General features: G+C 36.5%; 1 long non-coding RNA gene and 1 pseudogene across 1 annotated transcript; one reads left to right on the plus strand and one right to left on the minus strand.

The window, feature by feature from the left end:
• Positions 1-8,433: 8,433 nt before the first annotated feature.
• Positions 8,434-47,181, minus strand: LOC134732658 (uncharacterized). Its single transcript, XR_010116055.1, has 6 exons — positions 46,809-47,181; positions 40,526-40,620; positions 33,113-33,179; positions 14,564-14,642; positions 10,120-10,234; positions 8,434-9,769 (listed from the first exon to the last, which is right to left on the minus strand). It is a non-coding gene; the product is annotated as an uncharacterized lncRNA (long non-coding RNA).
• Positions 47,182-56,268: 9,087 nt separating this feature from the next.
• Positions 56,269-65,584, plus strand: LOC129463769 (large ribosomal subunit protein eL18-like; annotated as a pseudogene).
• Positions 65,585-72,089: the final 6,505 nt, after the last annotated feature.

Genomic DNA, 72,089 nt, shown 5'->3' on the forward strand with positions numbered 1-72,089 from the left:
AGGTAATATCTAAGAAAATGAAGGATGAATAGGAATTTGCTACACTACCATTATTGCTCTAGAAGAGGTAGAATGAAATTAGTGATTGTTATTAAGCCTTAAGTCCAAATCTTTAAATTGACATGAAATATTAAGAAAATTCTATGTCTAGAATTTGGATGATTTAGTTTGCAGCCTTTTAGTTAAAAGGTGTATTTTCTCTTCTAGATTTTGGTAAACATCCAAAGACAGACAATGTCCTTAACTGACATTTGGTGTGCGCGTATACATATATATGTTTTTTTTTTTGAGACAGAGTCTCACTCTGTTGCCAAGGCTGGAGTGCGATGGCATGATCTTGGCTCACTGCAACCTCTGCCTCCCCAGTTCAAGCGATTCTCTGGCCTCAGCCTCCTGAGTAGCTGGGATTACAGGCATGCACCACCACACCCGGCTAATTTTTTTATTTTTAGTAGAGGCAGGGTTTCACCATGTTGGTCAGGCTGGTCTCGAACTCCTGACCTCAGGTGATCCACCCACCTCAGACTCCCAAAGTGCTTGGATTACAGGTGTGAGCCACGGTTCCTGGCCTGGTGCTTTAATACTTTAAAAACAACCATGTATGACCTGTACATTGTGTAGACTTACTCTGGACAGTAGGGTGAAGGTAGTTTTCTCAGGGAACTATGCCATTACATTAAGGGCTCTAATTAAATTCATTTGTCTGTAGGTATACCCACGTACCACAAATACACACATGATATGAACACATATACACCTCATCTCCAATGTTACTCAAATATATTTCTCATTGCATGACTCCCTGGCAGTGGGACCAGTAGAGAATGAGAAGACAACTTGTACTTAGTATTTTCACATACAAACCTATCTTTAAGACATTACAAAAAATAAGTTGTAAAAATGTCAGTGTGTTTTTAGTCTCTAATTTTTTTTTCCCTTCTAAAACAAGTTCTCAAAAGCCTATCGTACTATCTCTGATTTCTATTTCAATGGAAGCAGTCAGTACAATGTGTGAAGACCTGGGCATAAAAGCAGCATTAAATTAGCATTAAACAAGACACCAGCATTAAACGAGACAATAAAGTAAGACTAAAAACACTTTGGAAACTAAAAGTACTACCTAAAAGGAAGGTATCACTATCATTTTGAGCATTTATTTATGTAGTTTTGTCTCCTCTGCCTCTTGTTGGCTATAGGATAGAAGCTGTAGATATAATTCCTAAAAGCATAAACTTCGAAGTCAAACCATCTGAGCTTGAATCTGGACTCCCTGGCCTGCTGGTTATGTGACATCAGGCATGCTATTTCTCTGTGACTTGTTTCCTTACCTATAATATATGGATAACAACGGACCTCTCTGAGAGTGGTTGTGAGGACTAAATGAGTTTATAGATGTGAAAGTTGCTGGCAAAGGATAAACACTAAAAGTGTTAGCAGTTACTATTTCTACCGCTGATAATAGCACGTAAACCTTGAGTTTTCCATATACATTTTAGAAAAATCAACAACCCTTTCAGGTAGCTATTAAAATGTTTTTATTTGATGGTTTGGGTCCTTTTCACTATAATAGTCACATAAAATAATAAAAATTTACTGGCCTGTGTTCCAGAGGGGCAAATAAATATTAACAAATGTGTCAGGGCTGATGTTCATTTACAATTCTTTCTCATATTAATAATCTTATAATTTGGAAGAGAACCAGGGTAGTCTAAAAAGTACTTGAAAACTGAAGAGCCTGCATTAAAGGATGAACTAAAAACAATCTTTTCAACCAAGCAATATTGTTTAATCAACTCTCAACAATAATTTAGGTTCAAAAGACTGGCAAAGACAGTACAGAATGAGTATTTTCTGCATGTATGATGCCAGAATCAACTGACCCACTGCCAATTTCAGAGTAAGATTGATCTTACTGGGAACATTCCTTTTAATCAATAACTGAGCACCTATTATGTGCCTGGTAGTGGGAAAAACACACACACACACACCTCTAACTGAAGCTAAATTCCTATTTAACTACAGAACAAGAATTCCAAGGGTAGTATTTCTAAACCTAAGCTATGGCTCTGTAGTCTCATTAATGTCTAAGCGTCCTAGAATATAAACATCAAAAAATCCTCTTTTGATACTACTAACTCAATTCTCCCCACATCAAAAGTGTATGATTATATATCCTTGTGGAATTGATTCCTTCCTGTTTATCCAGAATCTTCACCTTTATTTGCTTTTATGGTCTTAAGAGGGAAATGACTACTTAATAATCCAGTTCTATACTGGGTTTCCTACTGCCTCCAAAAAATCTTAAGAGAAGCGCTAACTTATAAAAGCTTTTAGAGATATTTAAAAATTATGTCTCTACCCCTAGTATTTTCATTACATATATACATTTGAGACAAAGTCTCACTCTGTCACCCAGGCTGGAGTGCAGTGGCGCGATCTCCACTCACTGTAACCTCCACCTCCTGGGTTCAAGCTATTCTCCTGTCTCAGCCTCCTGATTACCTGGGATTACAGGCGTGAGCCACCACACCCGGCTAATTTTTTGTATTTTTAGTAGAGACTGAGTTTCACCATGTTGATCAGGCTGGTCTCAAACTCCTGTCCTCCTGATCCGCCCCTTGGCCTCCCAAAATGCTGATATTACAGGCGTGAGCCACCAGCGTGGCTCTGCCTTACATTTTTAAAGCTAGGATTTGTTCAAGCTGATATGGTGATTTGCTTCACTTCAAAAAATGCCTTATTATCTTGATTCACAGTGTTTTTCCCATTTTACCAATTTTAAGGTCCTGTAAGGCAGTCATTTCTATAATGTACACATCCACTATTAGTAGAAAACCCTTGGAGTTTATATTTGCCTCCCTGAAACTTGATTTGCCCACTTTTGCCCTCTTGTGCAATAAAGAATAAACAAGTCTCAAGATTATTATTTTTTTTCTTTTTCAAGCAGGCTTCTCAGTACCTCTAGCCACTCCTCATGACATTCAAACACCTCATATAGTTTCCATTCTCTGAATCCACTCTAGTTGGTTCACATTCATCTATATACTCTACATGTGGCCTGATATGAGCTCATACCAAGACTGCCAATTAACAATGGTCTGGGGGAACAAATGTTTATCAGCAAATAACAGTTTAACCAAAATAAATAATTTGCATGCTAGCTTTGAAATCTGCTGAACCCTTACCTATAAACTCTTAATTAAATTATCCAACTTGAGTATACAGACACCAAGACCATCTGGTATTACTGAAAATGAAGAAACATCAAAGGGATTTGGTTTCTTAATGAATAGAATATAGGGAGTATTTTAAAACCATTACAATTTTTTCCTGAAGTTATACCTATGTAGAACTTTCTAGAAAGAACAAGTTATCAATTCTTAAAGCTCCAAATTCAGGCCAGGCATGGTGGCTCATGTGGTAATCTCAGCACCTTGGGAGGCGGGAGGACTGCTTGAACCCAGAAGCAGACATGCCTGGGCAACAAAGTGAGACCATATCACTAACAAAAAATTTTAAAAATTAGCCGGGTGTGGGTGGTGCATGCCTGTAGTCCCAACTACTCAGGAGGCTGGGTGGGGAAAATCACTTGAGCCCAGGAGATCGAGGCTGTAGTGAGCCATGATTGTGCCACTGCACTCCCACTACAGCAAGACCTTGTTGCAAAACAAAACAAAAACAAAAACAAAACCCAAAACTCAAACAAACAAAAAGCTGCAAATTCCTCGGGTTTTGGAGGTTATCTAAACACATCTAAAAATCATTAATTCAAAAATGGCACAACAGCTTAACTACTATGGACCTGAGGCTTTTGAGTCATTTTTTTTTTTTTTTTGAGACAGTTTCGCTTTTGTTCAGCACCCATTAAAATGCTGACAAAAGTGGCATAACAGAGGGTTTGGCTTCAAATCTGAACCATAGGCCTGTTTTGGCAGCAAACACCCCTCCTCCAAAATAGCCAGACTTTTACACTTCCAAAATAATATAGTTTATTCTGTTAGCCCAGCTGTTTCTCCGGTTCTAAACCTTTTTTTTTGAAACGGAGTCTCACTCTGTCACACAGGCTGGAGTGCAGTGGCGGGATCTCAACTCACTGCAACCTCCACCCCCCTGGGTTCAAGCGATTCTCCTGTCTCAGCCTCCCAAGTACATGGGATTACACGCGACTGCCACATTTTTGTATTTTTAGTAGAGACAGGGTTTCACCATCTTGGCCAGGCTGGTCTTGAACTCCTGACCTCAGGTGATCCAAAATGCTGGGATTACAGGTGTGAGCCACTGCACCTGGCCTTAAACCTGTCTTTCTGAATGAAACTATTGCTCTTTTAAATTATAAAATTAGTGTGTGAGACAAATGGATTAAGACATATCATTTTTGCTTACATCATAAATGGGTCAAATTCTGACAAAAACATATTTATTATACTAGATAGGCCAAACATTTGTTGAGTTTATTAGTGTCATGTTTACATTTTATAACCATGTTTAAAATGAAATATCCATAACTATTGGTTGTCATTAATAGTAAGAAATATTTTTGAATATCCAATGTGAATTCCACAATTTTACAACAGCTCAGCTTTTTGATAAATGTAACTATTGAGGTACAAAAGAAGAAACAAACTCATAATTTGATATACAGGTCTTAGATTTTTTTTTTTTTTTTTTGAGGCAGGGTCTTGCTCTGTCACCCAGGCTGGAGTGCAGTGGTGCCATCTTGGCCCACTGCAACCTCCACCTCCCAGGTTCAAGCAATTCTCCTGCCTCAGCCCCCCACCACGTAGCTGGGACTACAGGTGTGCACCACCATGCCCGGCTAATTTTTGTATTTTTAGTAGAGATGGGATCTCACCATGTTGCCCAGGCTGGTCTTGAACTCACGTGATCTGCTGGCCTCAGCCTCCCAAAGTGCTGGGATTACAGGCGTGAGCCACCGTGGCCAGATTTCTCTCTTTAAGCAAATTCTGACCAGTACACGTATTTCAGAAGTTATTTTTCTTACTCTCCTGCTCAGAATACTTCATGACCTCCCTTGCCTCATTGTTTTCACGATGAAAAGGTATCCTTGGGGTGACATGCAGATATGGTAGAGGAGGACGCCAGAGTAAACAAGATGCATCTTCCTGTATCCTCAATCTTGAGGAAAAATTCTAATCTTAGGCATTTTTACAATACTATGGAATAAAGTTAGTGGTAATTTTTAGATAAAACTCAAATTTAAAGAAAATATTTGAGCCAGAAGCACATCACTAAACCTCTTCTCTAGAGGAAACATAATCTTTCTAGTCCCTGGCACAGTAATGAATTGGATTAAGAAATAAATTCACTAATCCAAATATGCAACTAGAAGGGTATGTATAAGGCTAATAACAACTGCTTTTCAATGATAAAAATGATTTTTAAATAAAATTTTTTTTTTGCTCTTCCTGAGGTTTCTATGTCTATATAGTACTTTTATGCTAAGAAAAATTAAACTTAACAGAAAAATGCTTAATTTTTAGATATGAAAGCTTCATTGCATTATCAAATCTTTATCACTATAAACCAGATTTGTATTTCTTTAGTTTGTTTACTAATATAGTTTCAAACTAAAAGAGATTTAAATACCCCTTTTCTTACACTTACCTTTTTTTGAGTTCTAGGGGGGGCTTGAAGAATGGGGAAACGACACTGAAATCTCTCAACCACGAACTGAAGAAGTAATTCTTGAATTCCTTTTCAATATTGCTTTGAGAACTTAGAGCAAGCTGTTCCTCTGAAGCTGATTTTAAACTTATCTGATTTTGAAATTTTTCTTCCATGATAGTTAATTCATTATCATGTCTAAAGTTCCTCAACACAGTAGGATTCCCTTTTATAAGTTTCCAAAAGTAAATCATTATATGGAGGTAAGGTTGCTTCAAATAATCACTTTTATTTTTCAAGGATTTCTCTCTCTCCTTTTCAAAAAACAAACTTTGCCCATCACAGAAATCATACATGCTTATTTATAATCAAGAAGATTCCTCCCACCCCTATAAGATTTATCTCTCACCCAGAGTAAACCAGTAAAACAGTTTAGCATATGAATTATTCTGGTGAATCTATTCAACTATTTGATAATCTTTTACTTATTCAATAATGAACAGCTTTTTAGCTCATTAAATATTCACTTGCTATTTTAAATAGCTGCACAGTATCCTACTGAACATGTTAATCAGCCTTTTATTATTGAATGCTTTATAAACAATACCATAACATATGGATTACTTCTTTAAAAAGTGTATCTGTTAATTGCTTTTACAATATTGAAAAACTGAGATAATTATTATTTTAATGTTTATAAATCTTAAGGATATATTGTAAGTGGTTCATACCTATTCGAAGAATTTAAAAAGTCAACTATATAACTTGTCAGCATAAAATTAATATCTGAACCTTGGGACCTGATGTTTAGGCTACTGTTTTGAAGTTTCTTAAATTTAACTTTTTTTTCATATTGCTAATACATGTAAAAGGTTAACCTATATGAATAAATGAGAAACAATGATAGAAGTGTTATATACCTTAGGTGTGCGAAAGTAGAGAAAAAAATTATGAGCTACAGGTATAATATGTTCATTCCATGGGAAGGATGGTTAATGTTAGACTGTTAAGGTCAAGAAACAGTGCACGTGAGAAATTCTGCCTTACTAAAAAAAATGTACAGGCATTAGTTGGGGGAGAACTGGAGCGATGAAATGGCATAAATAAAGGCAAAGAGAAAGAAAAATGGATTAGGACTAGTTCATTTGAAGAAAAATTAAACAACATAGAAAATGTTGGGATAAGAACGCAAGATATCAAAATAAGAAATTTAAATTTTATACTATAGGAAAAAAAATTTTAGGAAGATTAAAAAAGTAGTGTATACTATATAGAAGATGAAATTGTTAGTTTAAAACAGCTAGAGGTGACTGGGTGCGGTGGCTCACGCCTGTAATCCCAACAGTTTGGGAGCCGGGTGGGTGGATCACGAGGTCAGGAGTTTGAAACCAGCCTGGCTAACTAACATAGTGAAACCCTGTCTCTACTAAAAATACAAAAATTAGCTGGGCGTGGTGGCAGATGCCTGTAATCCCAGCTACGCAGGAGACTGAGGCAGGAGAATCGCGTGAACCCGGGAGGCGGAGGTTGCGGTGAGCTGAGATGGTGCCACTGCACTCCAGCTTGAGCAACCGAGTGAGACTCTCTCTCAACAACAGCAACAACAACAACAAAAAACAGCTAGAGGCAAAGAACTAGTTAAAATGCTGCTAAACAGAAACAAGTGAAAAACAACGAAGTACTTAATTATAGTAGAAATTTCAAGGATGAAGGAATCAAAGACACTGTGGTTCATTTGGGTATATGACAACCATGAGCAAATTCAGTGTGTTTCTTGGAGTCATTAGTTTTGGATCCACCTAAATTGATCACGCAGAAAACACTTTCAAAGCCAGCAATGCAAAATTTGCAAAGTCCTGATCATCACACATATACCTATTAACCACCCATTTAAACATTCTGTTTGTATTCTAAGTGGTCTGATGGGGGGTCTAATCTCAAATCAGATTCATAAAAATATTCTGTCCTATCTGTCAACGTCAAATAGGCTAAGGCACATACACATGTCAAAATTGTCTTAAACAAGTATCAAAAACTGGGCTGGGCGTGGTGGCTCACACATGTAATTCCAGCACTTTGGGAGGCCGAGGTGGGCGAATCACAAGGTCAGGAGTTCTAGAGACCAGCCTGGCCAATATGGTGAAACCCCGTCTCTACTAAAAATACAAAAAAAATTAGCCGGACATGGTGGTGGGTGCCTGCAATCCTAGCTACTCAGGAGGCTGAAGCAGAATTGCTTGGACCCGGGAGGCGGAGGTTGCAGTGAGCCGAGAATCGTGCCATTGCGCTCTAGCATGGGCAACAGAGCGAGACTCACTCAAAACAAAGTATGAAAAACTGAATCTGTAGCTCAGATATCTTGTAGCTTAAACAGCTACAAGATATGGCCCCTATCAACTCTCTGATCCTATTAGCTACTATTCTTCCTGTTTACATTTGATCACAGCTACATGTGCCCCTTTGCTGTTCCATGTACACACAAAAAATGCTTCAGCCTCAGGGTCTTTGTATTTGCTATTTCATCTGCTCAGAAGGGTCTTCTTCCAGGTACCTACATGGTTTGCTCCCTTATTGTTTCTAGGTCTTTGTTCAAATGTCATCTCTGTAGGGTATTTCCTGATCATACTATTTAAAAATATCTCTCTTCTGCCTTACAAACACCTTTATCACAATCATTCTCTTTCTCTGCTTTATTTTCTCCACAGAACTTGTCACTCTCTGACATACCAAATATAGTACCTACCAGTCTTTTTTTGTCCATTCATTCCATCACTCACTCCTCTACCCCCAAGACTAATAAGCTCCATGGGGGCTGGGATATATATTTTTTATTCAGTGATAATCTTCAGTACCTAAACAGTAAATAAATGTGTACCTCCTTATATATAAATGTTTCAAACCTATTTTTAATGTTGCTTGTTGAACATTAACATTTTCACACTTCCAGAAATGACATTAATAAAAATATAAACAAATTGATATAAAAATCTGTGTAGACTAAGCTAGAATTGACAAACTCTTAATAAAAGGTGTATTTAAGCTTTCTCAATTATGGGACAACAAATAATAGACTTCATTGCTTCATACTAAAATGGTATTTTTGACTAATCATAAGGAAACTTAAACTACCGTATAGTTATAATCACAGGTATTCAGTCCAAAGAGGCAGAAAGTTTTAGTGGTACTATGAGAACCTGTATCTCTAAAAATGTTAGCTCCATAAGTGTAAGCACTCCCAAATATTATAAGATAATAAAATGTGGAAACAGGCAAACTCTGGGGCGATTTAAAGTTTCTACTACTTCCTAAAGATTTTCTTTAATAGAATCATTCGTGCTAAGTAGATAAAAGTTACAAATTACAAAAGACACAGAATACATCCAATAACAAATTAATCAGACTGAGGAATATTTAGTGTAAAACTGGCTTAAAATTTTTTGTCAGCAGAATTTCTCAACATCTAACCCTATAGCAAGTAATACAAATAACAAGGAGATTCTTCAAACAGTTGGCATTTCTTCAAAACACAAGGGTCCAATTATAAGAAAAATATCACATTATTCAAAGTCCTACAGAATTAGAGGGAATCTGTACTACTCATGTTTTTGCATAAATTCCATGATTTATAAATAAACCCAAAATATAAATTATAAACATTTAATTTCAGTATAACGTAGACAAAAACAGCAGCTAACTTGTCATCTTTCACAGTAATTTTAACGTAAAAGGTTTAAACATTTATTTTGCCAATATATTTTTCATTGCATATAGGCTGAGAAAAAAAAAAGACATCCGAAATACCTGAGATGTATTTTATAAGTAAACAAAGTAAGAACATAAACTTAAATTTCTGGTGGAGGAGTTAAGTCTTCATTAAAAGGGTTCAAGCTATTAGTAATAAAATAGAAGTTATAAGTAATCCCTTGACATGTATAAAATAAAATTTTTTAGTAGATGGGAATGTAACGATGATAGTCTCTCATTTCTTCTCCCAGATATGCAAGTGATATATCTAAATACTTACTAGAGCCAAATCTATCTCAAAAGTTTAGGTCATTTTTTTTTTCCTTTTTGATAGTATTCAATGAGAAATAACACTTTAAATTAAAACTTTTTCCATGAGAAAGGTACAGTAATTATCCACCTGCAAAAGGAAAAAAACACAATTTGATTTAGAATGTCAACTTCTAAATATATAAATATATTAATTTAGAGAAACAATAGTTTATGAAAGTATAATCTTGCTAATCCAAGTAGGGCTAACTGATGCAGGTAACAGTAATGACACTTAGTGGCTTAAAAACACCTATAACTCTGACTTAACCAAAAAGATACATAACTGACTGAAGAAAATCTTTAATGTTAAAATGGAATTTAGTCTACAGCTAGGCTAAGTTTTCAAATCTACTATCACATATTAATCTGTGTGATCTTAAGAGATTTGTACTTGAACATAAGATGCAAATAGAATGACTGAAATACATTTCTTGCTACCTCCTGGATACTCTCCTGTAGTCCTCTGAGTAAGCTCCAAACTCAATCCATAATCCAAGTAACAGACTTAAGATGTTCAATATTGGAAGTCTTTGGCATCAATTAAAAAAGAAACCTAAATGAAAAAGATTAGTATTTTTTTCCAAACAAGAAGAAATGAAAACTTAATATATACCCCTATATAACTATATGCAGTTTGTTTTGCAAAACAAAAAGCCAAAATAAGATTAACACTGAAAGGTATAAACTTTCATTTTACTGCTGGCTCCTTATGTGTTTCAAAATTGTAACTCTACAAATAAAACATCCAGTACTGTTGAGAGTTTCCTAAATGTTATTTTTCATTAGATATCAACAGGCCACCCCCTCTTCTCTAAGAAGAGACTGTAATGTACATACTATAAGTTTTAATGCAGCATTTTTCCTATATTTTCTTACTTCTCAAATATTTCAATTTTCCTTTAATCCATTGTCAGGATTAAAAACAAGAAGTCTTCATTTAGCTATAAAAGCTCCAAATGATCCTTCATCACACTTAAGAGCACTTAAAGATATAAAGAATCATCTGGTAAATGTAAAATGCAAATTTTTTCTTGTCATTTAGAAGACAGATTGAATGTAATTTTCGAAAACCTGACTTCAGATACATTTAGGAATACAAAGAAAAAGAAACAAAAAACACCTAACTCCTAGGTTGTTCTAAAAAATATTAGACAGTATTGGGTAAACTTTGTAATTCATTCAATAAATATTCTAAGCATTTGTGTTAGGTCCTGGAATATTTTTAGTGGAATCAAAAATTATATATTTGGTGAAGTCTTTCATGCAATGGTTGAAAGGAAATAAAGCAAGTTAAGAGCTTGATAAACGATTTTTAAAAGCACCAAGACAGTGTTTCCATGTAAACGCTGGCATTTAGTTCTATCCACTATGTATGGTATACTGGGAACAAAATGTTGCTGGATAAAAAATGAGAACTTTTATATAATATTTTATCTTCAAATTAGAATTTAAACAAAAAGGTCCTTAAGCTTTTGAATACAATTTCTTTTCTTTTGTTGTTGAGACAGAGTCTCACTCTGTCGCCCAGGCTGGAGTGCAGTGGCATGATCTCGGCTCACTACAACCTCTGCCTCCTGGGTTAAGGCGATTCTGCTGCCTCAGCCTCCCATGTAGCTGGGATTACAGGCCCCCACCACCATGCCTGGCTAATTTTTGCATTTTTAGTAGAGACGGGGTTTTGCCATGTTCACCAAGCTGGTCTTGAACTCCTGACCTCAGAGGATCCACCCACCTTGGCCTCCCAAAGTGCTGGGATTACAGGCGTGAGCCACCGTGCCCAGCCTGGAATACAATCCCCTTTCCCTTTCCCCTCCTTTCCAGGCTGGAGTGCAGTGGTATGATCTCGGCTCACTGCAACCTCTGCCTCCTAGATTCAAGTAATTCTCCTGACTCAGCTTCCTGAGTAGCTGGGATTATGGGCGCACGCCACCATGCCCAGCTAATTTTTGTATTTTTAGTTGAGATGGGGTTTCACCATGTTGGTCAGGCTGGTCTTGAACTCTCGACCTTGTGATCCGCCTGCCTCAGGCTCCTAAAGTGCTGGGATAACAGGTGTGAGCCACCGCGCTTGGCTCAAATACAATTTCTTAAATTACATCTGAAGTACTTCATAAATTTCCAAAATAGACAATTTTGATTGTAAAGGACTAATTAACAACTGCTTTTATTTTGTAGATTTTCTGCATGGTTACAACTGAAAACTCTAAGACACTCCTTGTACAAAATAACACCAGAGTTATGATACACTACGCAAAATACACTCATTTTCTCCTGAACATCATTTTTAAGTTTAATGACTTTAAAACATTACAGACAAGGAAAAGAACATAAATAGAGCATTTTTGTTCAGATTTTTGTTGTTGTTGCTGTTAAGATGGAGTCTCGCTCTGCTGCCCAGGCTGGAATTCAAGTGATTCTCCCGGGTACAAGTGATTCTCCTGCCTCAGTAGCTGGGATTACAGATGCCCGCCACCACACCCGGCTAATTTTTTATTTTTAGTAGAGCCAGGGTTTCACCACATTGCCCAGGCTGGTCTCGAACTCCTGACCTCACATGATCCACCTGCCTTGGCCTGAGATTACAGGCATGAGCCACCATGCCCGGCCTTTTGTTCAGATTTTAATTAAATTAGGCCAGGGGTGGTGGCTCATGCCTATAATCCCAGCACAGTGGGAGGCTAAGGCAAGACTGCTTGAGCCCAGGAGTTTCAAACCAGCCTGGGCAGCATAGTGAGACCCTGTCTCTTATTTTTATTTATTTATTAGTTTTAATTTTTAAATTTTTATTTATTTTTTTGAGACGGAGTTTCACTCTTGTTGTCCAGGCTGGATTGAAATGGCGTGATCTTGGCTCATTACGACCTCCACCTCTCGGGTTCAAGCAATTCTCCTGCTTTAGTCACCCGAGTAGCTGGGACTACAGGCATGTGCCACCACGCCTGGCTAATTTTTTGTATTTTTAGTAGAGACGGGGTTTCACCATGTCGGTCAGGTTGGTCTCGAACTCCTGACCTCACATCATCCACCCTCCTTGGCCTCCCAAAGTGCTGGGATTACAGGCTTAAGCCACTGTGCCAAGCTCTACTTTTCTTATTTTTTTTTTTTTGTTGTTGAGACAGAGTCCCCCTCTGTCACCCAGGCTGGAGTGCAGTGACGCGATCTTGGCTCACTGCAAGCTCCGCCTCCCAGATTCACGCCATTCTCCTGCCTCAGCCTCCCGAGTAGCTGGGACTACAGGCGCCCGCCACCACGCCCAGCTAATTTTTTTGTATTTTTAATAGAGATGGGGTTTCACCGTGTTAGCCAGGATGGTCTTGATCTCCTGACCTAGTGATCCACCCGCCTTGGCCTCCCAAAGTGCTGGGATTACGGGCATGAGCCACTGAGCCTGGCTGTCTACTTTTATATTTAATAAAAATTTTTAAGAATACAAAAAAGTTAAAAAAATTATGTTGACATATTTATATCAATAAAATTAACTACAATCATAATTTGGTCTTACTCTGAGTTAAATCTTGAATATAAAAAAGTAAACAAAGTAAACAAGACCTTATTTTTGACTTATCAAACAAAAATCTTTGGCTAAGGATTTAAGAAGACATTTTAATAAAAACATGAAAAAAATAGTATACTGTTATAAAGTTAGAAGAAATAAGACTAAGACCCCAATCTGTCATGTGTAGCAAATTATTTGAGTTTTGTGTTTCCTTAGCTATCCAATGAGTGGGTTGGTCACTTTTAAGAGTTTTCCTACCTTTAAAGTTATGGTTAAGTATGACGTTTTGAGAACCAGAATTTTAGGTATTTAATTCACATATTTTGATGCCTTTTCCCCTTCAGATATAAAGAAATATTCAGAAACAGTACTAAATATTATCTTCTAAGCTCTGTCCAAAATGCTTAATATATTTTATATTTACCTATAAAGATGTATTTTAAAAGTAATTTCAAAACAAAGGGAAAACTAGAATTTGTTTTATCCCAAGTAAAAATCTGAATTAATGTCTATGTTGAATATAAATGTGCATTAAAATAAATTCCTCTAATGCTGCATAAGCTTTTTAAAAAAACTCTTGATGGCATTCAATACAATTATTAAATTGCAATTATACTATTTGAAGAGACAATACATCTGAAAAATTAGTATTAATTCATTCTTACAGAATCATACTAAAAATAAGATTATCAATAATACTGAAAAGACACTATCAATAAAACTGAAAACACATTAGTAACATTAATACACATTAAAATACAACTGTAGAGTATGGTCAACCTTACTTCAGCAGCACAGTTAATACTGGAGATAATTTTAGAATCTTAACGCCAATATTTACGTGCTGCTAAGGCACTGCTGACATTGCTATCGTTAAGAGCTATGAATAAAAAGAAATATATTTTCTTCAGAAGATCAGATCCTTGTATTTTTGAGGCAGCACAATATGGCCTGCACCTTTTCAAAATCCACAAACCATTATGTGCTGCTACTTTACTCCAAGGTTTTGTTTTTTTTAAACACACATTCGCGCCTAAAGAATATAAAAAATATTTTCTTTCAGAAAAAAAAGAATGCATGTAAAAAAATCTATGTTTAAACATTATAACATTGATGTAACATGCATAATTATTTTTAAGGAGATTTTAAGTAGAATAATAAAACATTTCTACATCAAAAAATTAACTGAAGTCCACTCTGTGCCCAGCACAGTGCTATAGGTTTAGAAACAGAAAGAATAAAATGAGGAAAAGAAAAGCATTTATTTGCTATGCCAACTTAACAGGGCAATACAATTAAATGCTTAAACTTTTGAATATATTCAATATATGAATTTATTTTTCCTTGTATAAACAAACAAGTAAATTTATAAAATTTGATCTTTACCTTGGTAAAAGCAGAATTTACAAACATTTTGTTCCTTGCAGTACATCTTTCAAAAGACATCTTCATCAAATAGGTAAGACTTCACATCAAGGGAAAAACATGAAATGACATACAAGAGCTCAGTTTCAATAAACTTAAGCTAGCAAAATGCAAATACACTTTTAAAGAAAAATACTTTAATTCTAAATGTTACTTTTATTAAATATCTAATTAAGACATTTTAATTCTAAATATAATTAAGAAAAAAAGCTCTAAACAAATTCTCCCTTAAATAATTTGTTATTAATAATCCAAATATTTTACTTTCAACATTGATCTTCATACTAGAAGTTCTCTTAGAGTTGGATATCATTTGATACAGTAATTCTAAAATACAAATCCTTAAGTAATTCTAAAATATGAATCCTTGGGATGATGAGTTAATTTGGTACCCTGAGATGAGAAATAAAACAAATCCTGTAGCTCTTGATCTTCCTATTCCCTGTTTCTGGTCCATTTACCAGGTAAGGAAGAAACTCCTAGTTTCCACTTACTCAGATGTAGAAATGAAATTCCTTTTCTCTAAAAGATATCAGAAAATTGCCACCACTTTAGTGGTGCCACCATTCAAGCCTGGACAATCTTTTTTGCCCCATGTTCTCATCATTAAAGTGACTATGCTAAAGTCACAATACATCTATTACAGAATAGTAAGGTGAGGTACACAACCAAAGCACTAAAATTTGCTCTTCCATTCTAGTATCTAATTACTTATACAAAGCACAGGTTCACATTCCATATGAATTTTTTCTGAGTATTTTTCCCATTAATAAAAAATATATGTAGCTAATCTCCTATCTAAGCAACCTGGATTTCACATATAACTCTGCTCTTTATTCTCTCAAGTTTCTGCACAACGTTTTTTTAATTGTTTTTTATTTTTTCTTTTTTAAGAGAGCAGTTTCCGTATCTTTTAGAGAAAAAAAAATTCATTTCTACATCTGAGTAAGTGGAAACTTTAGGAGTATACTTCCTTACCTGGTAAATGGACCGGAAATAGGTAGGGAATAGGAAGATCAAGAGCTACAAGATTTGTTTTATTTCTCATCTCAGGGTACTCTGTTGCCCAGGCTGGGGTACAGTGCCATGATCGTAGCTCACTGCAGCCTTGACCTCCTGGGCTTAAGTGATCCGTCCACCTCAGCCTCCCAAGTAGCTGGGACTACAAGTGCACACCACCACGCACAGCTCTTTACATTTTTATTTTATTGTAGAGACAGGGTCTTGCTATGTTGCCTAGGATGGTCTTGAACTCCTGGCCTCAAGCAATCCTCCTGCCTTGGCCTCCCAAAGTCCTAAAATTACAGGCAAAAGCCACTATGCCTGGCCTGCACTTTTTTTTTTTTGAGACGGACTGGGTTTCACCATGTTAGTCAGACTGGTCTTGAACTCCTGACCTCAGGTGATCCACCTGCCTTGGCCTCCCAAAGTGCTGAGATTACAGGCATGAGCCACTGCGCCCATCCTGGCCTGCACAATTTTTAACATGTAACCAAGATAAATCCGTTTGCATTCACTTGAGAACTATATATTTGTATTTATCAATTATATTAAGGAATTGTCCTTCGGGGTCCCCCTCATCACATACATTTTCCAGATAGAAACTTAAACATTTTTTTTTTCAAATACGAAAGGTGCCTGTAAATTATTTAACAAATATTTTATTGAATATCTACTATGTGCCAGGCACCGTCCCAGTTATTACACTAGTTGGTAGTATACCAGATAGTCTCTTTTCAGAGAGAGTAAAGTCATTTTAAGACAACTTAAAGTAAAGTGAAGGATCTTAAGCTGAAGAATTTAGTGCCAGCAAAGGATGGTTTGAGTTTCAGAGAGGTTTGGTTTTAAAAATGTCAAGATAACAGGAGAAGCAGCTTTGAGGCAGCAGATGAGTTCCCAGACACCATTAAGAAAATCGGTGGGGGCCGGGCACGGTGGCTCACACCTGTAATCCCAGCACTTTGAGAGGCTGAGGCGGGCGGATCACGAGGTCAGGAGATCGAGATCATCCTGGGTAACATGGTGAAACCCTGTCTCTACTAAAAATACAAAAAATTAGCCGGACATGGTGGCGGGCACCTAGCAGGTGCCTGTAGTCCCAGCTACTGAGGAGGCTGAGGCGGAGAATGGCGTGAACCCGGGAGGCGGAGCTTGCAGTGAGCCGAGATTGCGGCACTGCACTCCAGCCTGGGTGACAGAGCCAGACTCCATCTCAACAACAACAACAAAAAAAACATTTAGAAAATCGGTGGGGAGAAAGGACAGGTTTTTTTTTTTTTTTTTTTTTTTTTTTTTGAGACGGAGTCTTGCTCTGTCGCCCAGGCTGGAGTGCAGTGGTGCCATCTCGGCTCACTGCAAGCTCCGCCTCCTGGGTTCATGCCATTCTCCTGTCTTAGCCTCCCGAGCAGCTGGGACTACAGGCACCTGCCACCACGCCTGGCTAATTTTTTGTATTTTTAGTAGAGACAGGGTTTCACCATGTTAGCCAGGATGGTCTCAATCTCCTGACCTCGTGATCCGCCCGCCTCGGCCTCCCAAAGTGCTGGGATTACAGGTGTGAGCCACCGCACCCAGCCCAGGAAGGGATTTTAATGCTGATAAATGTGCCCTATCCCGGAAGAAAATGCCATAAAGGACATTTATTAGTAAGGAAGAAAAGCAAGCACCAGGATTTAAGGCAGGAAGAGATAGGCAAACTCTACTGTTCTGTGCAAATGCAGTCAGTTTGCTGCCCTTAGCCATAAAGCTGCTAATCCCTGAGCCTCAAAGGGAAAAAACACCAGCAGCCAGTCTTTTGGTTGTACAACAAGAAGGTATGGACGAGAATGCTTTTTCTGGATTGGTTCCATCAATGCTTTGTTCCCAAAGTCAGGAAGTACCTTGCCAATAAGGGACTGCCTTTTAAAGTTCTTTTGATATTGGACAATACTCCTGGCCACCCAGAACCACAAGTTCAACACCAAAAGCACTGAGGTGGTCTATGTGCCCCCACACAATGTCTTTATTTCATCCTCTGTATTAGGGTCATAAGGACCTTTGCAGCTCATTATACATTGTACTCTGTGGAAATGACTATCAACGCTGTGGAAGAGAACCCTGATAGAATAACATGAAAGTCTGGAAGAATTATACCACTGATTATGCACTGTTGTTACAGAAAAAGCTGTGAATGCCATCAAGTCTTAAACACATTCCTGGAGAAAACCGTGTCCAGATGATGTGTATGACTTCACAGGATTTATGACAGAGACAATCGAGGAAATCATGAGAGACTGTGGATATGACAAAAAAAGGTATGGTGGGGGAAGGCCGAAGGGTTTCAAGATATGGATCTTTGAGAAATTCAACAGCTAACAGACACCATACCACAGAAATTAACACAACTTGATCGAGATGATTGGTTCTGAACTAGTGCCAGATGATGAGGAAGACAACACAGAAGCAGTGCCAGACATATACTGCTGGCACTGACATTAGAGAGTCTGGCAGAAGGGCTGCAATTATTCAAGACTACTTTTGATTTCTTTTATGACATGGACCCTTCTATAATATGGGCACTGAAACTAAAGCAAAAGGTGGACAGACGATTGGTTAATATATAAAAACACTTTTTAGAAAAATAAAAAAAGCAAAAAAGTCAGGCAGAAATTACGATTATTTCTGTAAAGTTACACAAAGTGTGCCTGGCCTTTCCTGCCTCCTGTCCCACCTCCTCCACCTCTTCCACTCCAGAGACAGCAAAACCAATCCCTTTTCTTCCTCAGCCTGCTCAATGTGAAAACAGTGAAGATGAAGGCCTGTATGACGATCTACTTCCATTTAATTAATAGTGAATATATTTTCTTTAGCTTACTTTAATATGGTATATGATAAACATAACATATAGAATATGTTATTGACTTTATGTTATTGGTAAGGCTTCTGGTCAACAGTAGGCTATCTGTAGTTGAGTTTTAGGGAAGCCAAAAGTTATACATAGATTTTCAACCGCATGGGGATTGGTGCCTCTAATCCTCACATTGTTCAAGGGTCAATTGTATTTTTAAAATTGTGGTTTAATATACATAAAAGTCACCATTTTAACCAGTTTTAAGTGCATACTTCTGTGGTATAAATGTTTGCCCTGTTGTGCAACCCTCCATCTCCAGAACTTTTTCATCTTCCCCAAGTGATACTGCTTAAACACTAACTGCCCATCTCCTCTGCCCCTCAGCCTCAGGAAATCACCATTCTACTTTCTGTCTCTATGAATTTGCCTATTCTAGTTATCTCATATAAGTGGAATCATACAGTATTTGTCCTTTTGTGTCTGGCTTAGTTCACTTAGCATAACTTTTTCAAGATTCATCCATGTTGTAGCATGCAACAAAATTTTCCTCTTTACAGTTGAATAGTTTTCCATTGTGTGTGTATAATTTTGTCCATTCATGTGATGATGGGCATTTAGGTTGTTTCTGTCTTTGGGCTATTATGAATAATGCTGCCATGAACATGGTGTGCAAATATCTTTGAAATCCTTCTTTCAATTATTTTGGGTATATGTCCAAGTGGAATTGCTGGATCTTACAGTAATTCTATTTTTAATTTTTTTGAGAAACTGCCATACTGTGTTCTACAGTGGCTACACCATTTTACATTCTCACCAGCAATTTACAACTTCTCCCATCCTTGCCAACATGTTATTTTCTGGTTTTGTTTTTGATAATAGCCATTCTAATGAAAATGAAGTGGTATCTCATTGTGGTTTTCACTTCCATTTCCCTAATGAATAGCGATGTTGAGCATCTTGTGTTTGCTGGCCAATTGTATATCTTCTTTGGAGAAATGTCTATTTAAGTCCTTTGCCCATTTTTTGACTGGGTTGTTTACTTTTTATTGAGTTTATACATTCTGGATATTAATCTCTTATTAGATACATGATTTGCAAATATTTTCTCCGATTCTGTGGACTGACTTTTCACAGTGATAGTGTCCTTTGATGCACAGAAGTTTAATTTTGTTTTTTTTTTTGAGATGGAGTCCCATTCTGTTGCCCAGGCTGGAGTGCAGTGGCACGATCTCGGCTCACTGCAATCTCCGCCTCCCAGGTTCAAGCAATTCTCCTGCCTCAGCCTCCTGAGTAGCTGGGACTACAGGTTCCCACCACCACGCCCGGCCAATTTTTGTGTTGTTTTACCACGTTGGCCAGGCTGGTCTCAAACTCCTAACTTTCTGATTCACATGCCTCGGCCTCCCGAAATGCTGGGATTACAGGTGTGAGCCACAGTGCCTGGCCAGAAGTTTTAAATTTTGATGAAGTCCAATTGATCTACTTGTTTGGTCTGTGCTTTTGGTGTCATATCTGAGAAATCACTGCCAAATCCAATGTCTTGAAGCTTTTGCTCTTTGTTTTCTTCTAAGAGTTTCGTATTTTTTAACTCTTATGCTTAGGGCTTTGATTTAGAAATTAATTTTTAGTTACTTTTTGTATATGGTGTATGGTAAGGGTCCAACTTTGTTTTTTGCTAGTGTGGATATCCAATTTTCCCAATACTATTTGTTGAAGAGTCCTTTCTTTACCGAATGAGGATCTTTGGCACTTCTTGGCACCTTTGGTGAAAATCACTTGAAAATATATGCAAGGGTTTATTTGTGGGCCCTCGGGTCTATTTTCATGAATCTATATGTCTAGCTTTATGCTTTGTAGGAGGTTTTGAAATCAGGTAGTGAGATCTCCGACTCTCTTTTTAAAATTTGTTTTGGTTATTTCATGTCCTTTGAGATTCCATATGAATGTGAGAATAAATTTTCCCATTTCTGTTAAACAAAATTTAGGATTTTGATAGGAATTGCATTCAACCTGTAGATCATTTTGGGCAGTACTGTCATTTTAACAATATTAAGTCTTCCAATCCATAAATGTGGGATGCCTTTCCATTTATTTATTGTCTTTAATTTCTTTCAGCAATTTTTTTTGTAGTTGCTGTACACAAGTCTTTTACCTCCTTGGTTACGTTTATCCCCAAATATTTTATTCTTTTTGGTGTTTTATAAATGGAATTGTTTTAATTTCCTTTTTGAATTGTACATTGTTAGTGAACAGACACACAATTGGATTTTTGTGTGATTTTGTATCATACAACTTTGTTAAATTCATTAGTTCTAACCGTTTTTGGTGGAATCTTAAGGGTTTTCTAGATACATGATTGTGTCATCTGTGAACAGGGATAATTTTTATTTACTATTATCTTTTATATCTAAAATTGGTTTAAGGGCTTTCTGGCAATCTTGGTCCATTCATTCTCTAATTCTCCTAGAAACACATCAGACAGCTGTGTCCCTTCTCTTCTTTCAAACTTCCAACACTTTCCCTTTCATTTTTACTTTCATTGAGAAAACAGAAACTATCAGAAATTTCCTCAGTTCCCACCAAATCTATCTAACATGTATCTGTGTGCATACAACTCTTCCTTCTTTCTAGTATCAATGAACCCTCACTGTTCATAAGACAAATTCCTTCTCTTTTATCCTCACTTACTTACTTAAGGATATTCCTTTAGATATTCTCCTGCATCTTTAATCTTCCTCTCTGTTGCATGATTCCTATCAGCAAACATGCTACAATTTATCTCAGCATAATTTTATCTCTTAAAGACTGTTACTATCTGTAATAACATTACAATTTTATCACTGATGTTTTAGTAAACAACCATGGAGGAAGACTTTTTCCTTATCCATTTTCCTTTCATTTCTAACTATCTGATTTATATTTGAAAGCCTGAAACATTTAAACTATTAAAATATTTATTATAATTCTCCAGAAAAAAATATGAAAATTCTTGATTTAAATGTATTAACAAATCGAAAGATTCAGTGGAACAATTCCAGGCACATAGAGAAGATATATCTCTTTCTTTTCTTGTGTTCAATAACAATAATAATCTCCTCCCAGTGTGGTATAGTTTGATGTTTCCTTTCCACTTATCTTCGCCTTATGGGCTGCCAAAGTAGTTTTATACTATGCCTTCAAAAAGGGACTATTTTAAATTTAAAATTTCCTGGAGTCTATAAGTTTAGACTATTTCTACTCACATGATAGGGATATTCAGATACTAATACATGCCATCAATATGGCTTTGCTAGTTTGTTGTTTAGACATGTCCTTATATGGCACTACATTACTTTAGGTTTTCTGAACATTTTACTTTCAATCCAGCATCAACACAATCTGTAATGGTAATTACTTTCTCCAAATATGCCTTAATTCTATTCTGCACTTGAAGCTCTAAGGAACTGTGTATATACAGTGCCTGGGCTACAGAATGACTATCCTTGCTCAATGACAGTGGAATAATACACAGTATGTCAGTATTATACCAGACGGAAAATTTATAAATAGCTATTCTTTAATATCTTTATGTAAAGCCCTGAGTTATGGGGTCTAAAATAAATGCATGACAATTTCACTAAACATGGTAATTTTTTCTTTTTTTTTTTTTGAGACAGAGTCTTCTTTTGTCACCTAGGCTGGAGTACAGTAGCGTGATCTCAGCTCACTGCAACCTCCTCCTCCCAGGCTCAAGCTATCCTTGCACCTCAGCCTCCCAAGTAGCTGGGACTACAGGCCTGTGCCACCACGCCCAGCTAAGGTTTGTATTTTTTTTTTTTTAAGACGTGGTTTCATCAAGTTGGCCAGGTTGGTCTCAAACTCCTGGCCTCAAATGATCCTCCCGCCTTGGTGTCGCAAAGTGCTGGGATTACAGGCATGAGCTACCATGCCTGGTGAAACATGGTAATTTTTTTTTATTACCCTACTATGAAGTTGAAAGTCTTATAAAGTGTCCAAATATATAACATTTACAGGAAAGATTAAAATGTGCTTTTGCTTGATTCTTGTTTCTGGAATATAAATACTTAAAAACAAAAAGGCTCTATTAACTAGAGAAGATACCTTTAAAATTCAGTTAGGAATACGCATTCAATAAAATAATAATCAGACTTAATCCAATATGACTGTTTTATAATATAAAAAACCTAGTTGTTGAGTTTAGGCAAATATAAAGTTTTACTGTTTCTAAACTGCCTTGATTTCTTCTGATGAAAAAATGACTGAAAGATTGCTTAAAAACTGTGTATGAAGTAGATTTCAATCTGGAAAATTTATTCCAGAAAGTCAGACTATATATGTAAGCCCCCGAAATGTTATTTTAATATTAGATTCTCTTATAATCATTTCCTTATACAAAAAGTTAAACTTCTTAGAAATCAAACATTCATATTTTATTTGATGATTTTACTTCCTAAATACTAAATGACTAAATTACAAAAATATGTTAGTCAAGAAATGCAATATAAAAGGTTTGATAAATATGCTATTTACATTTTTTTCTTACATTCTTCTTTTGCTCCCTTTTATGTCCTAATCATTCATACTTGCCCATTGTTATTCTTTCTTAACACTCAATTTTCATCTTGTGTCAATCATCCCTTGTATTCAGCTAGTCAATAAAACGAATTGATTCTTTAAGACCTCAGTTCATTGATTTCTTCGCCATTCTTGATTTCATACCTTAAATCTAGATTTAAGTATCTTATAAATCCAATTGCATTTTAGCTGGACCTCCTAGTCCTTAATCAATTAATAAATCTTCCCAAAGTTACATATTCGAGAATGTATCTAGGCTGGATGAGGTGGCTCATGCCTGTAATCCCGGCACTTTTGGAGGCTGAGGTAGGAGGATTGCTTGAGCCCAGGAATTTGAGAGACCAGCCTGGGCAACATAGCAACACCCCATCTCTACAAAAAAATTTTTATTATTATTTTTTAACTTTTATTTTAAGTTCAGTGGTACAACTGCAGGTTTGTTATGTAGGTAAACTTTTATCATGGGAGGTTTTTTTTGTTTGCTTTTTTTTTTTTTTTTTTTTGAGACAGAGTTGCACTCTGTTGCCCAGGCTAGGGTGCTGTGGCTCAATCTTGGCTCCCTGTGATCTCCACCTCCCAGGTTCAAGTGATTCTCCTGCCTCAGCCCCCCGAGTAGCTGGGATTACAGGCCAGTGTCACAAAGTCGGGCTAACTTTTTTGTATTTTTAGTAGAGATGGGGTTTTGCCATGTTGGCCAGGCTGGTCTTAAACTCCTGCCCTCAAGTGATACACCCACCTCAGCCTCCCAAAGTGCTGGGACTACAGGCATGAGCCACCATCCCAGGTCTGTCATGGGAGTTTGTTGCACAGATTATTTTATCACCCAGGTATTAAGCCTAGTACCCATTAGTTATTTTTCCTGATCCTGTCCCTCCTCCCACCCTCCACCCTCTGAAAAACCTCAGTGTGTATTGTTCCCCTCTATGTGTCCATGTGCTCTCATCATTTAGCCCTCCCCACGCAAAAAATTTAAAAATCAGCTGGGCATCTGTAATACCAGCTACTCAGGAGCTGAAGTGGGAGGAATCACTTGGGCCCAGGAGTTTGATGCAGCACTGAGCCATAATCATGCCACTGCACTGCACTCCAGCCCAGGTGACAGAGCAAGACCTTGTTTCTTTTTTTTTTTTTGAGACGGAGTCTCGCTCTGTCACCCAGGCTGGAGTGCAGTGGCGCCATCTCGGCTCACTGCAAGCTCCGCTTCCCGGGTTCACGCCATTCTCCTGCCTCAGCCTCTCCGAGTAGCTGGGACTACAGGCGCCCGCCACCACGCCCGGCTAATTTTTTGTATTTTTAGTAGAGACGGGGTTTCACCATGGTCTCGATCTCCTGACTTCGTGATCCGCCTGCCTCGGCCTCCCAAAGTGCTGGGATTACAAGCGTGAGCCACTGCGCCCGGCCTAAGACCTTGTTTAAAATAATAATAATAATAATAATAATAATAATAATAATAATAATAATAATTTCTAGTTTCCTAAGTAGAATCTCTACTTTCTGCCTAAGTATCAAGGTCTGTATAATTAAGATCTATCCAATGTTTCCTGCTTTTCTCCAAAGAAAACACTTCCATTCCAATTAAATGGTCTTTTTTAAGATATTAACAACCACTAAGAACTTTTGAATACAGAAAATTATTATTATTATTAGGTACTGTGCTGGGCAGATAACTGGTTTTATTCCATACTTATCTCTCCATTCAAAATGGACTAGCTGTGAGGAAATCTTTACTAGTATAGACCATGCCATTTCTTCAATCCTTTATCTTAGTCCACTGGAAATATCATCGTGACACCATCCCTAAAATCTCTGCTTTTATGTTTGCTGGCTGAAAGAAAAGCCACTTTCCCTAACCAGATACAGAAAGAGCCCTAATGGCTAGATGTAGAGCCAAAGAAAAGAGCTTCTAAAAAAAAATACAAAAATATTTTGAAGACAGAATCATTCAGTCCTTATCCTTTATACAACAACCATAGTTCCAAGTCTGGTGATTTATATTCTGGTGTGTGGGCCTTTGATATACCAGAACTCTCCATTCTTATAATCTTCCAACAAAAAAAAGTAGTTATATTGAAAGATGAGACAAAATAAGTAAATTAAATGTCTTGCTTAATAATTCAACTTGAATATAATAAATCTGAGTAGATGGGAATCTTTAAATCTCTTAAGTTGGTTTTCTATGTTAGAATTTAATATATTTTAAGAAATATGGAAAAAATAAATTGTATATAAGTTAATTTTTTTCCTTGTTAATGAGTTACAACTTTAATTTCCAATAACATTTTTTAGACATTTTCTTACATGTGCTCTATTATCAGTTCATCTGTAGTTTACATAAAGTTGTTATTGCATTTAACAAAACCATTTAGAAATTCTTTTAAATTTATTTCTGTCCTTACAATCTGTTCTCATTGAAATTCTAGTCATGTCTCCTAAACTATAAAATCATCCTCAGTATAATAAATCTACTGGTCAATTTCTACATTTTAAATTTACTATCAGTAAAATAAACAGCAGAAATTTACACAAGCACATCTAGTAGTGAACAGGTGTTCAACAAATGCCTACTGAATCTAAATTTACAGGATTTGAAATTCTAACACACTTAAGTGTTTCAGTGAACTGCAGCTCAACATGACCTGATAGTATTGACGAAAAAAAAAGCTAGTGCAATCAGACTGCACTATAGAACTTTATTCACAGATGCAGTGTGTTTTGTACCTATACCATATTAAGTATATTGCAATTAATTCTATATACAATTATTTTAAAAGGAATACTAACAAAATGTAACAGATCCAAAGTAGGGTATCCAGAATATTAATGGTCTAGAAATTAATGCTATGACAGTGGAAGGACCTGAGAATGTACAGCTTAGAGAAAAGACATAAAAACAATTTTTAGACAGTAGATCTAGGGCCAGAGAACAAAGTTATAAACAGAAGATCTTCAAATGATGTTTCATTCAACATTGTTTCATTTTTAACACTGAAGAGGAAAAATATAGAGATTTCTGTCTGGTGCCACAGTGTGTGGAGTTTCCACGTTCTCCCCATGTCTGCATGGGTTTTCTCCCACATCCCAAAGATGTGCATGTTATGTTAGTTGGCACATCTAAATTGTCTCAGTATGGCTGAGTGTGGGGGTAGGAGGACACCCTGTGATGGAATGGCATCCTATCCAGGGTTGGTTCCCTCCTTGCATCCTGAGCTTCTAGGATAGGCTCCAGCTATCTGCAACCCCAAAGTGGAGTAAGTGAGTTGGAAAATGAATGAATGTAGATTATTGCAAAATAAAAACTTGTCAAATATACAATCATCATACAAATGCACAACAACAAATGATGTAGTATAAAGGTGCTCAGCAAGCATGCCATATTTGTTATTGTTTGTTTTTGAACAACATGGTGGTAGAAGGTGCTCCTTACAATTTCTGTTTTACAAACATTTATTCCTTATTTTAACTCACCACCACTATGACCATCATCACTCATTGACTTATCAAAAATTGGGTAAATTATGATCTTGTTTCTATTAAACTTTCTTAAATGTATGTGTAACTCACATTTATTTCACAATGTTTAATACCAGAAATGTGTTGGATCTTTATTTAGAAGATTGGTGATGTTCTTTGTGACCAGAAATAGGCTGTAGGAACTTAACTCTTGTTTATATCAATTAGCCTATGGCGAAACTGGTTTTATTCTATGTCATTTAGCTTAAAGCTGCAGTTTCCAAGAATCTATTCATTACTTTAAGTGAGGACTTACTGTACTAAGTTGAAACCTGCCCTCTGATGAGAAACTTATTTTATGTTAATTAACATAAACGTAATTTATAACATAAAGGAAAACATTTGTTTACTATGATTCTAATTCTAATATTCTAGCGTCAAAATAAAATTAATAAAGTTCAATTTGAAATAAAATTAACTTAGAAAAATTCAGTGTGCTTTACTATTTTGTCTTGTTAAGGATTTGGAGGACAGATTGCCAGTTTTAAGTTCTGACTACAGGGCACCAAATACTAGAGGCATAAAGAAACAAACAGCTGAACTAAGGATATAAAAACTAAAAATAATAATTTAAAATTGAGGTGTTCTGAATTTTAATTCAGATATTGTTTCCCTAAACATTTTATTTATTTTTTTGAGATGGAGTCTCGTGCTACTGCCCAGGCTGGAGTGCAGTGGTGGGATCTTGGCTCACTGCAGCCTCCACCTCCCAGGTTCAAGCTGTTCTCTCACCTCAGCCTCCCAAGTAGCTGGGATTACAGGCATGTGCCTCCATGCCTGGCTAATTTCTGTATTTTTAGTAGAGACGAGGTTTCACCATGTTGGCCAGACTGGTCTTGAACTCCTGACCTCAAGTGATCCACCCGTCTCGACCTCCCAAAGTGCTGAGATTACAAGTGTGAGCTACCATGCCCGGCTGTTTACCTAAACATATTTTTTGAGATGGAGTCTCGCTCTTATTGCTTAGGCTGGAGTGCAGTGGCTTGATCTTGGCCCACTGCAACCTCTATCTCTTGCGTTCATGCTATTCTCCTGCCTCAGTCTCCCCAGTAGCTGAGATTACAGGCACCCGCCACCACGCCTGGCTAATTTTTGTATTTTTAGTAGAGACTGGGTTTCACCATGTTGGCCAGGCTGGTCTTGAACTCCTGACCTCAAGTAATCCACCTGCCTCAGCCTCCCAAAGTGCTGGGATTACAGGCATAAGCCACTATATCTGGCCTCCCCAAACATTTTAAACTGAGGTTCTGAAATTTGACCAGTGGTAGAGTACTTGAAAGGATGGCATTCTTAGTGGTAATACTGTTAAATGTATCAAAAATTCATTTTCATTAGCTACAAATAGTTTTACTATAAGAAACTGAGATTTTATAAGACATTTTAAAGTAACTTGTTTTTTTCTTTTTCTTTTTTTTTTTTTTTTTGAGATGGAGTCTTGCTCTGTCACCCAGGCTGGAGTGCCATGGTGCAATTTCAGCTCACTGCGACCTCTGCCTTCCAGGTTTAAGCAATTCTCCTGCCTCAGCCTCCTGAGTAGCTGGCATTACAGGTGCATGCCACCATGCCTGGCTAATTTTTATTTATTTATTTATTTATTTTTGAGACAGAGTTTCACTCCTTCGCCCAGGTGGGAGTGCAGTGGCGCGATCTCAGTTCACTGCAACCTCTGCCTTCTGGTTTCAAGCAATTCTCCTGCCTCAGCCTCCCAAGCAGCTGGGACTACAGGTGCTGGCCACCATGCCCGGTTAATTTTTGTATTTTTAGTAGAGACAGGGTTTCACCATGTTGGACAGGCTGGTCTCGAACTCCTGACCTCATGATCTGCCCACCTCAGCCTCCCAAAGTGCTGGGATTACAGGCTTGAGTCACCGCACCCGGCCAAAGTAACTTGTTTTAATGGAAAAATAAGCATAAATTAATTTAGTGGATATAACAGGAAAAATGAAGCTTATAGTCTAGGCAAAAAGGTGTGATAATTGACAACATATATTTTAATTATGCATTCAATTTATTCCTGTTTTTATATGTAAAACTCAAGTTTCAGACTAATAGGTAGTAGATTAGGGCAAAAGTACATACAGTAAGTCAGGCGATGTTACCTATTGCATTTATAACTTGAAATTCCCATGACAGCAGAGTTGATTATATCTGTACATTTATTTTCTATTTAAATCAGGTCCCATGCTGTTAAATTCTACCTTTTGTTTTCCTAAGAAAACAACCAAGTAACTTCATACATAAGAAATTCCCTGTTATTCCTCTTTGAATCATCCACCTTGAAGGTAAGAAGTTGTTTGGGTCGAGGAAACAAGCCCAACCCCTTTTTATAATTTTGGCACTAAAAATCAAATTTTATGGCTGCAATTTTATTAAGAGCAAAAACACAGCCATTGCTTCAGCACAAAAGCTCATATTTAACTCAATCATTTTGCTAAACATATATAAGACAAATATGGAAGAATGAGGACAAGGAACACCTGGCATTTTTATTAAATGTCTAATTCTCAAAAATAGCAATTATTTGAACAATGAAAAACAGCTGCAGCATATTGTGAACTTTCTCTATATTCATAAATTATAGAATACACAAGAGCCTAGATTTTATATATTTACTTATATATATGTTATATATATACTTATATATATAACATATATACATATGATGAATGGCACTTCATCATATCAATAGGTTTGTAAGACATTCTCTTTACTACCAAATGCTGACAATAGCTGGTACCTTTATGAATTTTTTGGATTATAACACTCTTCACCACTAATCCAACTGCCAAAAGAACAATTTATTTTTTCTCTTTTGGGAAATTCCTTTCTCCCAGAAACATTCCCATTTTTAAAACTATTCAAGATAATTAGAATTTCCTCATCAATGGCACAGGTATATAGCAATTTACACAAGAGTAAATTTCTATCACAATAATTAAAAATAAGAGAAACTCTGGCCATGTCTAGTGCATAATATAATTACATCATTATGGTTTTATTGAAAGCACAACAGATTTTATATCATTTGCCATATATCGATTACTTACTGCTCCACTGATTAAAATATTGTGATTTTTTTTTTTGCAGTATTTTCAGTCAGTCCTACATTTGTACTATTTATAATTTACAATTGACAATATTTTCTAGGCGGATATGATTACATGCCATTGCTTTTATTGCTAACTTGATAATACTTCTAAAAACTTATATTGATAACTAGTCATATGTGAGAAATAGTTTTTGTTATTTCTTTTTACTAGCCTTGCTCTTGATAGCACCCAAATTTAATAAGTCTTTGGACTTAGGAAGTAATTTACCTCTATCATTTTGTTTATGGAACTAACATTGACAGCACTGGTGAATTTTCTGCTTCATTTTTTCTTTCCCTATTTATAAAGTCAATATTTTAAGATTTTTATTGTTGTAGATTATTAAAAAGAGAGATGTAATGTTCTTAACTGCTGACAATGTACCTAAAGATGTTTTTTAAGCACCAAATATATATTTAAATTTACATAACAGATGTAAACATGTATTTACATTTGCAGGTAAACATATGTTTACATTTACAAACAGAAATATGTAATTTAAGTGTCTGTAATCGAAAATGCAATGTGAAAAATGAAAATAATTCAAAAAAGAAAAAGAAAAAAAGAAATATAATTATTTCTGAATTTTTTGTTAAGCAACAAAAGTTTAAGATCTCTAAATTGAAAAATAAACTTGAGAAATATTCCATCTCTATATTTAATTTGTAAAAATGAACCCCAAACTGCCATTGTTTGACAGCATTGTATATATGAACATCACTGTTCTACAACTTCTAGAACATCCACATTCCATAAATGAACAGCTTTAAAAAAAAAATCCCATCTCAGGCAGGGCAAGGTGGCTCATGCCTGTAATCCCAGCACTTTGGGAGGCTGAGGTGGGCAGATCACCTGAGGTCGGGAGTTCAGACCAGCCTGACCAACATAGAGAAACCCTGTCTATACAAAAACAAACAAACAAAATAACAAAATTAGCCAGGCGTGTTGGCGCATGCCTGTTAACTCCAGCTACTCAGGAGGCTGAGGTAGGAGAATCACCTGAACTCGGGAGGTGGAGGTTGTGGTGGGCCGAGATCGTGCCATTGCACTCCAGCCTGGGCAATAAGAGTGAAACTCCATCTCAAAAAAAAAAAAAAAAAAAAAAAAAAGAAAATACATCTATTTATCTATCTATCTAGATATCTAAAATCTATCTATACATGTAAATATATATATAAAAAATATATATATAAAATATATACCCCATCTTTTTTTTTTTTGAGATGGAGTCTCACTCTGTCGCCCAGGCTGGAGTGCAGTGGCGCGATCTCGGCTCACTGCAAGCTCTGCCTCCCGGGTTCACGCCATTCTCCTGCCTCAGCCTCCAGAGTAGCTGGGACTACAGGCACCCACTACCGCGCCCGACTAATTAAAATATATATCCCATCTTAAAAAATAAATGGCATTAAACAAACATTAAAAAATGATAGAAGGGGAACACACAATCACACAGCATCACTGACTATTGTCAGTCACTATGTATCTATTATTCTGGGTATTGTTTAATTGGAAACATCACCATTTTAGAATCCAAGATTAAGGGGAATCTACCTAGAACAGACAACGGAAAGCATTCCAACTATGAAATATGATAAATGGCCTATGTTTAAAAGATGCTGGAGAGTATCCAAGAAAGACTGCTAGCTTAGAAATTTATAAAGGAGATGAAATGAAGAATGTGATGTTATCTGTGCCTATGTATGTTAGAAATTCAATGATACCTATTTCTTGTTGAAAAGTGGACTGCCCTCCATTCTGAGTGTAATATGAATTAAAAAGACTTCTTTTTTTAAAGAGTTAAGTTGAAGAAGGGCTGGGCTGGCTTCCAAGGGACTAATTAAGGAATCCAAGCCTGGACTATATAGGATTCTTTAGGGATTTGCAAATGTTTCCATTCTAATTTTCCAGAGACAAAAATGTAACCGGGAGAAAATTAGAGAAAGAAAGTGACCTGTGGCATTTGGCTACTACTTTGCAAACTGGCTTATTATTAACAGTTTTCAACATTTAATCGATCCCCCACCTAAAAATTCTCACCTTATTGAGTTCAATGGCTGATCGTCTATGATCATAAGGCCATCCCCAATACATACACATTGAGTCACTGTAAGATTATGTAATAAAAGCATCTGAAGCACTAGTTTCACTTAAACAGAGACATGCCCTCATCATCATTAAGAACAGAAAGTCTTGCACTTGAGTTTTTCTTTGGAGATGCAGAATTAGCTCAAGGAATGGATGGAAATGACATTTTTTGGTAACTGATTTTAGGGTCTCAAATACTTTTATGGAAATAAGTATCTTGAGCATTTTATATGCCCTTGATATTGTGAGTTTTTCTAGAGGCATAATATTAATTTCAGTTAACTCGTTAAAATTATTCTTTTAGAATTTCTAAGTGTGTCAAAAGTTAAATGAATTGGGGAAAAATGTTTCTTATTCTAAAAAAGAGGTATGCATGTGTATATATAAAAGGAAGGAAAAAGGAGAAAAATCCTCTTTTTGATATTTGCAGGAAATATCTGAGGTTTAGCTTGGGAGATGATGGGGCAATCCAGGGCGAGAAATGATGTCTTGAATAATTAAGGTGACTGCTCCTGACCTTCAACTAAACAGACTATCTTCCTGTCTACCCTGAAGGTATCACTTGGGTGTTGCTATCCACTGATTCACTTCTGCAAACTTCCCTGACAGAAGAAAGGGGGACTTACAGCTGGACACTGCCTGGCTCTTTGGAGCGGGTTCTTCACACTATGCATGAACCTGAGATCAGCTGCTGCCATCCTACTCAGGGAGAGCTTGCTAAAGATGCATGGTCCTGGCCCCCACCCAAAACCTCTGACTTTGAATCCATGTCAGAAATCTTTTAATTTATGTACTTACTTGTTTATCTGTTTTGTTCACTGCTAGATCTTTGGCTCCTAGAAAAGTACTAGGAACATGGTAGATGCTCAATAAATATGTACTGAATAAATGAAAAAAAAAAAAAAAAAAAAAAAAAAAAAAAAAGGAAGGAAAAGGGACTGCCTTCATGTTTCTCCCACCTCCTCAAGTTTTAACAGCTAAATGTTAAGCTCTTCACAAAGAAGTCTCAAGTGTAACCTGATGAAATTAAAAACAAACTTTACAAAATCACTTCTCAAGTGGAGAGAATACTCTCAAATTTATAAAACCGTAAGACCAATAAACCTGAATAATGAGTACTAAAAAAGACAATTACCTATTTGTTAATTCCTTTGAAGGAAAAGGGCTCAAAATTGTGATTCTCAGACTTGGAGATTATAGGGTCTGGGTATAAAATACTTCCCTAAATAACTTACCAAGGCAATGGCATTATTCTTGCTCTAAAGTATTAATTAACATCAAATCTCAACGTGTAGAGGGGGCTAGGAGAGGTTAGAAAGTTACCATAATAGGGTAAGCAGGAAAAAAAAAATCAGAAATAAACCAGAACATGACACCAAACAGTAACTGACAATGATAGGGAGACTCAGAGTTAATACTTACAAGGTAAGAATTGCAGAGCTAAGCAGAGGTCTCTTTTATTATGGTCTTCATTCTATCATTATTAAACCTAGGAAAAAGAGGGAAGACTTTAAAAATTTCATCACATTATATAAGTTAGAACATTTCAACTGAGGTTGCCACCGCTGTATTCTGATCCTTATACGGCACAGAACAATCAGATTATAAACACCCAGCAGCATTTGTATGTTTCAGCCCAGTGCAGCATTCTTGTTAGTTTTTTTAAGAGATGGGGTCTTGCTCTGTCACCCAGGCTGGAGTGCAATGGTGTGATCCTAACTCACCGCAACCTCAAACTCTTGAGTTTAAGATATCCTCCTGCCTCAGCCTCCCAAGTAGCTGGGATTACAGGCCTATGTGCCACTACATCCTGCTTATCACTGGCTTTTAAAATTTGCTATTCTATTACTATTGCCCTCTTGAAGTTTAAGTCAAAAATTTTAGTCAAAGCTAAAACTCTAACTTGGAGCCCAATGAGCTTCTGGAGGACATCATATATTTGCAGATATTTTAAGATAAATTCAAGATCATATTCCAAGACTGATTAATCTCTCTCACACACATACAATTGCATAATCTATAATTCATGTATTGTATATTGCACAATTCCAAGTACACAAAGGAAGGAACATATGACATATTTTTAAAGATATGCTAGTAATTTGAGTTGGTTAGCATGTTTGGTTTCTGTGGGTCATGATTCTAAGTTGTAGTTGTTACATCAACTAATAGTTAAGCACTTACTATAAGATACAGAATAGAAAGAATATGACAAATTCATCCATGTTCTTAACAGAGCACTGCAAGTATACGCTTTATTGTAGACTAATCTTCAGAGAAAAAGAACAGCATGTTTTTAAAAATTTCAAAATCATTTGCTTCAAAATTCACAGAAAAATCAAGGGAATACCAAAATGAACCTCCACATCCTATCTCTGGACTCCCAATCCAGCTGTACTGAAATCTAAAACTATGCCATACTTACTTCGCTTTGTTTTTTATGAAAATTGATTACACATACAGATGATGTCCTTTGTGAGCTATACCCTGATTCCATTCCATTCTTTCCAAAGATGCAAGCACAATCTTGAATTTGATATTTATTTCCTATGTTTTTACACTATTACTACCAATTCAAGAATTTAAACTTTATCATTGCTTTCAAGCTTTCGATAAATGGTATAATATCATACATATTTTATATACATGTTACTCTGTATATAACCTTTATGCAACTTATTTTTGTTTGCTGAAGTAGGATATTCACCCATGATGATAAACACAGCTCTCATTTTAGTAGCTTTACAGTTCATCACATGACTACGTCACAACTTGCTATTCTCTTCTTGCTTAACATTTACATTGCTTTCATTTTTTTTCCTATTAAAAATAACCAAGACTTTTTTCTACATGTCTGAGTTTATCTAGAGCATCTAGGAATAAAATTGTTGGGTTCAAGCCTATTGTATCTTCAACTTTACAAAGATATTGCTAAATGCTACCACAAGCAGCATATGAAGAGTTCCTCATTTTATATTTCCTCCAACATTTGGAAGCATATTTAAGAAAAACAGCCACTATCTATGTGAAAATTTAAAAATTCATAAGTGATCAATTCCTTTGGTTTTCATCAAGTATTGGTTTAACATAGGTATACTAAATGTTCCAAACAAAGAGAATAGACTGAAATTTGGCCCAAGGCACTTACATGAAAACAAAGCTCTGATAACACAGATTTTCCTCATATGACTGAGGAAATACCAAGACTTAATCTATTTTTTAATCAGCCAAATTTAAGATTCAAGAACTTAATCTAGAAATGATAAGATTCCTAATTAAATATTAAACTTAGATCCAAGATGACCAAGGAGGGGAAAAAAAGATGCAGGAAAAGTAGATGGTTTGTTGGTATGAACAATCCCTCCTCCAAGTTCATTTTGGGCAGTGCTTCTCACAAATGTGGTGCTCCTAAGAAAAATCTCTTAAAGCTTGTAAAAAAAAACGCAAATTCCAGGTCTGGAAAAATGTTTTTATTGTATTTTTTAAATTCTAGGTTATTCTCATACAGGTGGTTCGCAGGCACTAAGCAGTAAGTAATGATTAAAAATGAGGTGTTTTCAACAGAGAGGATTATGTAACTCATGTTTTACTTAGGGGAGGTAACAGTAATTAATATGTTATCTGTTAAATTACATAAACATTTTTTTAAAAACCTCTAGCATTAGTCAACAACAACAAAAAAGTAACCTCAATTTATGGCTGAATATGCTTGACTTCACAATGCCAAAAAAGGTTGTGGGCTCATTTATTTTTTCAGATAACTAGACACATACTATGACAAAGCTTTTTTTAGTAATATTACCAGGGAACTAATATTCTGAATTTACTGTGATTGGCACAGGAAAATATTAAGAGTGAGAGTGATCAGGAGTGATTTTAATGAAGATGACCAGAAAGCAACTATGATTACCTTTTAAATAGAATGCTATTGCAAATGTCAAACTTTAAATGGGACATTTGGCTTTATACACTTAAAAAAAAAAAAAAAGCATTAGTAGTTTCCCACCAAAACTTCTACAAATAAATTCAGAACATTTATAGAAATCCAACATTCACACTTCCCTGTAACTCTAATCTATTGAAATTAGATATAAAAGAAAAAAAATTGAATATTTAGGTTATAAAAATCTGTGCAAATTCAAATTATAAAAATAAAAACATTCTTCTATGTTATTTGAAATTACAAAGTCCTGTTTCCAAAAGATTTAGAATAATCTAAGCTTTCTAGATAAAAAGTTCAGATAAAAGATATTTCAGTGAGAAATGGTAAATAGAAAAAGTAAACAGTTTAGTGGTAAGAAAAAAGACATAAGTTTTCATCTGTTGCCTGCTTTTAGTTATTTACAATACTAAGTTAATATAGAATGTTGTTTTCTTTCTTTTATTATAGTAAAATCAACAAGAATTCGGCCTTGTTAGACTGGGCTTTTATAAAACAAAGATAATGTAGTCCAAAAGTGAAAGAAACACTCCTGTGTGGCCATAGCCAGCTTTTCTTTTCTATCCTCAATATATTACCTAACTTGTGATATCAGCAACTAATTATAATTTTTTTCCGTTTACCTGCTTAAAAGTGAAAACATGAGACATACCATATATACATGAAACTTACTATATATACCTCTAGAAGCAAGACAGGTTTTCCATTCTAATGGATGGAATTAACTGAATAAAAATTAAATGAACTAAAGCCACAGAGAAATAGTAAAAAAAAATAGAGTCTAAGAACTACAAGCATCTATGTTCTCTTTATGCTGCAACCTTTCTGCTAAAGAATGTATTCTCTATACTGTGTATGTGGTACAGTGACAGTTGGGCTCTTCCCACCTGGGTTTGTAAAAACGGATGGGTGCAGGCTCCTTGGCCACCATTATTGCATATTGATGTTATTCTGCACAACAGCTGACAAGCAGCATCGATCTCCCAGCCTCTGCTCCCAGCTGTAAGGGGTAAGAACAAGGGCTGTGGTGATAACTTGTTTATTCACTGCTGTTGCTGTTGCTGCTGCTTCTTAAACAGCAAGCTGAGAAAAGAATATCAAACTGACACACAGAGGAAAAATGGTTCAGAGATCAATCTACCTCTCAAGGTCTGCTTATATCACTATATGATAAAATTATTTTTAAAATAATTTTTTCTTTAAAAAGTGGGGTGGGGAGAGAAAAAAGACAAAATTGGTGTTTTGATTAGAAAGGGAACCCATAATGTATGCAAGGCAAAGGAAATTAATGACATATATAATAATCTTCCCCTTGTAAGTTTAGATTTAACCACTCAATTATCAAAATTCTCTGAAGAGTTTTAACCAATGTTGGAGTAAATTCACAGAGAGTAACTTCCCTACCTATTCTCCTGGAAAATAAGAAAGTGTCAAACTCCAATCAAGAAATGACACTTTATTTTGCTTACAAAATGCCTCTGGCTCCCAAGTACCCCATATCTGGTCACCACCATATATTTGACTTTAGACAACATTAGCAAAGAAACAAGATTTTAGTCCATACTGTTTTTGCATAAATCCCATTAAAAAAACTTCCATAAGCAATTTACCTATTTTAAATGTGCAATACAAAGTTAAAAACTTAGTAAGTACATAGTATTAATTGATGAGTAACAGAAATAGAAATATTCACTGTTCAATTACCTTTAAATGTAATGTGATGCTATTTATAGACTTACAGCTTTAACTCTAAATGCAACTCATCTTTTAGAACCTTAAGCAGTTTGTGATTCAGAAAAATATAAAAAGTCAGAAAAATTTGGAGATCAACTATTAAAAAGAAAAACCCACATAGGCTAGAACTGGCAAGTAAGTTTAAATAATAATACCTAATCAAGAACGCTAAGTTTGAGACATTTTAAAATAAAAGTATGAAACAGTAACAATATTTTAAATTTAGATATTTTGTAAAAAATCAAAACCCAACCCCAATCTTCTATTTTTATCACAATTGAAAAATTTTTCTGCTTAGCAACTGAATGAGGAACAAAAAATGTTAATAATAATAAAAATAATTCTGAAGATCAGAGGATAACAAGATACTTTAAATATATTTGTTTGGTATGAAGGCTATAAAATAAAAAAGACTAAAGCAAATCCTCAAGAAAGATTTTTAAAAATTCAGGCACTTAGAAATAGTAATGGATTAATAAACTATTAACCAGTGGGATTAATCAGTCTCAGCAGCCACATGTGAAACATGCTTCACATTTCTCCTCTAAGATTCTAACCATGAAAATAGGAAAGTAAAACTAAGTCAAATAATATGTTAATGAAGTATCAAAAGTGTGGTTTGTGGTGCTGTGAATAGAAATTTCACTTCAAAATGTATTTAATTTTAAACCCTCACATTAATTAAATACTACCCTTTGAAAAATGCTTGTCAGAAAATGTAATTCTGATACATTAGATCTCATTTGAAGAAAAACTGAAATAGGTTAAGGATGTTATTTGCTAGTTTAAGAAAAACACAAAATACACACGTACAAAACTGCTTCAAATAAATATTTTTAAAACTTTTATTTAAAAAGTTAATTGTATCTATTATTTAACGAATTCTCAGCAATATATAAAACCTCTATTAAAATGTCATAGCTGACAAACTGCCTAAAATATAACATATCCTTATAAACCAGCATTATACATCTCTGACAAATAATAATTTTAAGTTCCTTCATATGTAGATATGTTAAGTTACCTCTATTCTAGTTTATTCAAATATTCTTTCTATCCTAAAAAAACTATTTCAGTAAGACAGGAACAATGATGGTACAGCTAAGAATTTTTCCCAAAAGTGAATGTTACTTAACCCTGATTGTGCATTCAGCCAAAAACAAATATTGAAAAAATGAGATACAAATCACTGAAAAAAAGATAAAAATTAACACAATAAATCTCTTCCCCCAAATTCCAACATAATTAACTACATATCAAGGCTTAAATTTAGATAATCAGGTTTGCAAATTTAAAACAGTCAAAATCTTTACAAAATGTCTTTCAAGGGGTAGTTAAAAGAGAGCCAATCATACACAGCAGTTGAACCCTTTGTTAATTGGCCTCCTAAAATAACACACACTCCTAATTAAGTTAAAGTTTCTCACCCTGTAAGAATTGACCAAATACAAGTAAATTGTTAATATTTGTATTCTTTTAGATATGAAATTATTTACTAAGCTAAATTATAAGTTTATAACCCAGTACAATAACTATAGGAAGAACAATTATATAATGCTAAATATTTGTGTTCAAAATAAGTTTTGATATCTTCAAAGATCACAAATCACAAACTCTCTAAATTTGGACAACTCTGTGGATTTATATCTTATCTACCATATAAACTCAGATGCTGTCTCTCTTTTCCTATTTAACTCATTAAGGCTGTTCTAAAGATACCTGCATTTAAAGTGATAAACTGAACCTGGATTTTTTTCCCAGACACTCAGGTAACTAACTGTATTTTCCACTTTTCATCTTAATGTTCTCTAACCTGAAAAATACCTGTTAAGTCAGTGAGGGAAAAACTGTATTTATTTTCATTTTATTCAAACTAAGCTGCTTTTTCATAAAAATCTCAAATCGAACATATGAAGACATTCTATACCTTATATTTATCTCAACCACATTATGACACCAATATAAAAGTATCTAAACTTCATCCTTATGTTAAACTCTGATTTGTAAGCATCTTTACATTTTATTTAACTTCAACTGTTAATCGAATCATTCCTGGATTATCTACCTAATATCCAACAATATAGAAATATCAAGTTTCAGTTTTTAGTATTTTGATATGTATTTCAACATTCACTCTTAAACACATCTCAGAATTCATCTTTAAAAATTTTATATTGTTGGAAGTTAAAAGCAGTTCTATGATCATGATGATATACTTCATTCTTAAGACTAAATAATAATTTTCTCATGAAAACAAACCTTTGACATTTCCTCTAAGTATATCATTATTTTTAGGTGAAAAAATTTAAAAAATTGTACTATGTTAGTAAACCTTACTTTAGCAAATAGTTTTTACATAAATAAATGCACACACATATATGTACATATAAGATTAATACTTTACTATGAAAGAATTAACCAAGTAATACTTAGTAATACTGTTCAATAAGTTCATTTTCACTATACCAGATTACCATTTTAGAAAATGAAAGTTGTATTAGTTAAATACTGTCTGAAATTTTGAAATTTTCAACCAAAACTATAAAAATCACTGGAGGTTTAGGTATTCTACAATTTTATTTTTAGAGTCTGCAACTTTTGATATTAACAACTTAAATATTTTACTCAGTGTATGTTGAGTAAGATACTAGTAATTTCTGCTTAAGAAAGTGGTTTTTTCAGTTTCAACCATATTGCCACTTTTGGTTAGGGCAGTACTTGGAATACTTTACATTTTCTTAAAATATTCTCATCAATTTTACCTAATTTTGCAGGCTCTACCTACTACTCTTCCACCTGTCAAACAGCTAAGCACTAAATTCCATTTGATTTAAACTCTCCATTTTATAAAATGAAAAGTTCATATTTTACTGAGTACACTGTAATAACTTTAATAAAAATTACTATATATACATATTTTTGGAATAAATTCAGTTGGAGTTAGACCTTAGGATGCTGAGAAGAACATTAACTGTGTAAAAAAAACCTGGAGTTTTAGTAAGCTAGACAACTCAGCTATGGCCACTTCACATGATGATTTCTGTTTATTAGTAATTACTTATTGATTTTAGTTCACGTAAAAATTTCAACTTTACCAATTGTCTAGTCCGATTATATTGCAAAGACATAAAATTATACGGTTTTAAAATTCATTAGTATACCTTAATCTCATGTCATGTTCCAATGCATTATGTGAGTATTCAATCAAAGAAGTGAGGTTGTTCTCCAGAATTGGTTCTCTGCTACAGGTCAAAACCTGCAATAAAAATGTCATGTATTACAGCATGAAGACACTCAACAGATTTCCATCTCCTGCAGTTCCACAGTTGATCCCTGAACACAGAGGTATGGTCTTCAAAATGACCCCAATCTTGCCAATATTCAGAGAAGCTCTAACTTGAAAATGTTTTTAAAATAGAAATAACTTGATTAGAAACACCTGTGATATGCTTTATCATCCGAAGCCTCTTCAAACAAATCAGATTAATATGTTTCTGCTTTCATTTCTCTTTAGGGCATTCATGTTCAAAGTAATATGGGTGAGTGTGTATGCGGGTAGCTGTTAGAGGACTGGTACAAGAGGAGTTCATAAGGAAATACCAGAAATGTAGTTTGTACTTGTAAAACTCATAAAATCCACACAGTTTAAAAAGTTACTGAAGGGACAGGGACGAAATTTAACTCTCTCCAAATTATCAAATGTTTTAATGACGACAGAATTTACCATTTTTTTTTTTTTTTGAGACGAAGTTTTGCTCTTGTTGACCAGGCAGGAGAGCAATGGCGCGATATAGGATCACTGCAACCTCTGCCTTCCGGGTTCAAGGGATTATCCTGACTCAGCCTCCCGAGTAGCTGGGATTACAGGTGCCCGCCACCATGCCTGGCTAAGAATTTACCATTATTTTCAACTTTAGTCTACTGCCAAGCCTAAGTGAAAAATATCAGTATTTCCAAATATTTTAATACATTACAGTCCTAACAGACCAAAATGTGGAGCTTATTTTTTTTTAACAAGTTAACATATTCACAAATAATAAATGGACCGCTACTGGACCAAATGGTTTTTTAAAGTTTCTAAGAGATGTAACTGAATATATGTTAATTGGTTTTTTTCATTTCTTTCACCTTTCTGAATTATAATGATTCAGTGGCAATCGACTGTATAAAAATATTAAATTACCAAAGGTGTATCATGTATTACATGTAAATCATAATGCTCTGAATAAATTTTCCAGTTATATTTAAGAATAGCTTAGGAAAATGAAAGAATAAAACCTAAAAAACCCTTTATTCCTCTGTTGCCAAATATTTGATTGTTTAATGACAAAACCCACACAATTATCCATAACTCATAAACACCAATCCAAATACCATGACATTTTAAAAAATTACAATCATTTATACACAGTCTTCCTCAAAAGACATAAGACAGTTTTCTATATTTGAGCACTCTGAAAATTAAGGTATCTTAAGTTTAAAAATCATAGAAGGAAAATAGTAGAAAACAAAATGTACTACATGCCAAATGTTAAGTTTTTAAATAGTAGGGAGACGAAAAATACTAACCAATAAGAAGCAAAAGAGGTCTGGATACAAATAAAATAATAAACCAATGTGTATGATAAAAAAGGCAATATTAAAAAACCTTCAAATAGTAAAACTCAAATCTAAAATCTACTACAAAATAGAGCTTACTATTTATTCTTAGAAACCACTACAAGTTATTCCAGTACAAATTTTCTTTACTGAAATAAGGCAGGATTAACCAAAGGTATAGTAAACTTCTTATAATTTGATAAGAAATATTAATAATATTCAAATATATATTTAATATCAATTTCAATATTTAAAACTTGTCTTTCTAAAAGGAAGATCCTTTAAAGCATCTTTAATACAGACCAAAAAATAAAAACAAAAAACCAACCGAGGCAAAAAAATAAAAAAAATTCAGTTCCCCACCAGAAAGTAATATTTATATGAAGGATCTACAATCATTTGTACTTGCAAATAATGAGATAAATAAACATATAATAGTAATGTGATATTCTAAAAATCGATCTTGTTACTCTTAAGACAATCATGACATTTAAGTTCTAATACTGTCACTTCCAAAAATTAAATGCTTAATCTCATTTTCAATGCTTATTTGAAATAAAGTGGTATTTTATTACTGATTTCCTTTGGTGTTATGAGATTTGGGGCTACAAAATTTCAGCAAGTCATAGTTGAGCTCTAATTATGTGCCAAAATTAGTTGCCTGGCATACAATGTTTCAAAGTTTGCTGAACTAAAAACAAAACAAAACCAAAAACCCCCCATGAAACTATATATATGACAATTTTTTCTAAGATGTGTTTTCTAGTTATAATCAGACCAAAAATCTGTGTCTTCTAAAAAGGGGTTAAAAAGAAATTAGTATGTGAATTTTTAAGCTTCATTAGACAAAAGAAAAAAAAGACAAGAGCCAATTTTAGGTAGTATTTTAAAATAAGAGAAATTTTTATAGAATAATTTTTCGAAACTATAAATTTATAATCTTCTTTTGAAGAAAGCTAATGTGTCATGTATAAGAATTATCTAATACAGCCTTGGGAATTTTTTTTCATTTTGTAAACCAAATCAATTGACCCATATTTCTGGCTTTAAGTATTCTGTGACATTCCAAATAGTTACTACCTACCAATAAACAAACAAACAAAAATATACACAAGTCTCCACAAAACAAAAAAAAAAACAAAAATGTAGTACATAAAGCATGATGAAACTGGGAATCTAGACTATGAAAGCTACTTTAAAATTTTTATCCTTAGCTGTAGTTCATGCTAAACATTAAAACTGATACTAATCTGGTTAGAAAAAATATGCAGTGTTACATACAAACACCCGAGGCTACATTTTGTGAATGTACAACTAAGACAGGTCAACAGTATTTTTTAAGAAGTCTGAAATTGCACTTGTATTTGAATTTTTAAAAATAGTGTGGGGGCAAACAAATGAAAATCAATGCTACCAGGAAGACTGATACCTTACCAGTCCCCTTTCCCCCACAATATGTAAACATAACTTTAAAAAGGGGTGACCTATTATAGCAACACCACACCCCGCAGTTGCTTTACTATGGTAATAAGTGACTTTATAATACAAAATAAATTACAACTGTCAATTTCTACAGAGAAATATGGATAAGTGCACATAAACATTAAAAAATACACATCTGTTGTAACTTTTATCTATATGCCCAAAGTCTAAAACCCAAATCTTCCTCTTATATAGCATCAAAGTGAAAATATTTCGAATGCTGTGGATTTTATTTAGGCGCTAGTGTATTCTCAAATTTGAAGTGATGTATTTTAAATAAAGCAATCACTCACTTCTTCTAAAAATGGCTTATTAAACGAACAATCCTTTACCCATTACCCCCTAAACAAACAAAAAATCCCATAAACCAAAGTGCTAAAAATGTATGGTTATACTTAACCAGCCTGGTGGAATTTAAAGCTTGCCCCCAACTCTCCCCAAAACTCACACAATTTGAATGAAAATACAAAACTCAAAACAAAAACCATCAGTAAAAAGCAAAACCCAGGAGTTCTGGTACTTTAGGTATAATTACGTTTAAAATAGAAATGAGATCTCCTAAAATTTCATTAAATCAAATTTTATAGAGAAGACAATTAGCACCTTTTATGAAATTTTCATAAGATGACCCAAAATAAATAGCTTTGAACAAAGGTAATGAAAAGGGATCTGTTATCACGATTCTTGTTATGAGGGCAGTACAAAATAGTACGAATTATAAACTCAGCTATTCCACTTACTAATATAAATTATATTTACATCCCTACAGAGATTTATAAAAGCCGTAAGATTTTTTATTTGAATATTTTTTAACAATGCGTATTTGACTTAATGCGAACATATACACCATAAGCTTCAAAATTTTAACTACTATTCATAAAAGAACACAAACGTCTATTAAATTAAAACAATTGTTTCTCAAAGCATCTACAGCTGTTTATCAGTGAGTTTACCGCTTTTCTTTGAAAACCACACCTGCCTTTTATCAAGATGCAATTAAATGGAATGACAAGCTCGGTAATAAATGGAAATATATTGACGGCTGTCTCAAGCAACATCGAACAAAAATCAACTGAAAATCAACCAGATAAAAACAGCACACCCACACTGTTGTATACAATATATTTCTTCATAATGAATTTATCAAAGGAACTAAATAATATATACGCACCTGTGCTTACCTGTTGTCTAAATTAAGAAACATAAATGTCTTGTAAATTAAAGTTTTAGTTCACTGCAGTTACTGAATTAGCAAAATGTATATTTTCACTAGATGCGAAAAGTTTTTTAAATAAGATGTTCAATTTTTATGGAAAATGTTAAAAAGATCATTCGTGAACATTAAGAAAATTAAAGTTTCTTTGCATCAAAATAAAAGAAACAACTGTCCGGTAATCTGCATCAAACAAACATATGTAGTTTAAGGTGAAAAATTCCTATCAAAGGAAAAAAACTGAATTTTTCACTCAGTTTTTAACCAATAAAGAACAGTGACAAATATATAAAAGTCTTGTAATTTCAACCAGCAGAAACATAATTTTGCGAAAACAGCCTCTTCAGTTTTACTTTTAATATACATTTGAGAACCACATGAAAATCTTTTCTGAGAGAAAAAAAAAACTATTAAAAACCAACTTTTTTTCTAAACTCTCGTCCTAACGTTTCGTAGCTATTTCCGTGGTTCTCTGACTAAAAGTATAATTTTTCGTAAAGTCGAGAATTATAATTTAGCGTTCAACATTCAAACCCCCCAGGCCCGCTTCCTTCCCGCCAATCAGGGGGTAACAAGTCCAGAGTTTAGGGAGCTCCGTTAGACACAATTTGAAAAACATCACATTGCACTCTTCTATTCTCCTCCGGGAAACATTCTAAGCGAGGGCGCGTCCCCCAGTCTTCATAGAATATAAGAAATAAATCAATCGTTATATCAATTCCAGGGGGAAAAACTCTGTAGGCAGGCAGTCCTAAGGAAGCGTGTCACTGCGGCTCCCAGGAAGCGTTATTCCTCTTTGCGAACAATTGAACAGAATAGCTGTTGCAAAAAGCCATCTCCGGAATATTTGCAACCCAGAGCCGTGCGCCTCACACGCAATACACCGGCAAAGGGTTAATCTAGTGGTGCCTCCAGCGCGGAAAAGAACTCAAGATCTAACACATCCTTAACGCGGGATTTTTACAAAGGCCATAAAAGTATTACCTAAAGTTAATGCCGTCACTGGCTCACATCACTCAAGAGCTGTGGAGTAGGAATTGATAGAAACCACCAGCTAAGGGGGGAAAAAAAAATCACCGAAGGGAAAGACAAATAATAACTCTCGTCCCTCCTCCTCAGCGTCAAGAAAAGGTGGGGATCGCAAAATTACCGTTAAGTTGTCCGGGTAAAGACTTTTGGGGGAGGAAAACATTAATAGTTTCACAGATTGCTTTTTTCCTTGCGACATGTTTCAAACACCGGAGAAGAAAAAAGTCTTCTAAGAAAAGTGCGACTCGGAGGAAATAGGCACGAGAAGGAAATCGCTAGCTCGAAGCCCCATCTTTCATCTCACCCGTGAACACCCCTCCCCTTTGAGAAAGGACAACGCTGCGAGAGCAAATGACAAAAATCCCCAGAAAGAAGCTAAAGTCCAGCATCTTTCCTAAGAGCCCGCTACAACCTCAAAAGCCTGCCCCTGCCCCATCTTGGAAGCGCGAGCCGCGGCCAGTCCTACCTACCTAGAGACCTCACGGGGACCCGGCGCGCCGGGGGATGGCAGCCAGGGCTTGGGAAACTCTCATTCCTGGGGCACCTCACGCTTCAGCGTCAAAAGACAATATAGATAGATGGGTGCCGGGCGGTGGCGGGGGAGGACTGTTGCCACGACCCACCGGAGGGACCCATGACTCCGGGTCCTGAATTTTCTGTCGACCTTAAGTTTCTTGTCACGAGATGACGGCCATCACCGGGTCGGGAAAACGGCGAGAAAAGGCGGCCCGGTTCGGAAATGGGGGAGGGGCGCGCGTCCAGTCCTCCTGTCAAGGAGCGGCCGCCTGCAGAGACCCCGCCGTGCGCCGTCCCCGGCTCCGGTCCCGGGCGGGGGGTCTTGCTGACAGATCCGCTGGGCGGCGGCTGCTCCGCCGCAGCCGGTCCGCGTCCCGCTCAAACTGCAGCTCCCCTCCCCCCACAGCCCCGTCTCTCCGCGCTCCCGCCACATTCCGCCCGCCGCCGCCCACTCGCAGAGGCCCAAGTTGCCCCTAACCCTACTTCCTCGGATTTTTCGCGATTAAGTGAGAGCAGACCCCGCGCCCACTCCCTGCACCCCCTACTGCCTGCGGGTCCCACCACTGCCACCTCCCGAGTCCCGCTCTGCCACTTCAGGCTCTTACCGACTGCGCCAGCCTTGGCGAAGCTCCGCCGACTGCCCTTTGCTCCAAGTAATTTTTGGCGATTTTTAAAGTAATTTTTCCGGCGGAGTCATAGTGGCGCTATACTCTCGGACAGGTTATCCTGTCTCTCCCGCTAGATTGATGAGATCAGGCATCACTCGAAAATGGCGCCGAAAGCGCTGAGGCTCCTCATTCAAATTCGTTAGAGCCAACCCCGCCGCCCCGGGGCATGCCGGGAACGCGGGCTGCCTCCACAGCTGTCAATACCGCCTCTTAACCCCCCTTCTCTTGCTTTCCCGACATTTTTACGCATGCGCAAACTCCAACTCTCCCCCTCCTCCCGCCATGCACATGCGCAGAATCATCGTTGTGCACGGCTCTCCCTTTGCTTCTTCGGTTGCAGTCCTCTTGCTTCTTGCGCGTGCGTGTAGCGCTTTTGCAAAGCCGCCGAGGTGAAGCGAACGTAGAGGCTGTGGGGCCGAGGGTCCCCTTATAGCTATCAGCCCACAGGCATTTAGTCTATGTTGGAGATAAACAAATACGGGTCCAGCTTGGGAGAAAAGAAAAACGTCTTACAGCCAGTGTCTAAACTCCAAACAACGGAATGTATCAATGAGACCTTGTATATGGATACACGTGCATTTAAAACGGCCCTGTAGAGCTCTTGCCGTTCGCCAGCGCTTTACAGGGGTTATCGCACTTAAGCCTCGGAACAACTTTAAAAGGTAGGAACTATTACTGCTCTCGTTTTGAAGACCAAGAGACCTAGGCTCAGAGACGTTAAGTAATTTGCCCAAGACAGCACAGGTGGCACAGAAGTGGATGAATCCACATCTGTCAGATTCAGCAGCCCTGGAGTTCTCTACCACGCTGTACGATCCAACCTGAGCCCACACAGGAGGCGTGGTCTCCTTCCTCAACGGTGTGTGTGTGTGTGTGTGTGTGTGTGTGCGCGCGCCCGCCTACAATTAATGATTAAGTTTGCTGAAGCCCTTCTTCCCGGTCCTAAGCTGCCTGTTGCGAAGGCGCTTTCATTGAATCCAGTTTCTCTTACCGTCTTAACTTGTTCATAAACTTTTCGTGATAAGAATGGGCAGTTTTTCTGTGTCACTTAGGATGATTTTTTTTTTAATGGCGTAGTAAGTGAACTGAATCCAGCAAAGACGAGTTTCTGTTGTGCAACGCACTGGTAAACTGACAGCTACCACGTATTGACTGTGTGCTGGGCACTGTGCTAAATAAATGATTTACGAATTAATCGTGTTTATTGCTCACAACAACCTTATGAAGTAGGTATTATCTTCACTTTACAGATGAGGACACCTGAGGCTCAGATTAAGAAATCTGCCCCAAAGTCTTAGAACTGGTAAGTAGAAGCACCATATCTAGGCGAACCTGTCTACCTTCAAAAAAAATGGGCACTCTGATAGGACAATTAACGATAATAAAGTTGTAAATATTTTAAAACCTTCATTGTGAATGTTAAATAAGACCGTAGATATGAAAGTGCCTGAAGTACTAATAAGGAAGTGGGAGAAGGGTAGCATGGTTTGCATTATTGAAGTGTATTGGAAAAGAAATGGATTTTAGCAATTTGAGATCAGCAAGAAGTAACATGGCAGAGTAGTATAAATACACTACTTAATCTCTGGTACTTTTGTGCACTACTTAAGTGGGCCGACTCTGGAACCGAGCTGCCTGGGTTTGAATCACAGCTCCACTACTTACTAGCTGTGCCTCGTTGGGTAAATTATCTGTTGGACCTTTTGTAAAACAAGTATTATTAATACCTCATTGGATTGTTGTAAGGATGTAAATGAGCTAACATATTAAAGGAATTTCAACAGTGCTTGGCATATTAGTAAATGTTTGTTATTGTCAATCAGTCATTGATCTTTTAAACTGGCTTCTTTAATGGTTGTTTAAAAATCAAACTACAGTTAGTGCCATTAGGGGTCAGCATTTTTTTTTTTTTTTTTTTTTTTTTCTGAGAGGGAGCCTCACAATGTTGCCCAGGCTGGTTGGATCACTGCAACCTCCGCCTCCCGGGTTCAAGCAGTTCTCCTGCCTCAGCCTCCCATGTAGCTGGGATTACAGGCGCGCACCACCACGCCCGGCTAATTTTTGTATTTTTAGTAGAGATGGGGTTTGACCATGTTGGTCAGGCTGGTCTCGAACTCCTGACCTCGTGATCTGTCTGCCTTTGCCTCCCAAAGTGCTGGGATTTACAGGCGTGAGCCACCGCGCTGGGCGGGGTTAGCATTCTTATTCAAGAGCTCCTTAAAATGATAAATCAAACTGACAAATGATTTTTCCCAAATATGAATAATGATCCCTGTTAGGCAAATAAGGATGTTAATTTATTTAACCATCTTATAAGAATAATACCTGGAAATGGAATAGATTTAGTGCTTTTTCTGATTGTTAAAAAGTTAAAAAACCCAGGCCCATCTAAAATACATATAAAGTAAAAATCATCCAAATTTCTAGCATTCAGGGATAACCACATATTGTTTGTACTTTAAAAATATAATGTACCTGTGGGGACAATCAGCTAGGGGGGGTCTGGATAAGTGGTATATTTGGGAGACATCTGTAAAATTGTACTAGAACTTACAAATAGGTAAGTAGCACAATCTGGTTTCCTCACTGTAGAATTTTTTATCTTAGTCCCCTTCTAGATATAATCTGTCAAGAGAATTCTAAAGTGATGATGATAAATGATAACATTTATTGAAGACCTAATATGTGTCAGACACTGAGCTAAGCATGTACATGCATTTTTCCATCGAATCATCATGTAACTCATTAAGTGGGTGCAATTATCTCTATTTTGTAGAAACTGAAGTTTATGTGAAAGTCACTTTTAGAAGATTTAAGTCAAATTGTGTTTAAAGTCTTATTTAAGAAAAATTCTTTCATGAAAGCTTCTTGATTTGCTAAAATGGGAGAAAACAAACTCAACTAACATACAGTAGTTCCTATGCCTGAACAGAGAGCCCGATTGTAAAAAACGGTCTTTTGAAAACTAAGAATTTTATGTTTGACCACAAGGGGGTGCAAATTCCTGAGTTAAATTTCAAAGAAAAAACGGGAAAAGTGCTTTTACTTCAGACCATCAAATTCGTGGGTTAAAACTAGTAAGAATTCCTGCCTGGAACTTTAATACCCTACAAAGTAATGTACTTTATAAGAAGAAAGAACTCAATTACTTAGGTGCTCAATTAGGGCAGAAGTGTCAGCTTGCTTTCTTCAATACAGTCAAGAGTTAATCATCCCTCCCCCACCCCTTTCCACTCACAGTTAGTTTGTGTCTCTGCATACCCCTCTTTATCTGGGGTTTTGCTCTTGGAAACTGAAATGCAATCACCAGCTAATGGATGGTAAATATGGGTAGTGTGAAGAACAGAGGTCTTGTAATTTCTATGCATTTTTTCCCTCCTGCTAAAGTTTATAATGAGTAAGCTACAATTGATGCAATGTTGGCTTCAACATATTAACTTAGATAAAACTGTGAAAGCTATAGGTCTGTTCATCTTTCAAGAAAGAATGCAGGCTGGGCACAGTGGCTCACGCCTGTAATCCCAGCACTTTGGGAGGCCGAGGCAGGCAGATCACGAGGTCAGGAGATCGAGACCATCCTGGCTAACATGGTGAAACCCCGTCTCTACCAAAAAGACAAAAAAATTAGCTGGGCGTGGTGGCGGGCACCTGTAGTCCCAGCTACTTGGGAGGCTGAGGCAGGAGAATGGCGTGAACTTGGGAGGCGGAGCTTGCAGTGAGCCAAGATCGCACCACTGCACTCCAGCCTGGGCCACTGAGCAAGACTCTGTCTCGAAAAAAAAAAAAAACAAAAAAACTTTGCTTAGCAGGGTTTTCAACTTCCTTTTATTTTCGTGTTGGTCTTGTTTCTCTGAGATGGACTTAATTTAAAAAATACAACTTTTTTTGGAAATAATTTCAAGTTGACAAAAAGTTACAATATTAAAAAGAGTTCAAAGAACATCTATATCATTTGCTTGCTCGTACATGGGTGAGTTTTCTTCTCTCTCTCTCCATATACACAGTCTATAAAAACACACAGAGGAAAAATACAAGAAAAAAACTTTCAACCCATATCAAGGTTTTATGATTATAGTTAAAAATATACATATCAAAAAGTTAGTCTAAAATTTTGCATTGTTGACACTGCCAAACTATTATTTTAAGGAACATTGGTGTTCTATCAGCTAGTCCAGTGATTTTTGTTTTTTTAAGAGACAGGGTCTCTCTATATTGCCCAGGCTGGTTTCGAACTCCTGGACTCAGGTGATTGTCCGTTCAGCCTTACAAGTAGCAGGGACTGTAGGCAAGTGCCACTGCACCCAGCTCAGTGATTCTTAAACTTTGAAAATTTGTTGAAAGTTATAGACCCTTTCTCTAGAATCATGCATATATGTGAATAGTTTGCATATATTTCAGAGGTGGATGATGGTCCATGGAGTTCCTGAAGAAAAGTAAAGGAAAAATTATTCATACATATGGTAGGCAGAATAATGGCCTACCAAAGATGTCCACAGATGTGTATGTCCTAATCTCTCTGAGATTTGTGAATATGTTACATTACATGGTGAGAGATAATTCAAGTTGCAGATAAAAATTAGGGTTGCTACTCAGATGATCTGAAAATAGATTATTCTGGATCACCTGAGGAGGCCTAATTACATGGTCCTTTAAGTGTGTAAAGGGGAAGCAGAAGAATCTGTATCAATGATGAGATGTGAGAAAGCCATTGCTGACTCGGAAGGTGGAAGGAGGCCATGAGCCAAAGAATAGTTTATGAGCTCTAGAAGCTGTAAAAGGCAAGAAAACAGACTTTAGGAACGCAGCCATGCCTACATCTCTATTTTAGCCTGCTAAGACCCATTTTGAATTTCCGACCTCCAGAACTGTAAGATAATACATTTCTGTTGTTTTAAGCCACTAAGTTTATGGCAATTTGTTTATGGTAATTTTATGGCATTAGGAAACTAATAAAGGATGTGAACAGTCATTTTGTATGTGTGTTGATGTCTGGTTATGGTAGTAATTAAGTGTATGTGTGTGTGTGTGTGTGTGTGTGTGTGTGTGTGTGTGTGTGTGTGTATACATTTTTTAATACCACCTAGGTATTTTTCTTTTTTTTTTTCTTGAGATGGGGTCTCTGTCTCCTAGGCTGGAGTTCAGTGGAGTGATCTCGGCTCACTTTAACCTTTGTCTCCTGGGCTCAAGTGATCCTCCCACCTCAGCCTCCCGAGTAGCTGGGACCACAGGTTCCCGCCACCACACCCACCTAATTTTTTGTATTTTTTGGTAGAGGTGGGATTTCGTCATGTTGCCTGGGCTGTTCTGTACTTTTTTGCTTAACAAATCCATAAAAAGTACTTCTTTATCTTTTTTAAAGGTCTGTGAAATGTCAGACCTCAAGATGGACAACTATTTAATTAGATATAGCATCTTATCTACTACTGAAATTATATTCCTACACAAGATTTACTGAAATTTCTTGGTAAGAATGTGATGAGCTTTTCCCAAAAATTTACCCACCTACATGCCCTTTATAAAATGCAACCTTTTGATTTACAGTTATGTTGACAATATCTTTGTTCTGTCAAGTATCTCGGATAATTTCTTTTCCCTGTAGCTAATTGACAGATTAAAAACAATTAGAAAATTCTCCTTAGAGGTTATTTAAACAGTATATAACTATATGCTTTAATTACTTAGGTATCAGCTTAAGAGAATAAACTGTTTAGAAAGAGATTTATTTTGCAGTTGGGTAGATTATTTTAATGGAAGATCAATACAGGTACTTAATTATCTATAAATGTTTTATGAGCAAGAAACTTTTTGTGATTTTTTTTTTAAAGGATACCAATATTAGTTACATGGGGGAAAATTTATACACACATCAGGAAATGTACTTGCTTTGGGAAATTTATGTGGTTTAGAGCTCCAATTTCTAGACGTGGTTAGAACAGATTCATATATAGCATTTTCAACTTTGATTCTCTGAAGATACTGAGTTAAGATTTTTTTTCCTGTATGAGGAGTTATTTTGCTTACAATATTCTTGGCCACAAATCATGGAACTAAACTAAAATTCATTTACGACTAATAATTGTCAACATTTATTGGGGAAGTATGACCTTTTTTGTTTTTTTTTTGAGACAGAGTCTCACTTTGTTGTCCAGGCTGGAGTACAGTGGTGTGATCTCGGCTCACTGCAACCTCTGCCTCCCGGGTTCAAGCAGTTCTCCTGCTGCAGCCTCCCAAGTAGCTGGTACAACATGTATCACCAGGCAGCTAATTTTTGTATTTTTAGTAGAGATGGGGTTTCGCCATGTTGGCCAGGCTGGTCTTGAACTCCTGGCCTCAGGTGATCCGCTCGCCTTGCTTTCCCAAAGTGGCGTGAGCCACTGCACCCGGCTGGGAAGTATGAACTTTTTTTTTCACCTACCAGTAAGGATTCCTGGAAAGGGATAAACCCATTTGTTTTTGTTAATCTTCTTTCTAAAATTAATGTTAAAATGTTGGCCTTAAATGAGATATTAAATACGGTGTTTTGAAACATTGCTTTTGAAATAATATATACTTTGTAAGAACTTAATAAAGGAAATTTAGCCTATTCAGGATTGGAATCATAGAATCTTAAGACTTAAAATATGTCTCTTCTTACTGCCACCCATTGTCTAAGTGTCCCCTGAGGCTACTGAGAACAAATTTATTCTCACCTACTTAAAATAACCCTTTAAATATGATCATTATTTTTTTGAATCATGATGACAGTGGAATTCCCACTCCCAAACATCCTTTAATGGCTTCTTTAATGTGTCTTTAATTGTTTTATGCTCTTAAACCCTTCACCATCTTGGTTTCCTTCTTCTGGTTATTCTTGTTTAACAAGGCCCCTCTCAAACAGTGACACCCAGAATGGTATTAATTACATATATATACTATATATAGTCTGAAATATACCATGGGTGGGTATTAACTTTTTGTCCTATCCATTACAATTCTTGTATTTGGAGAACAATTTTAGATCATAACAAGGACTCACAAATAATGGAAATGGATGTATAGGGAATGTATCAAAAGAAAGTTTTAAAAATTTTAACATAAACTACAGGAGTGAAAAACTTAAAAATTACAACTTATGACTTTCTCAGAGACTTTATTGAGTTGGGATGAACTGGAAGTTGTGGAGGATAGGGAACCAGGAATCTATTACATTCATGTCTTATTTATTTTTAATAAACCGGAGTAAAATTGAGACTCTGGTCTGTAGGAGATATGACTGAGGATGTGTGATGAGTTGTCTAACACAGTTGAGCCTCATACTACATTTCTATTCTTAATATATAAAATGTATTTCTTATAGTACAAATCCCTTTTGACTAGGAAATTCTTATATGTTTAAAATAAATTAACCTTTTAAGGCAGCTCTGAAGAAGTAATTTATTTTAAATAGGTGAGCAGTTTATAGCTCTTATGGGAATACTTTTTCCTTATTTTTTTCATCATAGGATTAGACCCTGTGTTTTTAATTTAAGTCCTTTAATTTTTGCTGTTAATGTTTAATTTACTTGATGACCCCATACTGTTAACTTTTGACCGAGTGAACTTGGGACAGTATATACAAACTGTTTACCTAATTTTAAGGAAACTCTTTTAAAAAATAAGATAGGTTTGATGTGAAACAGAAGATTAAATTCATTTCAACTTTCCATGTAGAAAAATATCATATGTATTTAATCAAAGAACTTTTCCCCCCTTATGGGAGGATGTATTTTTATCAGCATGGAGGTTTTGTTTTTTGTTTTTTAATAATTAGATGTTTATGCCATTGGCAAAACAACCCAAAGCTGACATGACCAAACTGCAATACTTTTAATAAATTGCAAGACTACTAATATAGTAGGTGTAAAACCCTTTCCTGATAAGAAATTTTTATAGCGTATGACTGAATCTAACAATTCTCCCTCTACCTTTATTTATGCTCGTTTACTTTCTTTTATAGAAAATCGAAATTCCTAAAGTTTAAGCTTTTAGATGTAAAAAATGTTAGTATATACAGTTAAATTAAGTTCAAGGTTTCTTTTAAACCACTTGATGTAATTTACTTTGTACATAGCTTTCATTTGCCTTTTTAAAATTATTATTACAATTTTTTTAGACAGACTGTTGCTGTATCATGCAGGCTGGAGTGCAGGGGTGTGATCTCAGCTCACTGCAACCCTTGCCTCCCCAGTTCAAGCAATTCTCGTTCCTCAGCTTCCCAAGTAGATGGAATTACAGGCGCAAGCCACCATGCCCAGCTAATTTTTTTTTTTTTTTTTTTGTATTTTTAGTACAGACAGGGTTTCTCCATGTTGGCCAGGCTGGTCTCAAACTCCTGATCTCCAGTGATCCTCCTGCCTCAGCCTCCCAAAGTGCTGGGATTATAGGCATGAGCCACTGCACCTAGCTTATTTGCCCTTCAAACTAGACCTGTGGACTTGCTTTTGAACATTTTCTCCCCTAATTATAAAATACATGTGCATTAAATAAAACTGAGAAAAAAATCAGGAATGATTGGAAGGCATTGCTTCTGAAGGCCTCTTAACAATATACTTCTCTCCTCATCTCCTTTCCCAGTTGACCAAAGAAGGCTCCGTGTTTGTCTTTTATGTATATTAGCATGATTGAATTTCATCCATTTAGCCTTATTGAATACTGTACTTTGTTTCTCTTCAGGAAAATTACAGTTTGATATCTTGTGGGACAGAAAGTTTCATCTTTCAGTCATCAGAGAGCAAAGTAGGAAAGACTTAGAGAGGCAAAGTCCCTCTGCACCTAAGGATACACTATTTTTACTCTAAGGGGGCCATGAGGGTGTATTTACTTTCATCATTTTGGGGTGAGGGATGGTTAGAAACTGAGGGAGCATAAATAGGTTAAGTATTATCCATGACAGTAGGGTGGGAGTGAATGGAAGCTCATTTATAGCAGTTCTACTTCCTGATTTATGGGTATGTGTGGGTGGTGCGTTTTAAAGAGATTCTGGTGAACTAACAAGGTGTAACAATTGTGTTTTGTTATATATCATATTATTGACCGCCGGACTGCTTAACATGCAGCTTAATAATTATTATGGATATCTTTAAATATACCACATTCACTTTATTCAGAAGTGAACTGATAAGCAACAAGCTGCCATGTGCTGAACAGTATTAGGTACTGGGATAAACAAGGGTTTTAAATGCTGCGAATAGTATAAGCTATATATGTTTCTGTATAGCCTTCATGGTTTGCTAATAAGGTAATCTGTTGTCATTTCATAATTGAAATACTAGGGGGCATGTTGTAAAAATGCTCTTTATTATTGTTATTTAAATGGAAGTATTTTTGTGTGGTTTTGTAGTCATGGTGAGAAATCATGAGTTTTTGGACTAGGGTAGTGATGGCTGGGATAGAAGATGAGGGAAAAATCTGTTATGCCTTCCTGGTCCCTGGCCTGGTTGTAGAGTACAATGGTGGTATCATTAACCAGGACAGGGACGAGTGGAGGAGGCTCATGGCTTTTGAGAGAGAGAGAGAATGTGTGTGTGTGTGTGTGTGTGTGTGTGTGTGTGTGTATGTTTATGGGTGTGGGATGGAACGCTGGGACAGGAGAGGGAGATGACAAGTCCAGTGAGGAAATTTTGAATATGAAAGATTAAGCACTCATGGGATACGTAAGTAGGGAAGTTCAGTAAGGAGCTCAATATACACGACTGAGGCCTAGGAGAAAGGCCTGGGCTGGAAATGGATATCACTAAATAGGTGGTAGTTCAGATTATGAGGGAAATGGATGCCACTGCTCATAGAGACTAAACATAGAGGAAATGAGAACCAAAATTAGTAAATGGGCAAAGTAAGAGGAAGCAGCAAAAGACTGAGAAGGAATGGCTAAGAGAGGGACAGGAACACCAACAGAGCTCAGAGTTAAAGGAGCCAGTGGTAGAGAGGTTTCAAAAGGAAAGAAGTCAGGAGTGTCAGAAGGAAAAGATGGGCCAAGTAAACTGAAAAAGATAAAAGGATTTGGCAGTTCTGTCATTAGTAATGTTTGCCAGAACACTTTCAGTGAAACAATGGTGGCAGAATTCTGTTTGTGTTGAGTTGAAAAGTATATTAAAATAGGGAAAGGGGCCAGGTGCAGTGGCTCCTGCCTGTAATCCCAGCAGTTTGGGAGTCCCAGGCAGGCAGATCACCTGAGGTCCGGAGTTTGAAACCAGTCTGACCAACATGAAGAAACCCCATCTCTACTAAAAATACAAAATTAGCTGGGCGTGGTGACACACGCCTGTAATCCCAGCTACTCAAGAGGCTGAGGCAGATGAATTGCTTGAACCCGGGAGGCAGAGGTTGTGGTGAGCCGAGATCGCGGCATTGCACTCCAGCCTGGGCAACAAAAGCGAACCCCTGTCTCAAAAAAAAAAAAGAATGGTTACAATAAATGCGTATTATTTCAAGGCTCTTGACATTTTCTTAAAAACAAAAGATGATAATTTTAGGGAGGAGGTTACAGATCTACAAGAGAAGAGAGCTTAACATTTTTATAAAGTATGGGGACAGAGTCCTCAGAGAGGAGAAATTAGGAAGGATAAAGTATAGTGAGATCTAGTAGGAGATAAGGGTGCAGGTAAAGGAATTAACCCAGAAAAGAGAAAGGATACCTTTTCCTCTGAGACTAGAAGGGAACAGGTAAGATGGTTTTATGTATAACTTGTAAATCTAGAGCAGGAAGTTGAGGGAGTTCATAGCTAATAGTTGTAGTTTTTTTTTTTTTTCTGATAAAGGAGTCATAAAAGAGATAAGGGTAGAGCTGAAGTAGCAAGTTTGAGTTGAAGTAAAATGGTACAAAATATATACTCTAGGTAATGGGAGAGGGAATTAACAAGGGAGGAAGGTTGTTAGCAGAAGAGGGTGATGTACCTGAGAACCTAGGCTGGATAGGAAAAGACATGAAGCATGTGGGAGATTGTAGTTTGAAGAAATGAGAATAGTTGAGGAATGGGTATCAAAATTAGGTAAGAAAGCAGGTATTTAGGGAGTAATAGAGTAAAAACCTGCAAGGATAAGTAGTTGTAGTCAGAGATCAATATATTGGACTCTAAGGCTGTAGAATAATTTCTTGGTTATCAGAAGATAGAGGGTGTAGCCTTGGGTATGGATTACTGAATGAAGTGGTTTTATGGAGTCAGAGTTCATAGTTTTTCAATGGGTTTTCCATACAGACACTGAAGTGGGAGGTGATGGCAGAAAATGCAGGGGAGGCAGATACTGTCAGCAAAGGGCCAGAGTCCTCAACAAAATGGAATGACTAGGTAATTAATAAGAATGAAAGAAAGGAGTAAAAAATTCCCAAGATTGTTTCATCATGCCTTTTTTTTCTCGTAAATTAAGAGACATGAGGGTAAGGACCATGTCTGAATTAATCCAACAAATGCAAATATTTGTTGAATTAATAAGTGAATGATAAACTCATGTTGAATAAGTATTTCAGAAAACTTTAGGTTTTTTTCTTATTATAAGCAATTGATATTAGAGAAAATACAAATAAGCAGGATGTAGGAAAAAATAATCCCATCAGCCAGAAATACCTACCCCCAACACCCTTTGTTATTAAACTTTTTGCTTAAATCTGTTTGTTGTTCATATATTTTTTTTCCTAGCAATATTCAGTTGTATACTTTAACGTCTAAATAAGTATTTTCTTATGGACTATAAGGATGTAGTATAATTTAAGCAGTTCCTTATTTTGGGGCATTTATATTGATTCCACCCAAGTTTCTTCAACTGGTAAAACGAAAAACCTAATAGCTATTTTTTTTTTTTTAGACAGAGTTTCATTCTTGTTGCCCAGGCTGCAGTATAATGGCACAATCTTGGCTCACTGCAACCTCCGCCTCCCAGGTTCAAGCAATTCTGCTGCCTCAGCCTCCCGAGTAGTTGGGACTACAGGCGCATGCCATCATACCCGGCTAATTTTTGTATTTTTAGTAGAGACGGGATTTCACCATGTTGGACAGGCTGGTCTTGAACCTCTGACTTCAGGTGATCTGCCCGCCTCGGCATCCCAAAGTGTGGGGATTATAGGTGCGTGCCACCACGCCCGGCTAATTTTTGTATTTTTAGTAGAGATGGTGTTTCACCATGTTGGCCAGGCTGGTCTTGAACTTCTGATCTTGGGTGATCTGCCCACCTCAGGTGATCTGCCCACCTCAGGTGATCTGCCCGCCTCGGCCTCCCAAAGTGCTGGGATTACAGGTGTGTGCCACCACGCCCAGCATAATGGCTAAATTTTTACCTTACTTATTTTCTTAGGATTCTTAGAAGTAGATTTTCTAGTAGGGGCTTCATAGAGATCCTATTTATCTTTATTTTAGGGCCATTTCTAACAGGTTTGTTTATGTGCATTCCACCCAGGATTGGAATCCTGGACAACGGACACTGTTGCAGGTATTGACTGATGCAGGCATGCTGACAGCCACAAAAGTGAAAACTGTTAATCACAGGTCCTTCTTCACAAAAAGAATGATGAGTATTTTTAAAACTTGGAATCAAGTATAGTTTTCATGAGCACAGTAAGAGATGATTCATGAACTGAATACAGGATATAGTAGTCAATTCAGAAATGCATATTCAAATTAAATAAAAACCTCTTACAATAGTCTATATTTGTTGATAATATTGAACTTTAGTAGAGGTTATTTTCCCATAAATTCTAAAACTGTGGCAAAATACTCATGAAGTTTATCAACTTAACCATTTTTAAGTGTACAGTTCAGTGGTATTAAATACATCCATTATGTTGTAACCATCACCACCATTCATCTTTGTAACTAGTAGAGGTATTAATATACCAATCTTGAATAGTCATCAAAGTCACTCTACCTCAAACTTTTCCACAAAAGTATGGTTAATAGCAGAGAGGAGTGAACAATTGCCTTAAAAACTTGGTCCCAAGCTAGAATTCTTTTTAGCTTCATGTTTTGTCTTAAATTTAATGTAAATGTAGTGTTATATACCATAATGTTCCTATATTTAGTAAAATACAATGATTATACATTTTTTCAAAATCTCTGAGGGAGGTTGATCCCCTTAACTTTGGCAATTTTGATACGAAGTCTTGCTCTGTCACCCAGGCTGGAGTGCAGTGGCATAATCTCAGCTCACTGCAACCTCTGCCTCCCAGGTTCAAGCGATTCTCATGCCTCAGCCTCCCGAATAGCTGGGATTACAGGTGCGTGCCACCATGCCTGGCTAATTTTTGTATTTTATTAGAGATGGGGTTTTGCCGTGTTGGCCAGGCTGATCTTGAACTCCTGACCTCGGGTGATTCGCCTGCCTCGGCCTCCCAAAGTGCTGGGATTACAGGCGTGAACCACCATACCCGGCCTTCATTTTTCTTTTACGGTTTAGCCAAGGCTATTTATAGTAGTGTATGTCAAGGAGTAGACTGATTGATGTTCACCCTCTTCAAATGTGAGTGTCACAGAAACTGTGAAATTCACAGAGTAAAAATTTAGAAGTATCCTTTTATATTATATTTGCTCTAGTAATCATGCATACTTCATCATTATTAATGCCATGAGACAATCTTATTGTACAAATAAAGAGAATGATTTCATGTGCTGGCTAGGGCCATAGCCCCACCTTTCCAAAGAGTATCAACTTTTCAACTATCCATGCATTATGACTCCAGAGACTTGTAAACCCTCTCAGGTGTAATACATTTTTTTTTTTTTTGAGATAGAGTCTTGCTCTGTCGTAAGGCTAGAGTGCAGTGGTGCTATCTCAGCTCACTGCAACCTGCGCCTCCTGGGTTCAAGTGATTCTCCTGCCTCAGCCTCCCGAGTAGCTGGGACTACAGGTGCGTGCCACCATGCCCAGCTAATTTTTGTATTTTTAGTAGAGATGGGGTTTCAACATGTTGGCCAGGCTGGCCTTGATCTCTTGACTTTGTGATCCACCTGCCTCAGCTTCCCAAAATGCTGGGATTACAGGTGTGAGCCACTGTGGCCCGGCCCAGCTGTAATAACTTTGTTCTTCGTGCCTGGTCCCATTTCAGAAGATTGGTGATTACATTGAAAGACAGTAGCAAAATTGGAACTAAAGTCTAGGTTTCTTAACTCCTAGTTGAGGGTCTTTCCAATTACACCAAAAGGAAAAGAGTTACATATAACAAGGGATAAGACTTACTCCTACCTGTCCCCACAAAACCACTTTAAGCCATCCTAAGAACGGTCTCTTTTTTTCTCCCTCCCTCTCTTCCCTTCAGCTTTCCTTTCTTCTTCCTACCTTTTTTGGGGGTAACTCCTAACCACCCCAGTTCTCAGAATTAAAAGGTTAAGAATATTTTAATACTCTTCAAGATACAAAGTAGACTATTAGAGTTTTTATTGTTGTTGTTTCTCAAGCTTGGGACATAAAGCTCAGAGCTCAGAACAGTAGAATTTTAGAAAGGAATAGATAGGATACATGAAAGAGGCTGCTGGAATATGAAAAAACTGGAGTAAAAATAAGCAAATCAGTACTTCTGAAATGAAGCCTTCGTTGGTAGGAAAAAGAGTGTAGGTCACAAAAATGAGTTGGCAGAAGTTCTTGATTTCTAATTATTGAACATTCCTGTCTAGTGGTATTCTAATATTCTTACCTAATTATGAGTTGCATTACTTTTTAAAAACCTAAAACCAAGTCAAGAGTTACAGAGTGACCCTGGTTTATTTTGTTTGGTAAGCTTTCAGTTCCAGTTATTAGGCAAAACAAAAATTGCTAATACGTAACAATGTTGAAACAGGTGATTGGTAGAATAAAACAAAAGGGATTCATGTAGCTTTTGCACTGTCTTCTTGAAAGTCATATTTGGCCATAAAAGCTAATACATGCTTTAGGAATGGAAATGATTTAACCTGATTTTTTCAAGTAAGATTTGTTCAAGAATAATGGACTTATGTTGTCAGTTATGGGTTCAAGCATTAATTCACTTTGGACGGCTTCTATTCAACAGTATGCTGTCTGTACGTAAAGAGTTACATGGAATTTAATTTTAGCATTGGAATCTATTTGAGATAGCATTATCTTTTATATTCAAATGAAAAATTATGGGGCTCTAGAATTAAGTTTTATTAAGCTGATCTAGATAGAATAATAGCTGTATCAAAAGGAAAAAAGCAAGGATAATATGTGTATAGGGTTTGAATCATACAGTCTCACTAGAGATGTGTTTTTTAAAATCGTGAATGTTTGTTGATTCATTCAAAACCGTTTGAAAATTGTGAGGGAGCCAGAAAAGGGGAGAATATTTGGATAATAATTTAGATGTATAGTTTGCTTGCTTATCAGGGAATGGTTAAGTTCCTTTTTTCTGTATATTTTAGTTGGTGAAATTAACAGTTTTTGTTCTAGATTACTCTGTAAAAGAACATGGCATTTTATAGATGAGATAATTGAGGCTCATACATGTTGAGTTATAATGTGTGGAGAAGTCTGATGTGCATTCAAGTCTGTCTGCCCCTAATGTCTCTGTTTTTAACCACTATCCTCAGAATGAAATACATTCATACAGTAGAGACCAATTCTTAAACAAAAGTCATCTTTACTCACAAAATTAATCTGTGAAGTACCCACTGTTCTCAGTTTCTCTCCCTCTCACTTTTTCTTTCGAGTGCTTTGCAGTTTTTAATGAAAGTGAATTTTTTTCCTGAAATTATTATTTTCATGTTTTTTATTAGAGGATTAAATTTGTTGCTAAGATCATTTAGTAAGTCTTTTGCAGTCTTAAGATTAGACTTAAGTCTAAACTTAAAGATTGCCTTGAAGTATATTATTTAGCTATATTGCATTATTATTCCTTGTGTAATGAGCTACAGACTGAGCACTCCTTGACAAATCACAAGAATAAGACCCAAAGAATCAAACTTTTCCAAGCAATTTAACTGCATCCCAGGACAAAAACTTAGGAACATTTAGAGGAACAGAAGACTATCCAGCAGCCAACAGATAAAATTCACAATGCCTTGCCAGGCACGCAAAGAAGCCAGAAAAAATGATCCACAGTGATGAGAACAATCAATCATCTGAAAGTGACCTTAAGCGGAGAAAGATGTTAGAACTAGTAAAGACATTGAACGTTATTATAGCTATATTCTATATTTTCAGAAAGTAAAGACATGAAAGACATTTTTAAAAACTCAATGCAGTTCTAGGGATGAAAACTACAATATCTGAGATCTACTAATGGTATTTGTAGGAGATTAGGCATGGCAGAAGAAAAGGTTAGTGAACTTGAAGGATATAGCAAAAGAAACTACTCACAAATGAAACAGAGAAAAAAGAATGACAAAAGCATCAGTGAGCTATGGGACAAACTTACAGAATCCTTATGTAAACATAATTGGAGGCATCAAAGGAGAGGAGAGGCAGATACAAAAGGGATATTTGAAAAAGTAATGGCCAGAATTTTCAAATTGGACAAAAACTATCAACTCACAGATCCAAGAAGCTCAACAAGAAGAAAACTACACCAAGGAATGTCATAATCAAATTATTCAAAGCCAATTATAAAAAATATTGAAAGCAGCCACATGTTATAGAGTAACAACGGTAAGGTTGACGGCAGATTTCTCATTAGAAACATTGCAAGTGAAGAGACAGTAGAAGATAAAGTACGGAAAGAAAAAAATGTTAACCTCAGCAAAATATCATTCAAAAAACAAAGGCAAAATAAAAATGTGTTCAGACATACGAAAACAAATAACTCTTTACCATCAGGTAGACTGTGGTAGGGTGAAGATGTATACTGCCCTAGGGCAAGCAGTAGAATAACAAAACAGTTATAGCTAATAAGTCAACAAGAGATAAGATAGAATCACAAAAAAAATACTCAACCCAAAAGAAGGTGGAAAAAGGAACAAATAAGTGGTGAAACTAATAGAAAAATGGCAAGGCAATAGACTGTAATCATATCAGCCATCACATTAAATGCATATTATCTAAATATCCCACTTAAAAGGCAAAGATTGTCAGATAAAAAGCAAGACTGCTTTTGGACCTGGATGAACAGGAGGCACCATCACGGAAGTTGACTCCTGCCACAACAATGACTGAAAGGTTCAACACCAGGAGCCCAAGAGCCAGGACATCTACTGAAGGCTGTTGGTTAAGCTGTATATGTTTCTGGCCAGAAGAAACTCTACCTTCAACCAAGTTGTGGTGAAGAGGTTATTTATGAGTTGCACCAAATGGCCATCTCTGTCTCTTTCCTGGATGATCTGGAAGATGAAGCTTCCTGGCCAGGAAAACAAAACAGCTGTGGTTGTGGGGACCATAATGGGTTCAGGAGGTGCCCAAACTGAAGGTGTGTGCACTGCACATGAGCAGTTGGGCCTGCAGCCAAATCCCCAAGGCTGGGGACAAGATTCTCACCTTTGACCAGCTGACCCTGGACACCCTCAAAGGCTGTGGCACCATCCTGCTCTCTGGTCCTCACAAGGGCCAAGAAGTGTACTGGCATTTCGGCAAGGCCGTGGGAACCCAGCACAGCCACACTAAGCCTTGTGTCCACTCAAGGCCCTGGGAACCCAGCACAGCCACACTAAGTCCTGTGTCCACTCCAAGGACCGGAAGTTCAAGCACATCAGAGGCTGATGGGCCAGCCAAGGCTATAAAAACTAACCCTGGATCCTCTACTCTTATTAAAAATATTTTGGCCTGGGCGCAGTGGCTCATGCCTATAATCCCAGCACTTTGGGAGGCCAAGGAGGGCAGATCACTTGAGTCTAAGAGTTCAAGACCAGCCTGGGCAACAAGTGAAACTCCATCTCTATACAAAAATTCAAAAAAAAAAAAAATAAGTTGGGTGTGGTGTGCATGCCTGTAGTCCTAGCTACTTGGGAGGCTGAGGCAGGAGGATCGCTTGAGCCCAGGAAGTCAAGGCTGCAGTGAGCCATGATCGTGCCACTGCACTCCACCCCGGGTGACAGAGTGAGACCCTGTTTTAAAACAAAACAAAACAAAAAATTTTGGATGCTGGGGGAAAGGAAAATAAAAAACAAGATCCAACTATATACTCTCAATAAAAAAACACATTTTAGGCTGGGTGTGATGGCTCACACCTTTAATCCTAGCACTTTGGGAGGTCAAGGCAGGTAGATCACCGGAAGTCAGGAGTTCAAGACCAGCCTGGCCAACATGGTGAAATCTTGTCTCTACTAAAAATACAAAAATTAGCCAGGCATGGTGGTGGGCGCCTGTAATCCCAGCTACTTGCGAGGCTGAGGTCGAAGAATTGGATGAATGCAGGAGGCAGAGGTTGCAGTGAGCAGAGATCATGCCACTGCACTCCAGCATGGGAGACAAAATGAGATTCCATCTAAAAAAAAAAAAAAAAAAGAAAAACACATTTTACACACAAAGACATAACAACATTAAGAATAAAAGGATGACCAGGCACAGTGGCTCATGCCTGTAATCCCAGCACTTTGGGAGGTTGAGGCAAGAGGATCACTTGAGCCCATTAGTCTGAGACCAGCCTGGGCAATATGGTGAGATCCTGTCTCCACAAAAAATTAGCCAAGTGTGGTGGTGCACATCTGTAGTCCCAGCTACTTGGGACGCTGAGGTGGGAGGATAGCTTGAACCCAGGAAGTCAAGGCTGTAGGGAGTGCTGATCACGCCACTGTACTCCAGCCTGGACAATAGAGTGAGACTCTGTCTCAAAAAAAAAGGTAAAAGGATGGAAAAAGATATTATCATACTGATGCTGGCATTAGTCAAAAGAAAACTGGTGTGGCTATATTAACATGAAATAAAGTAGATTTCAGAGCAAATAATATTACCAGGAATAAAGAAGGCCATTTTATAATAATAAAAGGGCTAGTTAATCAGAAGGATACAATAATCCTACATGGTTTTGTCTCAAATAATAAAAAACTCCAAAATATGTAAATCAAAAACTGACAGAAGTGCAAGGAGAAACAGACAAATCCATAGTTATAGTCAGAGATTTCAATACCCCTCTTTAAATGATTGCTAAAACAAGTAGAAACTTACAAGGATATAGTAAACTCAAGCAACACTGTAACCAAACTAACAGTACAGGTTGAGCATCCCTAATCTGAAATACAAAATGCTCCAAAATCCAAAATTTTTTGAGCACCAACATGACCCAATACGTTGGGTCCTATTCCCAGGATATCTTATTATTTATATATAAATGTTCAGAAAATCCAAAAAACTTTGAAATCTGAAACATTTCTGGTCCCAAGCATTTTGGATAAGGGATACTCAACCTGTAATAGAATATATATTCTCTTTAAAATATACATGAAACATTTACCCAAATCGATCATACTTCAGGCCAGAGGTTAGCAAACTATGGCCCTGAGGCCAAATGTAGTCTGTTTTTGTATAGTCTATGACCTAAAAATGGTTTTTACATTTTGAAAGATTTCTTTAAAAAGAAAGAAAATATGTGATAAAGATCATATGTGGCCCACAGAGTTTAAAATACTTACTGACCCTTTATAGAAGTTTGCCTGCCCCTATTCTAGGCCATAAAACATGTCTCAGTAAATTTTAAAGGATTCAAATCATGCAGAGTATGTCTTCTGACTATAGTAGAATTAAAATTTAAATCAATAACAGAAAGCTGTCTGGAAAATCTCCAAATGTTTGGAAACAAAATAACATGCTACTAAATAACCTTCTAATAACCCATTGATTAAAATAGGAGTGCAGTAAAATTAGAAGGCATTTTGAGCTGAATGAAAATAAAAACAAAGCATATCAAATTTTGTGGCATGCCACTAAAGCAGTATGTAGGAAGACATAAGCAAAATGCTTATATTAGAAAATATAAAAGGTCTCAAGTTAATGAGCTTCCACCTTAAGAAATTAGAAAAGAAGAACAAATTAAACACAAAGAAATAAAAGAAATAATAAAGATCAAAGTAGAAATAAATGAAATGGAAAACAAAATCAATTGAGAGTATTAATGAAACCAAACCCTGGTTCTTTGAGATAAATAAAATTGATAAATCTTTCGCCAGGCTGATCAGGAAAAAAAAAAAAAAAGAGAAGACACATATTACCAATATCAGGAATGAGAGGTGAAATATGACAAATTCTACAGATACTTAAAGGATAACAAGGGAATATTATGAAAAACCTTAAGCAAATAAAATTCAACAACTTAGATGAAATGGTCAAATTCTTTGAAAGACATAACTACCAAAGCTTACTCAAAAAGAAGTAGAGCCGGGTGCAGTGGCTCACGCCTGTAATCCCAGCATTTTGGGAGTTTGAGGTGGGCAGATCACTTAAGTCCAGGAGTTCGAGACCAGCCTGGGCAATGTGAAGAAACCCCATCTCTACTAAAAATACAAAAAAAATTAGCTGGGTGTGGTGGCGCATGACTGTAGTCCCAGCTACTTGGGGGGCTAAGGTGGGAGGATCGCTTGAGCTTGTGAGATTGAGCCCTGATTATGCCACTGCATTCCAGCCTGGGTGAAAGAGTGAGACCCTGTCTCAAAAAAAAAAAAAGAAAAAAAAAGAAAAGAAAAAGAAATAAATAACTTCCAAAACTATATATCTATTTTTAAAAAATTAAATTATAGTTAAAAATATTCTCACAAATAAAACACTGATGGATTCTTCCAAACACTTAGGGATAACACTGTGTATACCAATTATACACAAATCTTCCAGAAAACTGAAGAGGAAGGAATATGTCTCAATTTATTTTTGGGGGCCAGCATTACCGTGATACCTAAACCACACAAAGCCATTACAAGAAAAGAAAACTATAGCCCAGTTTCCCTCTTGAACATGGATGTAATAATTCTCAACTAAACTTTAACAAGTCAAATCCAACAAAATATAAGAAAGTTAATATTACCGGATGAGGTTTATCCCAAAAATATGTCATTGCTTTAAATTAAAAAATTAATCATTGTAAGTCACTATATTAAGCTAAAAAAGAAAATCTGATCATCTCAATAGACACCCAGAAAATCTGACAAAATCATATATTTGTTCCTGATTTTAAAAAAACAAACAAAAAAACAACAAAAAAACAAACCTGTTAGCAAACTAGGAATAGAAGGATACTTGCTCAACCAGATAAATGACATCTATGAAAATCCTACAGATAGCCTTATGCATAATGATGAAAAAGTGCATGCTTTCCCTTTCCCCCTAAGATAAATAATAATACAAAGATATCTGCTCTGACCACTTTCATTCAACATCAGAGGTTCTGACCAGGGCAATCAGTCAAGAAAAAGAAAGAAACCACATTCAAGTTAGAAAGGAAGAAATACAACTGATGATAGCCATCATTCCTAAGAGTTCCCCCTGCCTCTTTATAATCCTTGCCTCCTCTTACCTCTCTCCCCAGGAAGCCACTGGCCTGCTTTCTGTTATTATAGACCAGTTTGCATTTTCTAGAACTGATATATGTGGAATCATACAGTATGTTACTCAATTTTTTTTGTCAGAAATTGGTAACATCTTTCAATCAAAGTTCATATATAACCATTTGATCTTCATTCCATTCCCTCATTAGTCCATAGAGTGTCAATCAATTTTTCTTAATTTTATTTATTTATTTTAACAAAACAGGGCCTTGTTGTGTTGCCCAGGCTGGAGTGCAGGCGTTCAACCTCCAACTCCTGGGCTCAGGTGACCCTCCCGCCTAAGCCTCCAGAGTAGCTGGGACTACAGGGGTGTGTCACCATGCCTGGCTAACTTTTTAAAATTTTTTGTATTGATGGGGTCTTGCCATGTTGCCCAGGCTGGTCTCGAACTCCTGGGCTCAAGACCTCCCAAAGTGCTGGGATTACAGGCGTGAGCCACTGCGCCTGGACTCAATTTCTGTATGATGATGACTTTCACATGTACATCAACAGGCCAGATAGCTTATCAAGAAAGCTTGTCCTCTGTCTTCTAGTAATATCCCACTTAGATCTGACATTTTAATTTTTTTCCTTCAAGGTATTTCTTCCAAATTTCTTGGTTATTATTGGTGACAACACAAGTTTTTGGACCTTTAAGTTTACAATCTTAGGTTCATTTCTTTATTTTATTTCTTCCCTATAGGTAAATGATCACTAAACTTGTTACTTCTTATAGTTACTCCTTTGTAAGGCACTGCAGATATGTTTCTTTTCATTTTTAAAATTGCCCATTTAATTCAAGCTATTAAATGTCAAGCTTGTACTATACAGCCTCTTGATATTTTCCCTACCCTCCCATCCTGCCATACCCATGTCCCCACTAGCCTGTATAAAACATAATATACTTCTCATCAAACTCTCTGTAGAGAAGTGTTGCTGGGTGAATAAGAAAAACCTGATTGACTAGAAAAAGCAAATGTAAATGTAATCTCCTTTCTTTTCAGTGATTCTACCAGAAAGGAATGAAGAACAGAACCTTCAGGAATTGAGTCACAATGCAGACAAATATCAAATGGGAGATTGTTGCAAGGAAGAGATTGATGATAGTATTTTCTACTAGCCATTGGGAAGATAAAAGGAGACAGAAGATTGAAGCCTTTGCCAGCCATTCTTTCCCTTTTTGCTTCCAAACTCCTCAACTGGAAACCTTCATATGTGCAGTATTTATATTGGATCATACTGGTGATTATAAAGGTTCCTAGGAGGCTAGAAGAGCCAACCAACAGAGAAGGGAAAGCAGTCTGTTCTGAACATAGGGACATAAGTTCATTCATGCCAAGTATCTTTCCAGCATGTTTCTCCCATTTAGAACATCTAGCATGTAAGGCCTTTTAATATTAATATAAGCCCAGTATCAGCTCTTTCCCTTTGTATTTCATCTCTTTCTACTCTCCTATTTGTATTTTGTGTTCCTATCAAAGTGTCATATCTGGGAGATGACCTGCCTGTTCCTGTTCTATAACAGTTTTGTTTGCTGCTGTGTCTCTAGAACAGTGCCTGGCACACAGTAAGCACTCAATAAACCTTTGATGAATGAATGAATGGTTATCTTTTCTCTCTGGCAATCCAAATTCACCACTCCTTAAAAATTCTACATAAGATTTGCCGGCTGGGCGCAGTGGCTCACGCCTGTAATCCCAGCACTTTGGGAGACTGAGGCAGGTGGATCACCTGAGGTCAGGAGTTTGAGACCAGCCTCAACATAGTGAAACCCCATCTCTACTAAAAGTACAAAAATTAACCGGGCGTGGTGGCAGGTGCCTGTAATCCCAGCTACTTGGGAGACTGAGGCAGGAGAATCACTTGAGCCCGGCAGCGGGGCAGAGGTTGCAGTGAGCCGAGATCACGCCACTTCACTCCAGCCTGGGCAAAAGAGCGAAACTCCGTCTCCAAAAAAATAAAATAAAATAAAAAAAAGATTTGCCTATTCCAGCAGACTTCTACCCAATATCAATCTAGATTTAAATCACTTTATTTTCCACATCTCTTTAGCAATTATGTATAGTTTGCACTTCATTAACCTACCCTTATTTATGTTACTTCTCACATACACCCTTATCTCTTCTGCATTTTCAATCAAAAGATAATGCTCAAATGTTATATATATTGTATGTGCCACTCAACAGTGCCTCATATGCTGCAAAAAAAAAAAACAGTAAACAATCGGGGTAACTTTTTGTCTTTTAAGCCACATTTTCTGGGTCAGTGTGGTCTTTCAAGGGAGTTTAGATAGGCTCTATTTTTTGTTACTTCACTCCTATAGCAGGTGACTTTGTAAATTGTTCCTTCAGTGTTCAATTTAAGTACAAACTAAAGAGAAACAGTTTCCTAAAGAAAAACATTTTGAAGTTACAGAGACCCCTATGTGTTGGTAACATTTCTCCAGAAATATTTGAAGTAACATAAAACTTCTGGACTGGTCAGTTTAAATATTTTCTTGGAATTTCTATAGAAATTTCTGTGGAATGGTGTTATATTGCAAATATTAATTAACTATAAGAAGACTCCTACTTCTTCACAGAGAACAAGCAGGGATATCCTGGATTATCACAGTATTTAGGCCACTCCTTAGTTGTCTCATGAAGGAATTAAGGTAGTGGAACACATTCAAGGAATTGCTTAAGTGTCAAAATAAGACAAAGTGTAACAGTTTTTTTCTGTAGTAGGTTTTCAAATAGTTGAAAGACTCTGCCCTCTTTCTCTATCTATACTGTATTCTGGCAATAATAAAGTTGGGCAGCCTATACATAAAAGCAATTTCTAACGATGGCAAATTAACAGCAGTTTCTTGGCCCTTTCCTTTCCCTCCATGAAAGTTACAATATTAGGTTATTTCGCAGGTTTCCTCCATGCCCCCCATACCCAACCTAAAACTGTGTTAGGCTGTCAAAGAAAACAAATCAGGTAAGATTACTGTTTGCCTTTACACGTCATTCTAAGTACACATAAAATCATACATAATGTGAAAATATAGGGGGAAGAGAAACATCAAACCATAGAACTGAGTTTTGGTTTCACTGACATTTATATGGCATACTTCCTGTTTTTGATTTCAGAAGTGCAACCATGCAGTGCTTCTATGAAAAACTGAATAGTTGAGTACAGTTTGAGGATTATAACAACTTATCCAAAGGAAACAAACAGACCTAACTTACTGCTGTTTTCATTTGTGGAACTGCTATCTTTGTTGTAAAAAGTTGAGTATTTTCCAAACATCATTTAATAATAGGGTAGCCCCTAAAACAAGTAAGGAGCTGTAAGTTTGAGTTGTGAATTTGACTAGTAATGGAATAAGAAAACCAAGCCAAACTCCATCTAAATATGTATGTAAAGGTAATGCTTGTAAAAATTTGCTTTTTCCTCATTTTGAGATTTCAGTTGCCAGTTGACTATTGGTATGCATAAATTAACAATTCTGCCTAAAGTAGGTAAAGGATAGAGGTTAATTCTTAAATAAAAGTCCCTTTGTTTCACTATTAACTTTTTCTGTTTGAAGCATAATTGTGTCAGCTAATTTATTTTTTGGTAACCACTTAGGAATTTGGGAGGGACGGGGGCACTCAAGTAAACAATGACAGCCAGCTAGACATCAAAATCCATGTTTTCACTTCATGGCCATACAGATAAATTTCATTTCCTAGCCTCTCTTGCAGTTAGATGTGGGCATATGACTAAGCTCTAGCTCGTGGGATGAGAATGGATGTCAACTACTTTAAGCTCTTTAAGTCAACTAAAGAAATCAACTACTTTAAGCTCCTGTCCCTAAAAAAACTCCCAACAG

Source organism: Symphalangus syndactylus, chromosome 15 (genome assembly GCF_028878055.3).
Source record: "Symphalangus syndactylus isolate Jambi chromosome 15, NHGRI_mSymSyn1-v2.1_pri, whole genome shotgun sequence".
NCBI lineage: Eukaryota > Metazoa > Chordata > Mammalia > Primates > Hylobatidae > Symphalangus > Symphalangus syndactylus.